Here is a 72,089-nt window from a genome sequence, read left to right on the forward strand (position 1 = left end):
GCAAACCATCTTTCAAATAAACAAACATGAAATGTTTTGTTCCAATTCGGGCGACCCAGTCTATACTTATATGCTGTGTGCATCACATAGTAACCTAGGCTAATAACCGGAATAAGGACATACAAAGTTTTCAAAAATAGATATCATGGTTAGTAGAGGCCGATCTTTGATCGGGCGAGCGGGGGTGCTCACGAAGTGACCTTCCCCAATCGTACCCAAGTTCCCGAGCCGAGGCAACTTTGGTGATGACGGACACGTGGCCTTTGGCACCGAGTCAGGGTTTCCTAAATTTCCCATTAAAAAACATTTAGGTGGCGACTCTGTATCTGGCAAAGCAGTCCATGTTTGGCACTTCTTTCAAAATCTGTTTTCTCAAAACGATTTGCCGGATTTGGACTCTTTGGTTCAGACTTAGAACTGTGACAAATTTTAGAGTCCTGAGCTGTAGTGACCCCAAAATGAACGGAACAGGAGCTCGTTCTTCCCGGGGCGTTCGGGGACGTCTACAGTTTCTGGCAACTCTGCTGGGGATTTAGAGAACTTGACTCGAACTCTTGATATCTGTTTTTTACTACACTTGTGTGTTTCTTTGCATTGCATTTGCATTGGTGCGCCTAGGATACCATGTTTGCCATCTGCTATTCCTGAACGGTTTGCCGGAGGCTTGTCTTGTCAAGGCATGACCATAAGGCTGACCGGTTGTGGGCTCTGCCAGTATGGGAACACAAACCCCAGTTTTACTGGGGCACCCTTTTTGACCATTCGACCTAGTGCATATTCGGATCCATGGTGACCATTCCAAACTAAGACAGGTTGCTTACCCGTTTATAGGTTTTTTGAAACCTCTGTGTGCGTAGTGAAATCCTAGCTCCTGACAAAATAGGACAGGGAAACCCTACCCCAATATAGGGGTGTTTTTGGCTCACACTTATCTGTTATGTGCTTTAGAGTGCGTCTCTACAGGAATGCATGTATCAGTGTATGAGTTTGGGCATCAGGCCTGCGGGCATTACTATCAGTATTTGGGAGTCAGCTTTACCTGTGGGTATCAGACTCAGATTTTGGGGCAGAATTCAGTAGAGAGCACACTCATTCAACTATGCTCATATCTGTTCAGGTGAAATCAGGCTGAGCTGCTGTCTGTTTTCTCTTTTGCTAGGTAGTCTGGGAACCATAGCTTCAGAAGGCTCCGATATCCCCCGAGGTTCATCGAACTTGTGCTGATAGACTTTGTCAGGTCAGAGATTCAGTTCAAGGGTAATCAGTGTTCCTCCGCCAGAGGCAGGGTAAAAGGGGCCAGTTAGGCATAGATCACCGGTTCAGCAGTTACCCGATCAGTGGCCCTTGTCCACCCCACCAGTGAACAGTCAGGCTGAGGTCTTAGTTTCTACTGCAGGAATAGATACCAGTCAGTCAGATGGATCAGCAGAACACGTCAGGGATGAAGGCAATGATGCGCCAGATGCAAGAAAGAATGAAACTCATGCAGCAGGATGCTGCCCGTCAGGAGGAATTTTCCAAACAGTAGGCTGCGATCATGGCTCAGTAGGCCAAGCTCATCATCAAGCTGCAACAGCAAAGCGGCGCGTCCGCTTCACAACAAGTTCCTCCCCCAATAGGAGCTCCAGCACCTGGGGAGACGCCAAATGTCCAGGAAGGTACGGACATTCCGGTAGGGCCGGATCCACCCCAAATTTTACCCCAACTATCCAAAACACCTATCAATCTACCGGACTCTCCCTTCGAGTTCGAGGTCGACCCCACAGCGTTGAAGTTGAGCAAGCTTGAAAAGTTGTTCAAAAAATCCCAGGGGGTAAAGTCCATCCCGGACATCGAGGACGGGTACACCAACGCAGTTGTAACTCTGCCGGACAGGTTCAAGATGCCTCACATCGACCATTTTGATGGGTCAGGAGATCCCATGGTCCACCTGAGTCTGTTTTCAGATGTTTTGCACCCGATGGGCTTGACAAGATTACAGAAGCTCTCCCCTTTTGGCAGGACCCTGTCAGGTATTGCGGTCACCTGGTATGCCAAATTGGAGGATTCAGTAAAACGAAGCTGGGAGGAGATGGCCGAGGCCTTCGTCGCGCAATATTCATACAATACCCAAATTGACATTACGACCCGTGATCTTGAGACGACGAGACAGGAGCCTAAAGAGAACTTCTCAGAATTCGTGGCCCGCTGGAGAGCCAAAGCCTCAATGATGACCATTAGGCCAACGGATAAGGATCAAATACGGATGGTTGTGCGCAACCTCCAGCCCAAACTAATGCAGAAAATGATCGTGCTCCCCTTTCCTACCTTTTCAGATTTGCATGAGATGGGAGTACAGATCGAGGATGCTATGAAGCAGGGCCTTTTTGACCAGGAGAAGGAGCAGCCCAGGAGGGCGTTTTCCCGCAGTTCGAATGCGACCACCAGTGGTGATGCAGCTGCAAGATCTTCTGAAGTGGGCATGGTTACTACCACCGTATCAAAAATAGGTACCCCATTCACCGGTGCATCCGGAAGTAGCCCACAAGGAACCAAGTACCCACCTCGAGTCAAGAGGGTTTTCACTCCACTTCATATGCCTTTGTCAAAGGCCCTAGAGGTCTTAATCTGGAAAAGACATCTGAAACCATTGGAACAACGGCCCTTACCCGATCCTATCCCTGCAAAGCATGATCATACCAAATACTGCGCCTACCATCAACAAACCGGTCATGCCACCGACAGTTGCTTTCGTCTGCGCCATGATGTACAAGATCTATTTGACAACGGGGTCATTGTCGCACCAGGTCCTACAAAGTCTATCAGCACTTGATCAGTTGAACTTGTGGGGGATAATGTGATTATGTGATCAAGGGATGAACCACCTGCGGGCGGCGCTCAGTCTACTCCTGATGTGGCGTATGGCACGCACTGTTTCGAGCATTTGTGAATGTTAGTTTTGTACTTTCTGACTTGGGTATTGGGTCAGTCTGTTGTTTTGTATATAGTCAGTCTTTTGTACTAAGTCAGTTAGGTCTGTCTTGTTGTATCGAGTCAGTCCTGTTAGAGTCGGGTGATTTCGGGGGTGTTACCTCGGGCATCACTTGCTTGTTTTCTATTTGTCTTTTTGTTTTCTTTTGAGTCTGTTTCTGCCAAGCAGCCAGTAACACCAAAAGATTTGAATGAAACAGCAGTAATTTTTTTTGCACTTCTGTGTTCGCTTCTGCCGTGTTCTAGTTGTGACGGAATCTGAATGAAATGGCAGTGCATTCCACCTGCTCTCTTGTGCTCCAGAATCATTGCATCGACCTAAGTTTTCCAAAACTTTTTGAACACTGCAGTGAAAACGAAGAGGAAGGAATTCCTCGGGATTTGCAAAACTTTGATCATTTGACAGAAAGAGAGGCGTGCTAAGCCCTTAATGAATGAAATCATGCTTCTTAGCGTGAGTACTGAGAAGGACCCTGGCTTGATCCAGACTGGTTTCACACTATCTTCAGCACGAGCAATTTGTCGCTTTCTTAAAAACTTTCAAAAACAAAATGTTTTTCGCGGTCCTGCGAAGACCTGTGTGGAATCGCTCCTGAGATTGTGCAGCCTAGGATCACTCTCAGCCTCGAGACTCAACCTCTTCGCTTCCAAACCTTGAACTTGAATTCAGAAGGTTCAACGGTCAACTACGATGTGAGGCCTGTGTGGCTGGATTTGAAGCAGCCCTCGAACAAGAGGCCAGGAAAGTCAGGTCAAGAAGATCAGATCTCATCAGAAGAAGCTTACAAAGCAAAACAGCAGCCATTCTCCTGGATTCAGATGACTTCAGGATCTCAAAACCATTTGACATGGACAAAGCTACACTTTTACCCTTGAGAGGCTCGCTGGGCCGAAAACCCGGAAGGGCGACCCAGGTAAAAGTTAGAGCAAGAGAAAAATACAAAAAAAGAGAAGCAAAAAAATGCAAAGAAAAGAACAAAAAAAAAATCAAAAAAGAAAAGAAATGAAAAGAATTGAAAAGAAAAGAAAAACAAAGCTCGCAAGGTCGAAAACCCGCAACAGGCGCCTTGGCAAAAGTTAGAGCATAAAAAGGAGAGGTTAATACCCGAGTGTACCTTAACCCCGAACTACGTAAGGCTTGATTCCCATGTTTGGGATACGTAGGCAACTTCATTCTGAAGTCCAGCCATAAACACTTCCAATTCGATTGTGTCCATGCGATGGTTCTAGTCATCTTTGTCTTCTCTGTATTTGAGGATTTGGTTGTGTTCGTCGCTCTGAGGACTGCCTACAATGCGCTACGGTGCCATCCAAACAAGGGGCAACTTTCCGTTGCCATTTAATGCGCCGTGGCGCCGTTCAAACAAGGGGCAACTTTCCGTTGCCATTCAATGCGCCGCGGTGCCGTTCAAACAAGGGGCAACTTTCCGTTGCCATGCAGTTCCCCTCAAGCAAGGGGCAATTTTCCTTCGAATCCGAGGTTGTGCATCTCGAGAGTAGGTTCCGTGCTCGTTAAGCAGTGGTCGTTTACAAAAATATTTTTTGAGAATTTTTACTGAGGTTGACTAACCTTTTCGAAAAGTATTCAATTTTCAAAACTGGACCATTTCTTGGACCCAAAAGAGGAAAATTTCCAGTGCTCATAGCCTAACTTGCATGGTTTTAAATCAGAAAATTGAACAAGCATGTTAATCTAACTCTCATGTTGGTCAAAACTATTTTAGTAGAAAGCAAAAACAAAAAAATGGTCAAAATGATGAACTAGGGGCACAGTTGAATCAGGTGTTCTGTCTTTTCCCCTTTGTCAAAATACTTGCCAAAAAGGGCACTCTATTTGTCGGAAAGGACACCGTATTCGCCAGAAAAGGGCACAACAAAGGGCAGAAATCTCTCACATCCTCCAAGCAACGAGGTATCAAGCAAAGTGCGAAGCATGAACTAGAATGGGGCAAGATATTCCACTCCATCATCTGGACAGATCTTATCACGTCCAAACTCCCCAGCAAAGCATCATCAACTGATGTTAGCTGCAGACTTGCTACACACCCAGTTGTAGCACAACCTTTCCGTGGGAGGAATTCACTAGCTGTGAGTGGAAGAAAGAGAATCTAGCAGAATGCTAGGGGCACGAGCCCACAATTTTCTGTTTATCCATCAACCACCCAGGGGAGGGATGAAAAATGAGAGATTGAAGAATAGAGAGACGTGCGATGAGAGGAAAAGTGAGAAGAGGGCTTTTTCAGAAAAACAGAGCTTGAGGGCCAAGTGATGTGAGAACCACAAATGAGAAAGGGTGGGAAACACTACCCGGTGAAACAGGCTCCCTGTGCACGTCTGAGTGTCGTGTCTTTTGTTTTGTTTTATCTCGATTCTTGTTTCAAGTCGTTTCGAGTGTTACTCGATGTGTCTAGGTTGTGTGCCTTTTATTTCCTTGTTGAGTCGTTTTGTTGTGTTCAGTCGTAGGCTCAATACTTGGTCGAAAACTCATCTCCCAATTTCAAAAATAAAATCATTTTGCGCTCCGAGTGCCGTGTCGTTCTCCACATCTGTGCAAAACAAGATTCGTTCTTTCATAAAACCGCAGGGTTCAACTCAGGTCATGTCAGAACATCAAAACTAGGACCTATTTGAAACTATATGGGTTCCAGACTACAAAGCAAAATAAAAGAGGAAATGTCGGGTATCTGAGTTTGTTCCAACTTCAGTAAGTTCCGAGACTACATTCCGTGTGTACCTCTTCAAGTCTTGCCAAAGCTCCGAAGTATGAGTGCGCCTCTACCTCAAGCTCAAGATCAAGGCTGCTTCAAGCCAAAATGGCAATCAAAAGTGCTCTCCCTGAGTACCATTCCCCGCCAGAGGCATCTTGGCTGTGTTCGCAATGAGTTCCTAGGAGACCAACTGCGACGGTGGAAACTAGAGTTCGAATGGCTGATGCCTAGAACGTAAAGGTTTGGGATTTCCGGGACTAAAGTCTGGTTTAAATACCCAGAGGCGCGTCCTCAGCTTGAAATCTCTATGGAAGCCCCATAGGTTGAGATAGCGTGTATGCACCTCAATTCTGGATACTAAACCAACCTAGTCTGTCACCCCGTTGGAGAATAGGGAAAGTTGTGAATATGATCAGGAAGAAAGGCAACATCCAAAGTGTTCTACGTGAAGAATCCTTGTCAATATTTCAGAGCCTTTATACTGTAAGATTGAAGGTAAGTGTTCGAAGAGCACAAGGGGAGATCCCCATCAGAGAAGAGCGGTTCACCGCCACTCACCTCATGAGGTGCTTTCTAAAGCGCCGCTACGCTTGTTTATTGCGTTCATTAAACATCATGCATTGTATTGCATTGTACCTATCAAGTTTCTTTCTCATTCATGCACGATATTGTATGTACGGTTCGTTCAAAGAAGTTTGGTTTAAGATCATTTCTTTAGTGTATCTATCACACTTTTCTTCATTCACTTTTGTGTATCTATCACATACATTCTCATTTTGTGTATCAATCACACTTCTTTCATTTTGTGTATCCATCACATACATTCGCATTTAGTATATCAATCATACTCTGTTCACACTGTGCATCTATCACACTTTGTGTTCATTTTCAATATATCAATCATACTCTGCCCACATTGTGCATCTATCACACTTTGTGTTCAATTTTAGTATATCAGTCATACTCTGTTCACACTGTGCATCTATCACACTTTGTGTTCATTTTCAGTATATCAATCATACTCTGTTCACACTGTGCATCTATCACACTTTGTGTTCATTTTCAGTATATCAATCATACTCTGTTCACACTGTGCATCTATCATACTTTGTGTTCATTTTCAGTATATCAATCATACTCTGTTCACACTGTGCATCTATCATACTTTGTGTTCATTTTCAGAGTATCAATCATACTCTGCTCACATTGTGCATCTATCACACTTTGTGTTCATTTTTAGTATATCAATCATACTCTGTTCACACTGTGCATCTATCACACTTTGTGTTCATTTTTCGTATATCAATCATACTCTGTTCACACTGTGCATCTATCACACTTTGTGTTCATTTTCAGTATATCAATCATACTCTGTTCACACTATGCATCTATCATACTTTGTGTTCATTTTCAGTATATCAATCATACTCTGCTCACATTGTGCATCTATCACACTTTGTGTTCATTTTTAGTATATCAATCATACTCTGTTCACACTGTGCATCTATCACACTTTGTGTTCATTTTTAGTATATCAATCATACTCTGTTCACACTGTGCATCTATCACACTTTGTGTTCATTTTCAGTATATCAATCATACTCTGTTCACACTGTGCATCTATCACACTTTGTGTTCATTTTCAGTATATCAATCATACTCTGTTCATACTGTGCATCTATCACATTTTGTGTTCACCTTTAGTGTATCCAACACACTCGTTCGCATAGTGCATCTATCACACTTTGTGTTCCCCTTTAGTGTATCCAACACACTCGTTCGCATAGTGCATCTATCACACTTTGTGTTCTCTTTTAGTGTATCAATCACACTCTGTTCACATAGTGCATCTATCACACTTTGTGTTCGCTTTTAGTATATCCATCATACTTGTTCATTAAGTGCATCTATCACACTTTATGTTCACTTTTTAGTGTATCAACCACACTCTACTCATATTGTGCATTTATTACATTCTGTGTTCACCTTCAGTGTATCAATCACACCCTCTTCACTTTGTGTACCTATCACACTCTGCTTCATTTAGTGTATCAATCACACTTTATTCATATAGTGTGTTCAGCACACTCTCTTCACTTTTGTGTATCTATCACACATGCTCGCTAAGATTGCACCATAACTGCATGAAATGTAGTTTAATTTGCATTTTTTGCTTAAAACTGTTGCATCTATTTACGAATACTTGCTTCATTACAGCTTGCTACATTTGCATGATCATAAGTTATGTTCGGCTTCTTGCATTATCATTTGCATTTTGCCCCTGCCTGCGGGCATGCCTGCGGGTACATCTCTGTTTATCCTGTACGTTTGTCTAAGTCTTCGGCCTTGTCAAAAATGGGTCGTCTCTGGACTTTGACATTCACTCCCGTCACTTGTGACTTCCGAGTTCTGTCAAAGAGGGGCAACTGTAGACACCCCATTTTTGACCGACCTTAAGACTCAGACGTCACCGATTGAGCGCTTGGTGATGTTGCATATTGTGCTCGTTTAGCAGTCTCAGAGTCGCGGCCGTGAGCCCTGCCTCCGGATTTCCGAACCCTCTTCTTTGCCTTGCCTCGGTTTGCGAACCAAACTCAGTTTTCTCTGTTTCTTTTCCTGAGGGGAGGGAGAGGTCCCGTAGACCATCTCTCAGTGGCCGTGGGCTACATTTTGTGACTGTAAGCCATTTTTCCCATTTCGGAGCCCGGTTCCCGATTTTCCGAACCGTCAGGCCGTGTGCCTCGGTTCGGGACCGCTTAACCATCTCCATTTGCTCTGATTTTTGGCATACTTCTTATTTACTCCCTTTCAAGGGAAACTGAGGTCTGAGAAACCCATTTTGTAGCCGAACGCCACTTTCGGTGCTTAGCAGCCCATTTTCGGGACCCTGAACTGCGTGTTTTGGCCTCCGAGCATTCGTTTTGCATCGGTTTTCGTTCATTTTTGGCAGGTACCTCTGTTTTACCACCAGGAAGGTCACTGGAGGGTGGGAGGCCAGCAATTATCTTGGCAACCAGTTATATTCCGTTTTCGCCCTCCGGCACCCGTTTTTCTCACTTCCGAGCCAATGTTGAACACCTTGGGGCCACTTTCTTCAACCCCAAACCACATATTTGTGTTGTACACACATGGGAGGATCCTAATATCATATGGCCGGCCAGAAATTCCATTTGACCCTTTTGAACCCCTCTTAAAAATGGCTTGTTCTCTCTCCTGTTTCAGAGTTGCCAATTTTGAACCACATGGTTGTGATGAGGAGACATGGGAGGACATCTTTATGTGGTGGCCGGCCACTAACTCAACTTGACCTTTTTGACCCCTAGCCGGCCGGCTAGGGGAGGTGGCCGGCCGGCCACCTGCAAGTCCAAAAACCAGCCGGCCATGATCCTCACAATAGGCACTTTACAGCTGTATAGCTGTATTCCCCAGAAAATATCTCAATCCGGGGGATATTTTTTTGGGGGAAAACTTACCTCCTTTTCCCCCACCTTTACGCCTTTTTTTTTTGGTCCTTATAACCAGCTGCAAGCATTGGTATTAGGGGTTAGAAAAATTGGTCTTCAAGCCTTGATACACAAATCTCCTTCCATCTCTCTTATTTCCTTGAAAAACCTCTAAGTCCTACACCACCATTTCTTCTACACCACCAACCCCCACCCTTCCATCCTGCATTCCAGAAGTTTGAAGGTGTTCTCCAAGGCCTGAGGAGCCACAAACTCAAGCCAAGAGGCAACCAAAGTCAAGCCTTCGAGGGTAAGTAGTATTTTTCCTTTTTTGAGCTTATTTTGGTATCTTTTCTTAGCCATAAGTGCTTACTGATTTGAGCTCCGACCAAAACTGAAAAGGTCATTTTTTTGAGCTCATTTTCTTGTTTCATTAAGGGCTCAACCCTGTTTGAGCCCCCCATCTTGCACTTGCTTCAATATCTTCCTTGAATGTTATTTTCATGCATGCTTTGGCAGCCCATTATGCTTCCGTTTTTGGGCGTTTTACAGAACTAAAAATAGTCTCATTTTGAGCCCCTCTTCAACATTGAAGAAGGGCTCATCAGTGTTTGGGACCTCCATGTGCCACTTCATGTTATATCCCCTCTTTGGTCCCCATTTTTGCATGCTTGGGCAGCCCATTATGCTTCCATTTTCGGTCATTTTACAGAACTTAAAATAGTCTTATTTTGGCTCATTCTTCATGTTTAATTAAGAGCCTTTGGCTGTTTGATGGATATTTAGTATACTTTGTGCTTTGGCCATCTTTTGGCCCATTTCTTGCATAAGAGCTTAGCCATATCTATATTTATTTTTGGGGTTTTTACAGTTCTGTAAATATGCATATTTTTGGTCCCTCTTAAATGTTGTAGAAGGGCATTTTTCAGTTTGGGCTTTGCATATGCCACTTGCCTCTTTGGCCACCTTTTGACCCATTTTCTTGCATAAGAGCTTAGCCATATCTATGTTTGTTTTTGAGGTTTTTGTAGTTCTTTAAAGTGGCTTATTTTGGCCCCTCTTCAATGTTGTTGAAGGGCCCTAACCTATTTGGGGTCAGCAGCTGTGAGTTGCTTCATAACCTCATATTTACGGCCATTTTTGCATACTAGTTTTTCCCTATTTATGTTTGCTGTTTGGCCATGCTTTGAACGGGAAAAATGCTTATTTTGGGGCTGCCTTGTTTCTGTCTTTTCATCCCATGTACCAATTATGCTTGCTTTGTATAGCTGTAGTTCATTCTATGTGCCTAATTTTGCATTTCGGGAGAGGTTCCATGCATCGGGTGTACTTTCGCCTCATTTCGGGGTAGTTTTCCCCCACATTTCAGTGCTGAAATTCCATTAGCATGTTTGCATATCATTTTCCATGCTATTGCATTGTGTATGCCACTGCTTCGGTTTGCGTGCCCGTGTGCACGCATTTCGAGGCACTTCATTTTCATCCATCGGCCTCTTATGTGAGTGTAGCTGAGGCTCTCTCATGTTATTGTAAGTCCATGTTGCATTCTATATGCCATTTTAGCCATATTGCATTGTGTATGCCATTGCCTCGGTTTGCGTGCCCGTGTGCACGCATTTTGAGGCACTTCATTTTCATCCATCGGCCTCTTATGTGAGTATGGCTGAGGCTCTCTCCTGTTAGTGTAAGCCCATATCATATTTCTATGCCATTGCATTGCATATGTCATTGCCTCGGTTTGCGTGCCCGTGTGCACGCATTTCGAGGCACTTCATTTTCATCCATCGGCCTCTTATGTGAGTGTGGCTGAGGCTCTCTCATGTTAGTGTAAGCCTATATCATATTTCTCTGTCATTTGCATTGCATATGTCATTTTCTTAGTTTGCGTGCCCGTGTGCGCGCATTTCGAGGCATCTCATTTTTTTATAGCATTGTGCATGCTAGGTTGTATCTTAGTCGCATTCATGCATATCATGCATATTGCATCGTGTTTGGGATAGGAGTTAGCCTGGGCACGGGAAACGAGGTACGTTTCGTACTCCGAGTGACGGAACGTGTCTTAATTCTCAATCACCGACACTCCGGATCATCCATGATGGAGTTAGGTTCTTGTTGTGTTTACACGTGCATTTATTCTATATTGAGTTACATATTTCGACCCCTCTGCCATCATGCATCGATATGCGTGATTGGTGGCATGAGGATCGAGGCATGCATATATTTGTGAAATACATTGCAATGCCCCTTTCCTGCTCTCTGTTGCAGCAAAATGAAGAATCAGCAACTTTTTGGAGTTTGGCGCGCATTTCAAGAAAAGGTGTAAATAGAGGCTAATTGGGGCATACCAGTGGATTTCCGTGCAAGGCAGCCCAAACATACACCATTCATCAGAAGCAAGGCAGTCCCTGGCTTGCACGCCAGTTTTACAGCTTTCTTAGTTAATTTGATTAATTAATTAGGAATTTGTACATTATTTGGACTGTATTATTTGGACTGTACTATTCTTTTATTCGGGACTGTATATTTATTCGGACCCCCTGCGCGAGGGCATAACTGTAATAAGTGTGCGTGTGTGTGATGCATGTCTTCCAACCCCACGTCTTTCTCCCTTTTATTTAACCGCTTATGATGGTTAGATTAGGGCATATCTCAATTGGCATACAGTATGACATCATGTTTGCATCATTCATTTATTTTGCATGCACCGGGCTCGGCGCATCATACTAACTGCATTTGTATTTCAATTACAAGTTGAATACATGTTAGCTGTAGCATTCCATATGCCATGTTTAGAATAGCCGAGCCTGCTATAGTTGCATTTTTGCATGTGTTGCATTAGGAATTTCTGTATACTTAGGATTCATGCATGATTTCTAATGAGTTTTTGTTTTGGCTTGGAGTACCCGGTAAGCTTTATGCTTTAGCATCCTTGCATACGTGTGAGTGAATGCCATGATAGCATGCTTACCATGAGGCAATATGCTTATGTGATATAACTGCCTGAATGCCTGTGGGTGAAGGTTGGGTTATTTGAATTGGAATAATTCATCAAATGTTTGTTTTAAGCCCACTAGATAGTGGCAAAACCATCTTTTCTTAGCCCACCTGCGGGTGGCAAAATCTGCATTTTAAGCCTACTTGTGAGTAGCAAACCATCTTTCAAATAAACAAACGTGAAATGTTTTGTTCCAATTCAGGCGACCCAGTCTATACTTATATGCTGTGTGCATCACATAGTAACCTAGGCTAATAACCGGAATAAGGACATACAAAGTTTTCAAAAATAGATATCATGGTTAGTAGAGGCCGATCTTTGATCGGGCGAGCGGGGGTGCTCACGAAGTGACCTTCCCCAATCGTACCCAAGTTCCCGAGCCGAGGCAACTTTGGTGATGACGGACACGTGGCCTTTGGCACCGAGTCAGGGTTTCCTAAATTTCCCATTAAAAAACATTTAGGTGGCGACTCTGTATCTGGCAAAGCAGTCCATGTTTGGCACTTCTTTCAAAATCTGTTTTCTCAAAACGATTTGCCGGATTTGGACTATTTGGTTCAGACTTAGAACCGTGACAAATTTTAGAGTCCTAAGCTGTAGTGACCCCAAAATGAACGGAACGGGAGCTCGTTCTTCCCGGGGCGTTCGGGGACGTCTACACCCCTTACCACGGATCGACGATTTGTTTGACTAGCTACAAGGGGCACAAGTCTTCTCAAAAATCGACTTGCGGTCTGGATACCACCAACTGAAAGTTAAAGCTGGTGATGTTGAGAAAATAGCTTTTCGAACTCGCTACGGCCATTATGAATTTCTGGTTATGCCTTTTGGCGTCACTAATGCACCCGCAGCATTTATGGATCTCATGAAGCGAGTCTTTAAGCCTTATTTGGATGAGTTCGTGGTGGTTTTTATTGATGATATTCTTATTTACTCGAAGAGTGCAGAAGCTCACAAGAACCATCTTCGTTTAATTCTTCAAACCCTCCGAGAAAAGAAATTGTATGCAAAATTAAAGAAATGTGAATTCTGGCTACATGAGGTAGCATTTCTGGGGCACATAATAACAAAGGATGGAGTCTCTGTGGACCCACACAAAATTGAGGCGATCGTGAATTGGCCAACTCCTACCAATGTAACTGAGGTACATAGTTTTATGGGGTTAGCCGGTTATTACAGGCGGTTTGTTCAAGATTTCTCTAAAATTGCTATGCTGCTTACACAACTAACTCGGAAGGGAGTCGTATTTGAATGGTCAGAAGAGCGGGAATCTGCTTTCTAGGAATTGAAAACAAAGTTGACTACAGCTCCAGTTTTGGCCTTACCGTCTGGTACCGGAGGATTTGTAATCTATAATGATGCGTCTCATAAAGGATTAGGGTGTGTACTTATGCAAGGTGGAAGAGTTATCGCTTATGCATCTCGATAGTTAAAACCCCATGAAAAGAATTATCCCACTCATGATCTTGAGCTAGCAACAGTAGTCTTTGCCTTGAAGATATGGCGGCATTATCTGTATGGCATTACTTGCAAAATATATACCGATCACAAAAGTCTCAAGTACCTTTTTACTCAGAAAGAGTTGAATATGAGGCAACGACAGTGGTTAGAGTTGATTAAAGACTATGATTTGCAGATCCATTACCATCGTGGTAAAGCCAACACAGTTGCAGATGTGCTTAGTTGCAAGAATGTGGGAAACTTGACAAACCTGTTTACGGAACAAAAGGAGTTGAGGAGTGAATTGGCTAAAATGGAGATAGATCTTATGGTGCATGAACAGGAAGTCGTAGTGGCAGCGGTGATGGCCCAACCAACCTTACTTGAAGAGATCAAGCTATATCAATTAGAAGATGAAACTCTACGAAAAGTATGTGATGAGCTGGAGACAAAACCAAGACCGGGGTTCAGTTTAGTAGATTCGGTGCTCAAGTTTCAAAACAGAATATGTGTCCCTCACGTATTGGAACTTAAACGGAAACTAATGGAAGAAGCACACGCCTCAAGGTTTTCGATGCATCCGGGAAGCACCAAAATGTACGGGGATTTGAAACAAAATTTTTGGTGGCCAGGGATGAAAAAGGAGATCGCAGAGTTCATTTCTAAATGTCTACAGTGTCAGCAAGTAAAGGCAGAACATCAAAGGCCAACAGGACTGTTGCAACCCTACTAATTTCGGAATGGAAGTGGGAACATTTGACCATGGATTTTTTCGTGGGGTTACCACGAACTCCTCGGGGTATGAATTCTATATGGGTAATTGTGGACCGATTAACTAAATCTACTCACTTCCTACCAGTGAAGACTCAATACAATGCAGATAAACTCGCAGTACTTTATGTGAATGAAATTGTCAGGCTTCATGGTGTTCCGGTCTTAATTATGTCCGATAGGGATCCAAAGTTTGTTTTAAGATTCTGGCAAAGTCTGCAAGAAGCTATGGGTACAGAACTCAAGTTTAGCACAGTTTTCCACCCGTAGGCCGACGGTCAATCTGAGAGAACGATACAAACTCCAGAAGATATGCTCTGAATGTGTGTGTTGGATTTTCAAGAAAGTTGGGAAACCCATCTACCATTGGTGGAATTCGCATACAACAATAGTTACCATTCGAGTATTAAGATGGCACCTTATGAAGCTCTATATGGAAGGCCGTGTCGTTCCCCCGTGTGTTAGGCCGAAGTTGGGGATAAATCATTGCTAGGGCCTGAAATTGTGCAGTTGTCAACTGAAAAGATTCGAATTATTCGGGAAAGGCTCAAAACTGCTCAAAGTAGGCAGAAAAGTTATGTGGATGGAATTCGAAATAGATAGTCATGTGTTTGTGAAGGTCACCCCGATAAAAGGGCATCCAAGGTTCGGAAAAAGGGGCAAGTTAACACCCCGGTATGTTAGACCCTTCTAGATTTTGGAACGAGTGGGGCCGGTAGCTTACCGAGTTGCCCTTCCTCTAAATATGAGTCAAGTCCATAACGCGTTCCATGTTTCTATGCTTCGAGGATACCTACCGGACTCGTCACATGTGATAGACTATCACCAAATTGTACTAGATGACAAGTTAACTTATGAAGAAAAACCAGTTCGAATTCTGGATTGACAAGTGAAGCAATTACGAAATCGAAAGATTCCAATGGTAAAAATCGAATGACAAGAGCATTACGGAACCGAAGCAACGTGGGAAAAAGAGGAGGATATGAAACACCAGTATCCGCATCTGTTTTCGTCCTAAGCTAAAACAAGTTTCAGGGACCAAACTTATTTAAGGGAGGGAGAGTGTAATAACCCGACCCTCGCATGTGTTCCTAACATGTTTACGTTCCTTATTTTGTGCATTGAAATGCTTAATGAGAAGTTTCATGATTTTATCTGTTGGATAAGAATGGCCTCTATTACAATGAAAATGGTTAGAATAGAAATTGAGAGCCTTAGAGGCTTACTAATCCGAAATTGATTTGAAATCTGAAATCAGTATAATTTTTAGGTAATATTAAGCAGTTCGGTGAAATTTCAATTTGGGATGATTAAATGATTGATATTTGTCTTTATTCACTTATATATATATATATATGTCTATTGTTCCGTTGATTCTTGACTTTAAAACAAAATATAACTCTAAACCAAAAACATCCCAAGAGAGAGAAGCAAGAGGAGGGTTCTTTAAGGAAAGAATTGGGAGAATTAAGAAGTTGTAGGAACTTGAATCAAGGTATGTGTAATCACTTCTACTTAACTCCTTTCTTTGAATGCCAGATAAGTAATTGAGTTGAGTAATTGTGTTGTATGTCTTGTTGTGAAAAGAGATTAAGAATTGTGTTGGGGCATCTCATAATCTTATTTTCCTTCCTTGCTACCAAACTTGAAGCCATCTCCATGGTTACATGAGTGTAGGTGTGTGAGTGTGTGTGTGGTCATGTAAAGGAATGCTTTGCACTTTGTTGGATATGTGTTGTGACCTCTTTGGTCATGAGTTGTGTTTTTGTAATCTAGTTTCTAATTAGATCAACATATGTCCCACCCCCTAAATTACATGATATTTGAACCATGTTTTAGGAATCTAAAGATCTATTTGAGACCTTGTTGATGCCACCAAAAAGTTGGATTTTGAATGAATTTCGGACAGGTTTTGAGTAGAATCGCCACACGTGCGAGAATCACTGCCGCACGTGCGGCAATTGGGGCAAATTCTGGGCTTGAACACTGTCTAAACCGCACGTGCGAGGCATCACTGCCGCACGTGCGGGAGCATTTGCCGCACGTGTGGGGCTCACAGCCACACGTGCGGCCCAGGGTGAAAAACATGGAATGCTCCATTTGACCTGTTTGACCCTCTGGGATGGTTGAAATTAATATTTGAATCGTGTAAAGTGCTTCTTAATGTACTGGAAGTTAACAATTGGAATGTGAATTTAAGAAGAGTTTGAACTAAATTGTGAGTTCTATGTGTGTAGGGCACACTCCGGGAGGAAGTCGCGTCCCGCCACAACACTGTGAGTAATAGTGCAATGGTTACACTTTCATTTACCGATTAATGCTTATCGCTATTACCGTTTTTCTTTCCGCGAATCACTACATTCCGTGCATGTTGATTACAAAGTAATGTGAATGTAAATGAAAAGGAAGTTTGTGTACATTTCTGTTATTTCTGGGCCAATGGCCGTTCTGCTATTTCTGGGCCAATGGTCGTTTTGTTATTTCTGGGCCAATGGTCGTTCTGTTATTTCTAGGTCAATGGTCGTTCTGCTATTTCTGGGCCAATGGCCGTTCTGTTATGTCTGGGCCTAGGGCCGTTCTGAAGGTGACACAACTTTGGTTTAACCGTGTGAACTCGAAAGTACATATTATGTAGCTTACTTTGTGTATACTATTATTCACTGAGCGTAACTCATTCTGTAATTTGTCTGTTTCTGTAGGTGCTCAACCGGGAGGTCAGTCCTAACCCCGATACCCGTCTCCCTTTTGTTAACCTAAACATAATCAGGCACTTGGAGACGCCTGTGCATCTAATGATGTTTTGTTGGGCTTTTGGGTTCGTATTTTCGTTGTTGATTTTTGTTGGACTGTAAATAATATTTTTGTCATACGCCCAACCCTAGGGCTAGATCTGTATATGTATATATGTATGTAACCGATGCTCGGATGCATGTTTTGGTATAGTAGTTATCTGTGATGATGTCTGTGATCTTGGCATGATAGTCATGGCTCAATGGAGTTTGTTTTTGTTATGTAGTTTTGTTATGCATCCATTTAGGCCTTCTAAATTGTGTATATTAGGTTTAATGCCCATGTCTGCATAGGTCATGCCCGAACTTTTAGGGGCGAGTTCGGGGTGTGACATACATTTTCTTATCGAGTTGTATTTCACATTGTTTAAGTCTTTGCTTTGCTTATCGAGTTGTATTTATACTTGGTTAGCTTATGTAGTTCTTTGTTATGATTATCGAGTTGTTTTTGTCGTTAGTCGGTTCACTACCTGATTATTACGATGCAAATGCTTAATTTTCAAACAAAAGTTCAATCTCATTTACATTATTATGTAATGCGATGTGATGCATAGAATGTACAAATGCAACACTTTTTGGACAAAATAGTTGTTTCATTTCTATCACGTCTTTTGCAAAAAGTACATAATTTTGAGGGAAGTAAAACTTGCCTAAGGCAATACAATGTGCTCAAACTACCAATAAAAAGAAAAGTAAAACAAAAAAGAGGAGAAAAATAACAAAATGACTGAACAGAGCAAAGAAAAGAAAAAGCAGCAGAATGTCCATCAATATCGATGGCCTCAAGTGCGGGAGTCGGTCCTGGTCCTCTTCCTAGACGAGGGTCTAGGGTCATCACCGCCATCTCCATGGTCAGAATCTGAGCTGTCTCCGGCCTCGCCTTGGGATGACGCCGCCTCCTCGTAGAATCATCGGGGGAGGGCTCTCGTGAACTGCTCTCAGCATGAGCGTGCCTATGTCTGCCCCGGCTATGGAATGTCATCCCTCGCCTGGCTCCCCCTCTCCCTCGAGCAGGAACAGATGGCCCAGCTGGAGCACCTCCCGCGGTCGAAATCTGGAATGGGGCCTGAAAAGGAAAAATGGCAAATGCATCAGTTATGCTACGCAAAGCAGAGTATGAATACCAAATACAGTGTATGAGTACAGTGTTTGCATGCTATGAGTAATGTATCAGTACAGAATGCAGTGTATGAGTACAGTGTGTAAATGTCGTGAGCAACGCTGTGAGCAGTATGTGGGGCACAGTGTATCAGTGTCGTGAGTGCTATGTATCAAGTGCCGTGTTGATAGTGTAATGTATCAGATTATGTATGAAACAGATTATGCAGAGTTTGAGACTGCAGTTGAAAGAACTTACCGGGATGCCATAGATGGTCAATAGATCGATGCTCCACTGCAGCATCCCCATCACAGAGGCAGTCAGCTCCAGAGACTGGCGAGTGTACTCAACGGAAGCCTGCAAAAGCGTTAAAAACATTAGTATTTTGCAGAATATCAAGAGAAACGAAATGAAATGGCTTTACAGAATGCAAAGTGTGGTAGCACATACCGGGGTCGAGCCATAGACTCCGACAAGCTCATGACTAGTCAGAGGAGGAGCGATGGGTATCGGGTAAGTCTCCCCACCCTGTCCTCAGCATGTCATCATCGTAGGCAGCTCTGGTCATCCAGCTCCCTGCCCTCTCCAAGACCCACTCTTGCCTCGGGCCTCGGTGCCCCTGCTCCTACTGCTGGCGCCGTTGGCCTCTCTCTCTCGACTCGGCAAGCACCGGTCAAAGGCCGCATGAGATAAGCCTAGATGTACTCGGTGTAATTGCCCTCGTCTCTAAAGCGCTCAGAGCTCCAGCCAATCTTGTAGTCTCTCATCTCCTCTAAGGTGTACCTCTCAATGTGCCTCGTATGGGTAGAAGGAGGTGCTGGAACTGTCTGCTCTGGCGCGCCCAAGGTCTGCCGCAGGAAGCGCTCCCCAAAGTACCAAGCGCGGCAGACCAGTCCATCTAATAAGACCCTGAACCGGGCAATCTCTCGAGCACTGGCATACCGCTCCCGAACTGCTTCAGACAACGAGGCCCAAGACTGCCAGGTGATCTGCAAATAGTACACAGTTTGTTATCTACTATTATTGAGAGTACAATATAAAGCAAAGCTTAAATAAACTATAATGTTTGACATACCTCGGCTGCGGTGATGGTGTCAAAGTATCGGCGGAAGAACATGAAGGACTCCCGTGGCCTCCGCTCGCATCTCACATCGAAGCGGTGGGAAAACGGAACCATGGGGGGCATCTCTTTATCCGGCACTGGGGTGAACCTAGGAAAGTAGGCATACACCCATAACTACAGAATGTAACAGAGCAGATATGAGTATGCTTGTCAGATAAAGCAGTGTATAGATAAAGCAGAGTGCAGTATGTGCAGTGTATTGTGCAGTGTACAACCAGTGTAAAGCAGATTGTGTGCGCGCAGTGTGTGTGATATACAGGTAATGAAAAACATAATTAAAAAGATAGAAAAGGGAACATGTACCTCCCAGGCTCGCCAGTAGCCTTCAAGCAGCTGCCCACTATGGCGGGAGGATGAGCTCATATATCCATAAAGGGTAGCCAAGCCCGCGCCACCCCAGTCGTAGCCGCGGATCCACATCACGTCCACAAGTGCGCTCAGTAGGTAAAGGGCGACAGTGTTCGCCCGGTCGGCGAAAAGCGTGGTCCCCAGTAGGAACATGATGAAGCCACGAGCATACTGTTCCTCCTCCTCCCGAGTAGTAGGCGCCTGGATCAGGAAGTGATCCTCGAACCATGAGTACTTCACAAACCCTGACCGGGCAAGAGGTGGCTGAGTGCCAAGCAAGTATAGCAGAGAAGCGTACCACTCGTCCATATCTGTATCAAACGGGATCGGATCACCCCCTACACCGATGCCTGTGAGCATGGAGAAGTCAAAAGGAGTCATCGTCATCTCCCCGGTGGTAGAAAGGTAGAAGGATTCGGTGGTGTCCCACCACCACTCCACCAAAGCAGCAAGAAGGGGCCTGCTCACAGTGAGGCGCGAGAGTCCCATGCAGAAGGTCCCAAAGCTGGCCTGGTCGACAATATGGCGAACCATATTGGGTAGCTCCATATACCATCCTCGAGCGACGATATTCCCATACCCACGGAAGGCATGGGAATCTCCCTGTGTTCAAAGACAAATAGATGCAAAGCAGTGTCAGATGTACAGTGTTTGAATGCCTTCAGAATTGGGGAAAATGTAGTGTGGGTGCATATGTTCGAGTTTACACAAATATTGGGTGGGCTAAGCATACGATGTAACAGTTTGTTTGGGCTATTTTGTTGAAAATGCAGTGTGTGTGCATGTGTTTGGGTGCGCTCAGAATTGATGAAAATGTAGCATGTGTGCATGTGTTCAGATTTAAACAGATATCGGGTGTGGGTGTGCTCACAGTGAACTACAGCATGAGATGTATCAGTGTGTCTGAGTTAAGCAGTTAAAGAACAGAATTGACTATCGCAGCTATATGTTCTACATTGCAGAAAATGAAACAGAGGAAGAGTGTACCTCAGAAGCGCCGTAGGACAGATGCGACTCTGGCTCACATAGCAAAAGCTCCAGTGGCGCATCCCGCGCATAGCTCCTGAAGTGGCGGATGCCGTCGGGAGGCAACACGTGTACCGTCGACCTGTAAGTCGCCGGATCGAACGGCCGGACGCGAAGAGGTAAGAGCTCGACCTCGGGGTTCACGTCCATCTCCAAGGGAGTCTCACCATGTGGAATGTCGTCTTCCATCTCAAAAGGAGCGTGAAAATGGCCGAGACTGTGAAAAACGGGAAGAATGCGAAAGGTCAACCCAAAAGTCAACCCCGAGAGAATGAAAAATGGGAGAAAAGGTCAGAGTGTGGAAAAGGCACAAAAACCAAATAAACTTGTGGGGAAACAAACCCCAAGTAGTGGAAACCAAGAAAGAAACACCAAAAATTGAGTTTTGTTCGGTTTAAAGTGTGTGAAACGGGAAGGGTTTCGCGAATCGAACAACGAAAAAGGCTCAAAAACAAGAGAAAAACGAAGATCGAAGGCGGGAAAATCACCTAGAGAGAAAGAGGAAGGATTTTCGATCTTGGAGAAGTGAAAATATGGGGTTTGGAACCCCATATTTATAGACCCGTGGCCAAAAGACAAAACTGCCCCGAAACTGCCATTTTTGGCCGATCGGCCAAAATTGTTAGCCGATCAGCTAAATATTTGGCCGATGAGATCATTTTATGGCCGATGGAGGGCCGATGGCCTCCCCTTGTGGTTGATGAACCTCCCACACCCTTCATTGGGTCAATTATATGGTTTGGCACCTTCATCTCTCAAGATCGTGCAAGAAAGTACACTTTTGAAGCTTAACCGGTCTTCGTGTTGACCTCGAACCGTGTCTTCCGTGTACGGCATTCGATGCACGCGGGGTGTATCCTTTTCGTATCCTTTTGTATATTGCAAAATTCAAGAATTGCTTTTGAGCATGTTCTATTACAATGTTTTGTCTTATTTATGATGATCGTGCATCACTTGCATTGTTATGCACTGTTCATATGCGTTGTCACACACAACATTCTTGCATTGTTATGCACTGATCACTTGCATTGTTATGCACTATTCATATGTGTTGTCACGCACACCATTCTTGCATTGTTATGCACTGATCACTTGCATTGTTATGCACTGTTCATATGCGTTGTAGCGCACACCATCACTTGCATTGTTATGCACTGTTCATATGCGTTGTAGCACACACCATCACTTGCGTTGTTATGCACTTTTCACTTACATCATTATGAACTTTTCACCCGTGTTGCTACGCATCTTTCAACTTGCATTTCTATATGCATTGGAATTGTATCTTGACATGACGTTGGATACGTGTTGTTACTATATTGTACTTGTCAAGTTTCTTTCTTATGCAGGGCACGATATTGTATGTACGGTTCATTTGAGGCTGATGCAACCAGACGGCACTGTATGTGCAGTTTATTCAGAGGAATTCCAGGTAAAACCCTTCCTGTCCTTTGAGTTCGTTTTGTTTTAGTTAGAAACATTCCGGCACGCTCGATGTGATTTGTTGAGTGTTGTGCCTCCCTTGTCTTGCGTGTGATACGCTGAGAATTGCCTTCCTTCTCTTGCATATGATACGCTGTGAATTGCCTCCCTTCTCTTGCGTGTGACACACTGAGAATTGCTTTCCTTCTCTTGCGTGTGATACGCTGAGAATTGTCTTCCTTCTCTTGAGTGCGATACACTGAGAATTGCCTCCCTTCTCTTACGTGTGATAGGCTGAGAATTGCCTCGTTCTCTTGCGTGTGATACGCTGAGAATGGCCTCCCTTCTCTTGCATGTGATACGTTGAGAATTGTCTCCCTTCTCTTGCGTGTGACACGCTGAGAATTGTTTTCCTTCTCTTGCGTGTGATACGCTGAGAATTGCCTCCGTTCTCTTGCGTGTGATACGCTGAGAATTGCCTTCCTTCTCTTGCGTGTGATATGCTGAGGATGGCCTTCCTTCTCTTGCGTGTGACACGCTGAGAATTGCCTTCCTTCTCTTGCGTATGATACGCTGAGAATTGCCTGCCTTCTCTTGCGTGTGATACGTTGAGAATTGCCTCCCTTCTCTTGCGTGTGATACGCTGAGAATTGCCTTCCTTCTCTTACGTATGATACGCTGAGAATTGCCTTCATTCTCTTGCGTTTGATATGCTGAGAATCACCTTCCTTCTCTTGCATGTGATACGCTGAGAATTGCCTCCCTTCTCTTGCGTGTGATACGCTGAGAATTGCCTTCCTTCTCTTGCGTGTGATATGCTGAGAATTGCCTTCCTTCTCTTGCATATGATACACTAAGAATTGCCTTCCTTCTCTTGCGTGTGATACGCTAAGAATTACATTCCTTCTCTTGCGTGTTATACGCTGAGAATTGCTTCCCTTCTCTTGCGTGTGATACGCTGAGAATTGCTCTTTCCTTCTTGTAGACACCCCATTTTTGACCGTCCTCAAGACTTGGACGTCACCGTTTGAACACTCGGTGATTACCCTTGTTTGTGTTCGTTTGGAGTTCCCGGGGGTCTCGGCTACGCGCCCTGCTTCAGGATCTCCGAACTTGACCATTTTGTGTCTGGTTTTGCACCAAACACTTGTGTTTTGCCTTGGAGGGGCAGGGAATGCCTTGTGAGGCATCCCCACACACCACCGGCAGTGGCTAGAGGTTACCGGCTGGTTTTTGATTCCATCGGCACTGTTTGTTGCCGGTCGGCACTAAATTTTGTCAAAACGACATTTTTGGGCAGCCGACCACTGTTCATCTACTTTATGTAGATATTTTGTGCCAGCTGTGATAGCTGGCACCAACTCTGCTTCCCTCCATACACGTGTATGGAGGGATTTCCCTCTAAGCAAGCTTGTTGTATAAGCTTTGCAAGAGGGAGTTCTATAAGAGGAGGGGTCTTCTCCTTCTTCTAGGTTAGAGACTTTGAAGGCAAAACCAGAGCTTACACATATAGATACACCCTATCTCTATATTTCCCTCTCTCTCTCCTCCCTTGTGTGTGTTTCTTGGCCTAAAAGTGTGATTTTACCTTACTTTTGCACCAATACACACACTATTACACCTTGCTCCGAGATTGAGGACTTTGAGGGTTGATTCTTGAGTTTTTGGGCTATTTTTGATCAAAAAAAGGGGGCTGCCTTGGCTGTTCTTGAAGTGTGCTTCAAGGGTGAGCATTTTACTTTAGTTTCCCCAAACTTGCACTAGCTTTTTACCTATCTTACTTGCTGATTTAGTTTTTTTGCATAACATAAAAAAAGCTTATATTTTCATTCTTAAGAACTTTCATTAAGGGTCTTTTATGGTTTGAGTTCAAACTCACCCTCTTAGGCCTTATTTGGCCCCTTTTGTTGCCTCTTTGGTAAGGCCTTGTTTGCTTAAGTGTTTTGGTCTTCTCACCAATGAAAACCAGTGGATTTTCAGTGGTGAGGAAGGTGGTTTGAAGTCTTGCACAGGGGAGGGACACCCCTCTCCCTTCATTGTCTTGTTTCCTTGCATTTTAGCTTAAAAGGGTAACATGCATGCTTGATCATTTTTGGCCTCATTTCAGAAGTTTTTTGGGTGTTTTGGGTCATATGTGATCTCTGTTTTTGGCCGGATTTATACCCATTGGCATGCTTAATATACTTGCTTCACATTCCTCCATTTGGCTTAGAAATGCATCTTGTGTTTAGGCCATGATTCTTGCATGTGTTGGCTTAGTTCCATGAAGGTGTTGGCATTATTTTATCATGTTTGAGGTCTGTTGGCCATCCATTTCAGTCATGCTTGCCTTGTTTGGTGTCATCTCTTTGTGTTTTGGCTTGTAAGCTTTGAGCATATTGACCCCTAGGACGCATAGTTATGACCATCCTCATTATTTGCCATCATTTAGGGTCACATTTCAGTCCATGAATCATGTTTATATGTGTGCATGTGTGACCTCTTTCATGCCTTGAGGGTGTGCCCTTCTATGCCTACATATGAGCCTTGGTGCATACATCTCTTTGGAGGCACTTTAGCTGCCATATTAATGGGTTTTGGAGTCCATTTTTGCATGTTAAATTTCTGTTTTGGCTTGTCCAAGTCATGCCATGAGTGGTCATGTTGGTGGGAGTGAAGTGCCTCCTTTTTGTGCCTTAACCTTAGGACCATTGGTTTGCTTGTTGGCATGAGTATTGGTCCACCTTTTAGGCACTTTTTGGCCACTGTTTTGGGGTGGATCAAGCCCTGCCCCTTTATGGTATAAGGCTCTCTTGCATGCTTGTCTTATGTCCATTGCATAATTGTCTCATCAAGTGTGGTATTGCGTTGATTCTATTGCTTAAATTGACCATATTTACATTGCATTTGCCTCTTGTATGCCTAACATTGCATGCTTGCCATACTAGTTGCACGACACTTGGTATGCCTTGCATCTTGATATCATGTTGCATTTTGAGCCATGTTTGCATAACATGCATTGCATTGCTTGGTTTGGGGTGTCAAACCTAGTGTGAGGGTTAAGGGGCGTTCATACCATAAGTGATCTAACGTGCCTTAACTCTCGGTCACCAGGGCCTTTGACTTCGACATGATAAGGCCTTGGTCTTCATTTGTGTGTTGTATGCATTTTTTTATCAAATGGCAAGCTCGATCTCTTGGGCTATCATGCACCATTGATGGCTCGAGTATCGAGGGCCATGTTCCCCTGAGTTCAACACATGATGGGAAACATGACCATGCTCACATGTGCCTGAAATCCCATGCCATATACTGTCTGTTCTCTGTTGCTGTCAAAACTGTCTCCTGCAGGAAGTTTTTGCCGACCGGCAGAATTCAGTGCCAACCGGCCATTGGTGAATGGCCGCTAAATCCAGAAGCAGCCGATGGAAATTATGCACTGCCGATGGAAGGTTCCCCCAGCCGGTGGTACTCTGCAGTATGCAATAAACCTGTCCCAGCACTTTGGAATTTTTCAGAGAGATAGGGCAGTGTAAGCAGAGACAGCCTTGGTATGGTGCAGGTTTTCCGGGCAAGGCGGGTTCGAGCATGCATCATTCGCGCATCTCGAGGCAGAGGCTGTGGCCATCTTTCTCCTTCATTTTGCATTCTTTCTATTAATTAAGTAGAAATTCTGTAATAATTAATTTATTTGTTATTCGGACTGTAATATTTATTTGTACCCTCCGAGCGAGGGCAAATCTGTAATAAGTGTGTGTGAGTGGGGTGTATGTCTTCCAATCCCACATATTTCTTCCCTTTTATTTACCTGCTTATGATGGTAGACTAGGGCATGTTTAAATTAGCATACCTTATGCTATGCATGCGTGCATTCATACATCTGTCCTGCATAAACCAGGCTCGGTACATCATGCTAACTGCATTTGTATTTCAAATTCCAAACTGAATACGTGCATCAACTGATTGCATTTCACATGCCATGTTTAGATTAGCCGAGCCTATTCTAGTAACATTTTGTATGCGATGCATTAGGCACTTAACATGGACTTGGATCATACATTGATTGCTAACACGTTCTTGTTTTGGCACGGAGTACAATGTAAGTATTTTATACTTTAGCATACCGCATGCATGTGAATGCCACCATGACAGTATGCTTACCATGTGGCTAGATGCTTACGTGATAAACTGTTCGAATGCCTATGGGTGAAGGTTGGATTGTTTGAGTTGGAAAAACACGTTGAAATCCGTATTTTAGCCTACTTGTGATTAGCAAATTCCAAAACATTTTTCCAAAACAAACGGATATGCAATGCTTATTTCCAAATTAGGCAATCTAGTAGAGGCCGATCTTCGGATCGGGCGAGAGGGGGTGCTCATAGCTGACCTTCCTCAATCGTACCCTAGCTCCCGAGCCGAGGCAACTCTGGTGATGACGGACATGTGGCCTTCGGCACCGAGTCAGGGTTTCCTAAATTCCCCCATTAAAAATATTTAGGTGGCGACTCTGTATCTGGCAAAGCAGTCCATGTTTGGAACTTCTTTCCTAAAATCTATTTTCTCAAAACGATTTGCCAGATTTGGACTCTTTGGTTCAAGATTAAGAACCGTGACACAAATCGAGTCCGAACTGTAGTAGCGGGGTCCCTCTCGGATGTGTATACACTTCTCTTGCGTGAGATATGCTGAGAATTGTTACTCCTTCCCTCTCTTGCGTGTGATACGTTGGGAGGTGTTGTGTTTGAGGCTTCGGGTTTCATCGGTAGTTGCTTATAGACTTCTCTACGTGAGACGCAGCAAGAATTGCATCATTTTCTTATATCCTTTATGCATGTAATGTAGTTAGATTTGTGTTCGCCTGCTTAAAATCGTTGCATGTTTTGCTTCGTTACACCTTTCTTTGCATGATCGTAAGTTATGCTCGGCATCTTGCCCCCGCCTGCGGGCGCATCTCTTTGTTATCCTGTATGCTTGTCTGAGTCTTCGGCCTTGTCAAAAATGGGTCGTCTCTGGGCTTTGACATTCACTCCCGTCATCTTACGACTTTTGAGTTCTGTCAAAGAGGGGCAACTGTAGACACCCCATTTTTTACCGTCCTCAAGACTTGGACATCATCATTTGAACACTCGATGATCATCCATGCTCGTGTTCGTTTTGAGTTCCCGAAGGTCTCGGCTGCGCGTCTTGCCTTAGGATCTTGTCAGTTTTGTGCTTGGTTGTGGACCAAAGACTTGTGGTTTTGCTTATAAGGGAAGAGGGTGTCTTGTTTGCCATCCCCTCTACCCACCGGCCAAGGCTTGAAGCCATCAGCCTTGTTTTCTTGCCATCGGCCAAAAGTGTTGGCCGGTCGGCACTTATTTTGGTCGATCGGCTATATTTTCCAGCCGAGGCCTTGTCTTTGCCTTTTTCAGGCATTGTGCATGCCAGCTGTGCCAGCTGGTGAGCACAGACCCTCCCCTCCATACACGTGTATGGAGAGATTTGAACCAAAGCATAGCTTCTCTAAGAAGCTTTGAATTTGATTTCCTATAAGAGGGGAGCCTCCCCTCCCTTTCCAGAGGTTTAGCAAAATAGATATAGAGTTCATATATCTCTCTCTCTATATATCTCTCTCTATATATTTGTGTGTGTGTTGGTGCCTTAAAAGTGTATTTTGTTCATACTTTTGCACTATAGCACCTAGTAGAAGACCTTCCTTTGGTGGCTGAGGCACTAGGAAGTTGGTTTCAAAGTTCTTGGGCTGGTTTTGATCCAAGGGAGTGGCTGGAATTGTGTTCTTGAAGGTGCTCTTCAAGGGTGAGCAACTAACCTTTTGTTTCCCCATTCTGGCTTAAGCTTTTAGACCTATTTGCATATTGCTTTAAGCTTAACTATAAACTGAAAAAAAAAAAAAAAAAAAAAAAAAAAAAAAAAAATCTATTTTTGTGTGCTTAAGATGATTGTTTAAGGTCACTTTTTGGTTCGGGGTTGTCTACTCCCTCTTAGGCCTTGTTTGGCCTTGTTTTGAGCCACCACTTTTGGCCTTTGTTCTTGTCTTTGCATGACCTTTCTACCATTGAAATCCAGAGGATTTTCAGGGGTGGAAAGGTAGTTTTGAGGTCTTGAATAGGAGAGGGACCCCCCTCTCTCCTTGTGTCTCATTTCCTTGTATATTTGGCTCATAATGGTAGCATGTTTGTTTAGTATGTTTTGGCTTCATTTCAGCAAGTATTTGGTGTTATTTGGCCATGATATACCTCTGTTTTAAGTTGGTTTGATAGCCTCTTGCATGCATCATACACTTGTCTTGCAATCCTCTCATTTGCCTTAACATGCACCATGCATTTGGACCATCATGCTTGCATATTTTGGCTCAACTCAAAGGAACTTTTAGTCATGCTTTACCATGTTTAAGCTCTGTTTGGTGTTGTTTTGATCATATATGCAATGCTTTGTATAGCTACCATACATTCTGGCTTGTTTGCTTTGAGGGTCCAAGTCATTAGCATGCACTACTTGGACCTTTTTCATGATTTAGCATCATCTCATATGTGATTTCAGTCCATGTAGTGCAGCCTTATACTTGCATTTGTCATCCTTTGAAAGCTTTGAAGAGTTGGTGTCTTATGCCTTAAGGTTGGGTCATTGTGCATGCTTCCATGATTAGGTCTTCGGGATGCCATCTAAGTGGGTTTTTGGGCCTATTTTGACATGCCATATCTCTGTTTTTCATTGGTTAAGTCATGCCATGTTTGGTTATAATTTGTGTAGTGTAATCCCCTTTGTTGGCCTTACTTGCATCTTGCCTTCGGCCCTTCATTTTGGCTTGTTTTAGCTTTGGTCCTTGCATGTTTTAGATTCCCTTTAGCATGATCTAGGATTATTTTGGTTGTCCTCGGCTCTTTGGAGCTTGTTTCATGTGGCCTTAGTACAAGCTCCTTGGCTAGCTGTAGACACCCCATTTTTGACCGACCTTAAGACTCAGACGTCACCGATTGAGCGCTTGGTGATGTTGCATAATGTGCTTGTTCAGAAGTTTCAGAGTCGCGGCTGCGAGCCCTGCCTCCGGACTTCCGAACCCTCTTCTGTGCCTTGTCTCGGTTTGCGAACCAGACTCGGTTTTCTCTGTTTCTTTTCCTGAGGGGAGGGAGAGGTCCCGTAGACCATCTCTCAATGTCCGCAGGCTACATTTGGTGGCCGTAGGCCATTTTTCCCATTTCGGAGTCCGGTTCCCGGTTTTCGGAGCCGGCAGGCCGTGTGCCTCGATTCGGGACCGCTTAACCATCTCCTATTGCTCTGATTTTTGGTATACATCTTATTTTCTCCCTTTTGAGGGACACTGGGGGCTGAGAAACCCACTTCGTGGCCGATTGCCATTTTCGGTGCTTAACAGCCCATTTTCGGGACCCCGAACTGCGTGTTTTGGCCCCGGAACGTTCGTTTTGCAACGGTTTTCGCTCATTTTTGGCAGGTACCTCTGTTTTATCACGAGGAAGGTCACTGAAGGGTGGGAGGCCAGCAATTGTTGCAGCAACCAGTTACCTCTCCTCCGGAGCCTCTCGGCGCCCGTTTTTGCAACTTCCGGGCTAATGTTGAATACCTTAGGGGTAGTGTTGCCAACTTTCAACCACATATCTGTGATCTACACATCTGAGAGGCCCCTAAAAGTTGGTGGCCGGCCATTAAGGTCACCTGACCCTTTTGACCCCTTTCTTCCGGGCTAATGTTGAACCCCTTGGACCTTTTTTCTCGAACTTTGAACCACATATCTGTGATGTACACACCTGGGAGGCCCCTAAAAGTTCATGGCCGGCCAGTAATTCAACTTGACCCTTTTGACCCCCTCTTTCCGGGCCAATGTTGAACCCCTTGGGCCCACTTTCTTGGAATTTTAACCACATGGTTGTGTTGTACACACATAGGGGTACCTCCCCAATATCTGGCCGGCCAGAAAATATCATTGACCCTTTTGACCCCTAGCCGGCCGGCTAGGGGGTGTGGCCGGCCGGCCACCTCCAGCCAAAGTGAGAGGCCGGCCGTGTTCTTCTCACTGTACCCTTTCCAGCTGTGGGGCAATATCCCCCAGATATTTTCTGTATCCGGGGGATATTTTGGGAGAGAGTTATGCTCTCCAATTCACCCCCTTTTACACCCTTTTTCTTGACCTTATAACCAGCTGAGGGTCTCATTCTTGAGGGTTAGAAAAATTCCTCTCCAAGCACAAACCCTAAACTCCATTGTCATCCTTCTCAATTCTCCAAAAAACCCTAACTTCTTAACCTTCATTCCTTCTACACCACCAAGCTCTACCACCACCATCTCATTTCCAGCAGCAAGGGAGGATTCTTGAAGGCTAAAGAAGCTACAAATCAACCCAAGAAGCAACAAAAGCTTGGATCTTCAAGGGTAAGTTACACTTTGATCCTTTTGACCCTTTTCCTTTATCTATTTCTAAGCCTCATTTCTTTTTGGTTTCAAGCTTCGGCCCTAACTGAAAAGGGCCATATTTTGAGCTCATCTTCACTTCTCATTAAGGGCTCAACCCTGTTTGAGCCCTCCATAATACACTTGCTTCATTGACCCTCTTGTATGTCATGATTTTGCATGCTATTTTTGGCCCATGAACAATTTATTTTCGAGCATGTTGTAAACTGATATAAGGCTTATTTTGAGCCCGTCTTCAACATTGGAGAAGGGCTCAACCTTGTTTGGTGTCTCTATGTGTCACTTGTAGTTATATCCCTTATTTAGCCCCATTTTTGCATAAATTAGTAGCCCTCTTTGCTTCTGTTTTTGGACCTTGGTCCGAACTGAAAGTGGCCTTGTTTTGGCCTATACTTCATGTTTCATTCACACTTTTTTTCTGTTTGGTGATTATTTTGTATACTTCATGTTTTAGCACCTTTTGAGCCTCATTTTGCATCATATTTTTAGCATGTTTGTATACTGATTTTGAGGCTTCCATATACTGTAAATGTTCATATTTTTCGTCCATCTTCAGTGTTGTAGAAGGAAATTTTTCAGTTTGGGTTTTTCTCATACCACTTGCTTCATTACCCCTCTTTTGGCCCCTATTCTTGCATGCTATTTTTCCCCTACCTATGCTTGCTGTTTGGCCATGTTTATAACTGTAAAAGTGCATCTTTTGGGACTGTCTAGCTTCTTTCTTTGCATTGCATATCCATATTGTGCATGTTTGGCATAGCTATAGGTCATTTCGGGTGCCTAATGTTGCATTTCGGGACATTTCCTTGCATTTCATGTCATTTCGCCTCATTTCGGGACTGTTTTCCCCCATATTTTAGTGCTGAAATTCCATTGGCATGCTTGCATATCATTTTTGCCACATTTCATCACATTTTATCATTGCCTCGGTTTGCGTGCCCGTGTGCACGCATTTCGAGGCACTCCGTTTTTATCCGTCGGCATCTTATGTGAGTGCGGCTGAGGCTCTCTCATGTTAGTATAAGTCCATACTTCATTTTCCATGTCATTTGCATTGCGTATGCATTGCCTCGGTTTGCGTGCCCGTGTGCACGCATTTCGAGGCACTTCATTTTCACCCGTCGGCATCCTATGTGAGTGTGGCTGAGGCTCACTCATGTTGGTATAAGCCCATTTGTCATTTTCATGTCATTTCATCATATTTTACCATTGCCTCGGTTTGCGTGCCCGTGTGCACGCATTTCGAGGCACCTCATTTTCATAGCATTTACCATTGTCTCGGTTTGCGTGCCTGTGTGCACGCATTTCGAGGCACCTCATTTTCATAGCATTTACCATTTGCCTCGGTTTGCGTGCCCGTGTGCACGCACTTCGAGGCATCTCATTTTCATTGCATTTACCATTGCCTCGGTTTGCATGCCTGTGTGCACGCATTTCGAGGCATCTCGTACTTCATAGCACATATCATTGCCTCGATTTGCGTGCCCGCGTGCACGTACTTCGAGACACATATCATTGCCTCGGTTTGCGTGCCCGCATGCACGTACTTCGAGACACATATCATCGCCTCGGTTTGCGTGCCCGTGTGCACGTACTTCGAGGCATCTCATTTTCATTGTATCTGTCATCGCCTCGGTTTGCGTGCCCGTGTGCACGTACTTCGAGGCATCTCATCTTCATTGTATCTATCATCGCCTCGGTTTGCGTGCCCGTGCGTACGTACTTCGAGGCATCTCATTTTCAGCATTCCGTCATTTTCTCGGTTCGCGTGCCCGTGTGCACGCATTTCGAGGCATCTCATTTTCATAGCATTGTGTATGTTAGGATTGTATATTAGTTGCATTTCATGCATATCATGCATATTGCATCGTGTCCGGAATAGGAGTTAGCCCGGGCACGGGAAACGAGGTACATTTCGTACTCCGAGTGACGGAATGTGTCTCAATTCCCCAGTCACCGACACTCCGGATTATCCATGATGGAGTTAGGTTTTAGCTGTAGTCTCATGTGCATTCATCCTATATTGAGTTGTGCATTTCGACTCCTCGGCCATCATGCCTCGGTATGCGTGATTGGTGGCACGAGGATCGAGACATGCATATATTTGTGCAAATACATTGCTATGCCCCTTTCCTGCTCTCTGTCGCAGCAAAATCAGGAATCAGCAATTTTTCAGGATTCGGCACGCATTTCGAGGATAACTGCTAAACAGAGGCTAATTGGGGCATTCCGGTGGATTTCCGCGCAAGACAGTCCGGACATGCATCATCCATCAGAAGCAAGGCAGTCCCTGGCTTGCACGCCAGTTTATTTGCTTTCTAGTTAATTCATTAATTAATTAGAATTCTGTAATATTTTGGACTGTAATATTCTTTTATTTTGGGGACTATAATATTTGGACTGTATTATTTATTCGGACCCTCTGCGCGAGGGCGCAACTGTAATAAGTGTGCGTGAGTGTGTTGTATGTCTTCCAACCCCACGTCTTTCTCCCTTTTATTTATTCGCTTTTGATGGTTAGATTAGGGCATGTTTAAATTAGCATACAGTATGACAGCATGTTTGCATCATTCATCTGTATTGCATGCACCGGGCTCGGCGCATCATACTAACTGCATTGTACCTTCAATTCCAAGTTGAATACATAATAGTTGTAGCATTTCATATACCATCTTAGAATAGCCGAGCCTGCTATAGTTGCATTCTGCATGTGTCACATTAGGCATTTCTGTATATTTAGGATCATGCATGATTTCTAATAAATTCCTATTTTGGCTTGGAGTACTCGGTAAGTTTTATGCTTTAGCATCCTTGCATGTGTGTGAGTGACTGCCATGAATAGCATGCTTACCATGAGGCTATGTGCTTATGTGAAATATCTGCCTGAATGCCTGTGGGTGAAGGTTGGGTTACTTGAATAGGGACAATTCATCAAATGTTTGTTTTAAGCCCACTAGATAGTGGCAAAATCATCTTTTCCAAAAGCCCACCTGAGGGTGGCAAATCCGTGTCTTAGCCTACCTGCGGGTAGCACCATCAAACCATTTTCAAATAAACAAGCATGAAATGTTTTGTTCCAATTCGGACGACCCAGTCTATATTTATATGCTGCGAGCATCACATAGTAACCTAGGCTAATAACTGGAATAAGAACTCACAATGTTTTCAAAAATTGATATCATGGTTAGTAGAGGCCGGTCTATGACCGGGCGAGCGGGGGTGCTCACGAAGTGACCTTCCCCAATCGTACCCAAGTTCCCGAGCTGAGGCAACTTTGGTGATGACGGACACGTGGCCTTTTGGCACCGAGTCAGGGTTTCCTAAATTTCCCAAAATAAAATATTTAGGTGGCGACTCTGTATCTGGCAAAGCAGTCCATGTTTGGCACTTCTTTCAAAAAATCAGTTTTCCTAAAACGATTTGCCGGATTTGGACTCTTTGGTTCAGATTTAGAACCGTGACTACAAAGTCGAGTCCGAGCTGTAAGCGAGGTCCCCCGCGGGCTTGTTACAGTTTCTGGCGACTCTGTTGGGGAGTTAGAGAACTTGACTCGAACTCGTGATATCTGTTTTTGACTACACTTGTGTGTTTCTTTGCATTGCATTTGCATTGGTGCGCCTAGGACACCGTGTTTGCCATCTGCTATTCCTGAACGGTTTGCCGGAGGCTTGTCTTGTCAAGGCATGACCATAAGGCTGACCGGTTGTGGGCTCTGCCAGTATGGGAACACAAACCCCGGTTTTACCGGGGCACCCTCTTTGACCTTTCGACCTAGTGCATATTCGGATCCATAGTGACCATTCCAAATTAGGACAGGTTGCTTACCCGTTTATAGGTTGTTTGAAGCCGCTGTGTGCGTAATGAAACCCTAGCTCCTGACAAAATAGGACAGGGAAACCCTACCCCAACATAGGGGTGTTTTGGCTCTCACTTATCTGTTATGTGCTTTAGAGTGCGTCTCTACAGGAATGCATGTATCAGTATATGAGTTTGGGCATCAGGCCTGCGGGCACCAGTTTGCGAATTTTGGCATCAGGCCTGCGGGCATTACTATCAGTGTTTGGGAGTCAGCTTTACCCATGGGTTTCAGACTCAGATTTTGAGGCCGAATTTTGGGCAGAATTCAGTAGAGGGCACACTCATTCAACTATGCTCGTATCTGTTCAGGTGAAATCAGGCTGAGGTGCTGTCTGTTTTCTCTTTTGCTAGGTAGTCTTGGAACTGTCGCTTCAGAAGGCTCCGATATCCCCCGAAGTTCATCGAACTTGTGCTTATAGACTTTGTCAGGTCAGAGATTCAGTTCAAGGGTAATCAGTGTTCTTTCGCTGAGGCAAGGTAAAGAAAAGCTGGTCAGGGCTCATATGTTCATCTAATCCGTCAGTCGCCAGTCACATCACCTTTGTTCAGACTCAGCAGGCCGTGATGGCACAAGGTTCGGAAGAGTTTGCGGCCGTGACAGCAGCGCTAAGTCAGGGAACTGCCATGCAGGCTGAGACCAGTATTGAAACGCAGCGCCCATCTGGAGCATCTGCCTCACATCTAGCTTTGGGACCCCAGCCGAACTTTGATCCAATTCCGCCAGTTGAAGATTTGCAGTGTCTGAATCCTCAAGAAGGGTTGGCTCAAGCTCAGGTGCTCAGACCCCTGGTGCAGCCTAATGAGAAAACTCAACCCTTTCATGTTGATGAGTTCAATCCGACTGCAGTGAAAATTGCAAACCTTGAGAAGCAATTCAAAAGGGCACATGGCCTTAACTCCATTCCTGGCATTGAGGATGGGCACACCGAGGCTTCCATCCGGCTCCCAGACAGATTCAAAATGCCATATGTCGACCGTTTCGACGGGTCTGGAGATCCAATGGTACATATCCGAGTTTTCTTAGATGTCCTGAAGCCGATGGGTCTGACTAAGCCACAGAAACTCTCTTTGTATGGAAGAACCCTGTCGGGTGTGGCAGCCACTTGGTATACCAAATTGGAGGATACAGTGAAGCAAAACTGGGGAGAACTGGCTGAGGCCTTTGTCGATCAGTATTCCTACAATACCTAAGTTGAAATGACCATCCAAGAGCTTGAAGCAACTCGCCAAAACCCAACAGAGCCTTTTGTGGAATTCATTGCAAGGTGGAGAGCAAAGGCAGCACAAATGACAGATCGTCGCCCTTCTGAGAAGGATCAAGTGCAGATGATGGTTCGAAACCTCGAGCATGATATGTTGCAAAAGTTGATAGTCGCTCCACTATTCACTTTCAAAAGTTTGCATGAACTGGGGGTTCAAGTCGAGAATGCGTTCAACAGCGGGATCATTCCCAGGACAAGGGAACTGACAAGGAAGGTGATTTCAAGGAGTACCAACACTGGTAGTAGCGCTATTCCCAAACCCACCGAAATCAATACGGTCGCCACAGCCGACCCTTTTGCCAAACCGAGCCTACAAACAGCTGGCCCAGCCCGAACTCAGGGTAGAACTTTCACCCCCCTCTATATGAGCCTGACTAGCACACTAAAAGCCTTGATGGAAAAAGGGCATCTCAAACCCCTCGATCCTCAACCTCTTCCCAACCCACTCCCAGCCAGGCATAACCCCGCCAAGTACTGTGTGTACCATCAGCAGCGCGGTCATGGCACCGACCGTTGCTACCGCCTTCGTCATGAGATCCAAAATCTCATCGACGACCGGACGATAGCTCCACCTTCGGACCCCAATGACCAAACATCTCCTGCCTACCTCAATCACATCCATATACTGCCATCCACCTTTGACCCCAGCATATACATCACCCCGGCCCATCTACCCAAGCCTGAGGTGTTTATCCCAGAAAGCATGGACTTATGCATGATGGGTACACCCGAACCTCAACCATTTCAAACCCGTGAACCCACTACTTCTGAGTTGATGGGAATGATTAAAGATCTTCAAAAAACCGTGACGGATCTGGCCTCCGAGACATTGGCTCCATCATCGACCACACCACATACCGGGAACCTCATGTCGAAAGACTCCCCGATGTTGGGACGGGCTGCGTTTGAGGAAAGCCAATCTCTTGACAAAGTGGAAGCGACTAGTAGGAGCAAAGTAGGGGCAGGCATTGGTCCCCATGAACACCTTCGGTGGGATATTGAGGCTTTGAAAGCTGAGGGACTGAACAAAGAGCAAGTCCTCGCAGTTGTTGCAAAAGCTGTGGATGACACTTTCGCTGCTCAAGTTGGGGGCGGTCTGAATCAAAGGGAACATCGGGAGAAGGACTGTCATACTAGAGACGATCCTGCTGTCTCTAATCCTCCACTCGGAAGAGATCGGCAAACCAGGCCAGCATCTGCCAATCCCTTTGCTGGTACGCCCAGCAAAAATCCACAAACCTTGAAATACCAACCCCGAGGTCGGAGGGTCTTCCATGCCCTCTATATGCCTTTGTCCAAAGCTCTCCAAATCCTTGTTGGACAAGGCCATCTCAAACCCCTTGAGCCTCGGCCTCTCCCGAATCCTCTTCCGGCTACACATGATACTACCCAGTACTGCGCGTACCATCAACAAACTGGCCATACTACCAATGCCTGCTTCCGTCTTCGCCATGAAGTACAGGATCTATTTGACAATGGGGTCATCCCCGCACCAGGTCCTACAAAGTCTATCGGCATTTGATCAGTGAATTTGTAGGGGATAATGTGATGTGATTGGAGGGATGAACCACCTGCGGGCAGCGCTCAGTTTACTCCAGATATGGTGGATTGCATGCACTGTTTTGAGCATTAGCGAATGCCGGTTTCCGACTCGGGTATTGGGTCAGTCTTGTTGTTTTGTTTTGAGTCTGTCTTTTTGTTTTGAGTCAGTCTCTTTTTATTTTGGATCTGTCTTGTTGTATCAAGTCAGTCCTGTTGTACAGGAGTCGGGTGATTCCGGGGGGTGTTACCTCGGGCGTCACCATTTTGTTTTGTGTTTGTCTTTTCGTTTTGTTTTGAGTCCGTTTCTGCCAGGGAGCCAATTGTACCAACAGATTTGAATGAAACAGCAGTAATTTTTGCACTTCTATGTTCGCTTCTGCCGTGTGCTAGTTGTGACGGAATCTGAATGAAATGGAAGTACGTTCCACCTGCTCTCTTCTGCACCCCAAAATCATTGCATTTAACCTAAGTTTTTCAAAACTTTTTGAACACTGCGGTGAAAACAAAGAGGAAGTAATTCCTCGGGTTTTGCAAAACTTTGATCATTTGAGAGAAAGAGAGGCATGCTAAGCCCTTAATGAATGAAATCATGCTTGTTAGCGTGAGTACTGAGAAGGACCCTGGCTTGATCCAGATTGGTTCTACACTATCTTCAGCGCGAGCGATTTGTCGCTTTCTTAAAAATTTTCAAAAACAAAATGTTTTGCGCGGTTTTGCGAAGACCTATGTGGAATCGCTCTTGAGATTGTGCAGCCTAGGATCGCTCTCTGCCTCGAGACTCAACCCCTTCGCTTCCAAACCTTGAACTTGAAATCAGAAGGTTCGACGGTCAACTACGATGTGAGGCCTGTGTGGCTAGATTTGAAGCAGCCCTCGAACAAGAGGCACCAAAGTCAGGTCAAGAAGATCAGACCTCATCAGAAGAAGCTTACAAAGCAAAGCAGCAGCCATTCTCCTGGATTCAAATGACTCTAGGATCTCAAAACCATTTGGCATGGACTTGTTATACTTTTACCCTTAAGAGGCTCGCTGGGCCGAAAACCCGGAAGGGCGACCCAGGCAAAAGTTAGAGCAAGAGAAAAATACAAAAAAAGAAGAAGCAAAAAATGCAAAAAGAAAAAAAGAGAACAAAAAAGAAAGATGCAAAGAAAAGAACGAAAAAAATCAAAAAAAAAAAAAAAAAAGAAATGAAAAGAATTGAAAAGAAAAGAAAAACAAAGCTCGCAAGGTCGAAAACCTGCAACAGGCGCCTTGGCAAAAGTTAGAGCCTAAAAAGGAGAGGTTAATACCCGAGTGTACCTTAACCCCGAACTACGTGAGGCTTGATTCCCATCTTTGGGATACGTAGGCAACTTCATTCTGAAGTCCAGCCGTAAAATACTTCAAATTGACTGTGCCCATGTAATGGTTTTGATCATCTTCGATTTCTCTGTATCTGAGAATTTGGTTGTATTCGTCGCTCTAAGGACTGCCTACAATGCGCTGCGGTGCCATCCACACAAGGGGCAACTTTCCGTTGCCATTCAATGCGCTGCGGTGCCATCCAAACAAGGGGCAACTTTCCGTTGCCATTCAATGCACCGCGGTGTCATTCAAACAAGGGGCAACTTTCCGTTGCCATTCAATGCGCTGCGGTGCTATCCAAACAAGGGGCAACTTTCCGTTGCCATTCAGAACGCCGCGGTGCCATTTCAAACAAGGGGCAACATTCCGTTGCCATGCAGTTTCCTTCAGACAAGGGGCAATTTTTCATTGCCATGGATCCGAGGTTGCGCATCTCAAGAGTAGGTCCCATGCTCGTAGAGCAGTGGTCGTTTACGAAAATAGTTTTTGAGAATTTTTACTGAGGTTGACTAATCTTCTCGAAAAGTATTCCATTTTCAAAACTGGACCATTTCTTGGACCCAAAAAAGGAAAACTCTCAGTGCTCACTGCCTAACTTGCATGATTTTAAATCAGAAAATTGAACAAGTATGTTAATCTAACTCTCATTTTGGTCAAATTTTTTTTAGGAGAAAACTAAAACTAAAAAATGGTCAAAATGATGAAATAGGGGCACAGTTGAGTCAGATGTCCTGTCTTCCTCCTGTTGTCAACTTACTTGTCAGAAAGGGAACTCTACTTGCCGAAAGGGCACCATATTCGCCAGAAAAGGGCACCACTGAGGCTGATCACAAAACGGCTGAAGGTTCCCTCATCTTCCAAGCAGTAAGGTATCAAGCCGAGTGCGAAGCACAATTCGGAATGGATCAAGATGCTCCATTCCCTCATCCGGCGCATCGACAGATGTCACCGAAGGAAAAAGCCGCGAGCTGATTATGTTGGGCGTGAGCCCGCAACTTCCTGTTCATCCATCAACCACCTAGGGGAGGGATGAAAAACGAGAGATTGAAGAATAGAGAGATGTACGATGAGAGAAAAAGTGAGAAAGGGGCTTTTCCAGAAAAAAAAAAAAAACAGAGCTTGAGGGCCGAGTGATGTGAGAACCACAAATAAGAAAGGGTGGGAAACACTACCCGGTGAAACAGGCTCCCTGTGCACATTTGAGTGTCGTGTCTTTTTGTTTTATCGCGATTCTTGTTTTGAGTCGTTTCGAGTGTTACCCGATGTGTCTAGGTTATGTGCCTTTTATTTCCGTGTTGAGTTGTCTTGCTGTGTTCAGTCGTAGGCTCGATACCCGGTCAAGAGCTCATTTATCAATTTCAAAATAAAATCGTTTTGCGCTCCGAGTGCCGTGCCGTTCTCCACATCTGTGCAAAACAAGATTCATTCTTTCATAAAACCGCAGGGTTCAGCCCAAGTCATGTCAAAACAGCAAAACAAGGACCTATCCGAAGCTATAGAAGTTCCGGACTGCGAAGCAAAAGAAAATAGGGAAAATTTTGAGCATCTGAGTGTGTTTCACCTTCGGAAAATTCTGAGATTGCATTCCATATGTACCTCTTCAGGCCTTGCCAGTGCCCTGAAGAATGAGCGTGCCTCTACTCCAAGCTTACGCATGCTTCAAGTCAGAATGGCAATTAAAGCAGCGGCAGCAGATGTTACCTCTCGCCAGTATGAACAGGGTGTGCCCCTTTGAGCTAAGTGTGTTGCAAAGTCTTCTAAGAGGTAAATCAGAGGCATCAGAGTACATATTTGATACTCCTCAACTACATAGAATGTGAATTTTCATATACACTATTGTTGCATGCGTGCCACACATCGTTATGATTCATGCATAGAATATGCTTGCTTTCGATTCTGCATAGAATTTGCTTTCAATATTGCATAGAATATGCTCCTGTTTCTTGCATAGAATATGCTCGTATCTTTTGCATAGAAAATGCACTCTTCCATACTTGCATAGAATATGCTCGTATCTTTTGCATAGAAAATGCACTCTTCCATACTTGCATAGAATATGCTCGTATCTTTTGCATAGAAAATGCACCTCATTTGCATAGAACATGCATTCACTCGCACTATCTTGTGCACTTACACTTTGTATCTCACTAGTACTGTCTTGTACATCTTGTGGTTGTATCGCACTGTTAGTGCATTTCAATCGCGCTGTTTAGCGTATCGCACTGTCTAGTGCATTTCAAAATCAATCGCGCTGTTTAGCGTATCGCACTGTTTAGTGCATTTCAAATCAATTGCGCTGTTTAGCGTATCGCACTGTTTAGTGCATTTCAATCGCGCTGTTTAGCGTATCGCACTGTTTAGTGCATTTCAATCGCACTGTCTTGTGCATTTCAAAATCAATCGCGCTGTTTAGCGTATCGCATTGTTTAGTGCATTTCAATCGCGCTGTTTAGCGTATCGCACTGTCTTGTGCATTTCAAAATCAATCGCGCTGTTTAGCGTATCGCACTGTTTAGTGCATTTCAATCGCGCTGTTTAGCGTATCGCACTGTTTAGTGCATTTCAATCGCGCTGTTTAGCGTATCGCACTGTTTAGTGCATTTCAATCGCGCTGTTTAGCGTATCGCACTGTCTTGTGCATTTCAAAATCAATCGCGTTGTTTAGCGTATCGCATTGTTTAGTGCATTTCAAAAATCACTCGCGCCATTTTGGGCATCGCACTATTTTGTGCAGTTTACATTTCGCGCTATTTTACGCACATCACTTGCATTGTTTAGTGCATTTCAATCGCGCTGTTCAGCGTATCGCACTGTCCTGTGCATTTCAAAATCACTCGCGCTTTCTTGCGCATTGCACTGTTTTGTGCACATTACTTGCATTTTGCATGCATTCCATCGCGCTATCTTGCGCATCTCACCTGTACTTGTTAGTGCATTGTATCGCGCTATCTTGCGCACCTTATTTGTATCGCACTGTTTTGTGCATTCACCTTGCTCGTACTGTTTTGTACACCTTTGGCATCGCACTATTTTGTGCATCTGTTTAGCACTGTTTTGTGCATTCACTCTGCATCGCACTGTCTTGTGCGCTCCCCGGTCTAGGAGACCTTAAATCCTCTAAAGGTGTAATTCCTTTGATGTTTGTCGTGCCCGAACGACTTCCGGTGGTCTGGTATAGCCACCTGCCTGTGTTTGCGGTGAGTTCCTAGGAGACCAACTGAGACGGTGGAAACTAGAGTTTGAATGGCTTATGCCTAGAACACAAAGGTTCGGGATTTCCGAGACTAAAGTCTGGTTTAAATACCCAGGGGTATATCCTCGGCTTGAAATCTGTATGGCAGCCCCATAGATTGAGATAGCATCTGTATGCACCTCAATTCTGGATACTGAACCAACCTAGTCTGTCACCCCGTTGGAGAATAGGGAAAGCTGCGACCATGGTCAGGGAGAAAAGTAGTACCTGCAGTTCAGCCAAGAAGAAGCGGAAGATCCCCAGCAGCATGAGGTAAGTCATTGCCAATGCCCCTGTGAGGTACCTTTACCTCTTAGCTATTACATTGCATTTTAGTTATTACATTACAGTGCATTGCATGCATGAATCCTCAATTTTCAAAACCGGCTTCGCGTAGCGTATAAGTCCAACTTTCAAAACCGGCTTCGCGTAGCGTATAAGTCCAATTTTCAAAACCGGCTTCGCGTAGCGTATAAGTCCAACTTTCAAAAATCGGCTTCGCGTAGCGTATAAGTCCAACTTTCAAAAACCGGCTTCGCGTAGCGTATAAGTCCAATCTTCAAAATCTTCTCGCATATCATTTTGCATCTTGCCCCCCCTGCCTGCGGGCATGCCTGCGGGCACATTTCTGTTTATCTTGTATGTTTGTCTAAGTCTTCGGCCTTGTCAAAAATGGGTCGTCTCTGGGCTTTGACATTCACTCCCGTCACTTGTGACTTCCGAGTTCTGTCAAAGAGGGGCAACTGTAGACACCCCATTTTTGACCGACCTTAAGACTCAGACGTCACCGATTGAGCGCTTGGTGATGTTGCATAATGTGCTTGTTCAGAAGTTTCAGAGTCGCGGCTGCGAGCCCTGCCTCCGGACTTCCGAACCCTCTTCTGTGCCTTGTCTCGGTTTGCGAACCAGACTCGGTTTTCTCTGTTTCTTTTCCTGAGGGGAGGGAGAGGTCCCGTAGACCATCTCTCAATGTCCGCAGGCTACATTTGGTGGCCGTAGGCCATTTTTCCCATTTCGGAGTCCGGTTCCCGGTTTTCGGAGCCGGCAGGCCGTGTGCCTCGATTCGGGACCGCTTAACCATCTCCTATTGCTCTGATTTTTGGTATACATCTTATTTTCTCCCTTTTGAGGGACACTGGGGGTTGAGAAACCCACTTCGTGGCCGATTGCCATTTTCGGTGCTTAACAGCCCATTTTCGGGACCCCGAACTGCGTGTTTTGGCCCCGGAACGTTCGTTTTGCAACGGTTTTCGCTCATTTTTGGCAGGTACCTCTGTTTTATCACGAGGAAGGTCACTGAAGGGTGGGAGGCCAGCAATTGTTGCAGCAACCAGTTACCTCTCCTCCGGAGCCTCTCGGCGCCCGTTTTTGCAACTTCCGGGCTAATGTTGAATACCTTAGGGGTAGTGTTGCCAACTTTCAACCACATATCTGTGATCTACACATCTGAGAGGCCCCTAAAAGTTGGTGGCCGGCCATTAAGGTCACCTGACCCTTTTGACCCCTTTCTTCCGGGCTAATGTTGAACCCCTTGGACCTTTTTTCTCGAACTTTGAACCACATATCTGTGATGTACACACCTGGGAGGCCCCTAAAAGTTCATGGCCGGCCAGTAATTCAACTTGACCCTTTTGACCCCCTCTTTCCGGGCCAATGTTGAACCCCTTGGGCCCACTTTCTTGGAATTTTAACCACATGGTTGTGTTGTACACACATAGGGGTACCTCCCCAATATCTGGCCAGCCAGAAAATATCATTGACCCTTTTGACCCCTAGCCGGCCGGCTAGGGGGTGTGGCCGGCCGGCCACCTCCAGCCAAAGTGAGAGGCCGGCCGTGTTCTTCTCACTGTACCCTTTCCAGCTGTGGGGCAATATCCCCCAGATATTTTCTGTATCCGGGGGATATTTTGGGAGAGAGTTATGCTCTCCAATTCACCCCCTTTTACACCCTTTTTCTTGACCTTATAACCAGCTGAGGGTCTCCTTCTTGAGGGTTAGAAAAATTCCTCTCCAAGCACAAACCCTAAACTCCATTGTCATCCTTCTCAATTCTCCAAAAAACCCTAACTTCTTAACCTTCATTCCTTCTACACCACCAAGCTCTACCACCACCATCTCATTTCCAGCAGCAAGGGAGGATTCTTGAAGGCTAAAGAAGCTACAAATCAACCCAAGAAGCAACAAAAGCTTGGATCTTCAAGGGTAAGTTACACTTTGATCCTTTTGACCCTTTTCCTTTATCTATTTCTAAGCCTCATTTCGTTTTGGTTTCAAGCTTCGGCCCTAACTGAAAAGGGCCATATTTTGAGCTCATCTTCACTTCTCATTAAGGGCTCAACCCTGTTTGAGCCCTCCATAATACACTTGCTTCATTGACCCTCTTGTATGTCATGATTTTGCATGCTATTTTTGGCCCATGAACAATTTATTTTCGAGCATGTTGTAAACTTATATAAGGCTTATTTTGAGCCCCTCTTCAACATTGGAGAAGGGCTCAACATTGTTTGGTGTCTCTATGTGTCACTTGTAGTTATATCCCTTATTTGGCCCCATTTTTGCATAAATTAGTAGCCCTCTTTGCTTCTGTTTTTGGACCTTGGTCCGAACTGAAAGTGGCCTTGTTTTGGCCTATACTTCATGTTTCATTCACACTTTTTTTCTGTTTGGTGATTATTTTGTATACTTCATGTTTTAGCACCTTTTGAGCCTCATTTTGCATCATATTTTTAGCATGTTTTTATACTGATTTTGAGGCTTCCATATACTGTAAATGTTCATATTTTTGGTCCATCTTCAGTGTTGTAGAAGGAAATTTTTCAGTTTGGGTTTTTCTCATACCACTTGCTTCATTACCCCTCTTTTGGCCCCTATTCTTGCATGCTATTTTTCCCCTACCTATGCTTGCTGTTTGGCCATGTTTATAACTGTAAAAGTGCATCTTTTGGGACTGTCTAGCTTCTGTCTTTGCATTGCATATCCATATTGTGCATGTTTGGCATAGCTATAGGTCATTTCGGGTGCCTAATGTTGCATTTCGGGACATTTCCTTGCATTTCATGTCATTTCGCCTCATTTCGGGACTGTTTTCCCCCATATTTTAGTGCTGAAATTCCATTGGCATGCTTGCATATCATTTTTGCCACATTTCATCACATTTTATCATTGCCTCGGTTTGCGTGCCCGTGTGCACGCATTTCGAGGCACTCCGTTTTTATCCGTCGGCATCTTATGTGAGTGCGGCTGAGGCTCTCTCATGTTAGTATAAGTCCATACTTCATTTTCCATGTCATTTGCATTGCGTATGCATTGCCTCGGTTTGCGTGCCCGTGTGCACGCATTTCGAGGCACTTCATTTTCACCCGTCGGCATCCTATGTGAGTGTGGCTGAGGCTCACTCATGTTGGTATAAGCCCATTTGTCATTTCCATGTCATTTCATCATATTTTACCATTGCCTCGGTTTGCGTGCCCGTGTGCACGCATTTCGAGGCACCTCATTTTCATAGCATTTACCATTGTCTCGGTTTGCGTGCCTGTGTGCACGCATTTCGAGGCACCTCATTTTCATAGCATTTACCATTTGCCTCGGTTTGCGTGCCCGTGTGCACGCACTTCGAGGCATCTCATTTTCATTGCATTTACCATTGCCTCGGTTTGCATGCTTGTGTGCACGCATTTCGAGGCATCTCGTACTTCATAGCACATATCATTGCATCGATTTGCGTGCCCGCGTGCACGTACTTCGAGACACATATCATTGCCTCGGTTTGCGTGCCCGCATGCACGTACTTCGAGACACATATCATCGCCTCGGTTTGCGTGCCCGTGTGCACGTACTTCGAGGCATCTCATTTTCATTGTATCTGTCATCGCCTCGGTTTGCGTGCCCGTGTGCACGTACTTCGAGGCATCTCATCTTCATTGTATCTATCATCGCCTCGGTTTGCGTGCCCGTGCGTACGTACTTCGAGGCATCTCATTTTCAGCATTCCGTCATTTTCTCGGTTCGCGTGCCCGTGTGCACGCATTTCGAGGCATCTCATTTTCATAGCATTGTGTATGTTAGGATTGTATATTAGTTGCATTTCATGCATATCATGCATATTGCATCGTGTCCGGAATAGGAGTTAGCCCGGGCACGGGAAACGAGGTACATTTCGTACTCCGAGTGACGGAATGTGTCTCAATTCCCCAGTCACCGACACTCTGGATTATCCATGATGGAGTTAGGTTTTAGCTGTAGTCTCATGTGCATTCATCCTATATTGAGTTGTGCATTTCGACTCCTCGGCCATCATGCCTCGGTATGCGTGATTAGTGGCACGAGGATCGAGACATGCATATATTTGTGCAAATACATTGCTATGCCCCTTTCCTGCTCTCTGTCGCAGCAAAATCAGGAATCAGCAATTTTTCGGGATTCGGCACGCATTTCGAGGATAACTGCTAAACAGAGGCTAATTGGGGCATTCCGGTGGATTTCCGCGCAAGACAGTCCGGACATGCATCATCCATCAGAAGCAAGGCAGTCCCTGGCTTGCACGCCAGTTTATTTGCTTTCTAGTTAATTCATTAATTAATTAGAATTCTGTAATATTTTGGACTGTAATATTCTTTTATTTTGGGGACTGTAATATTTGGACTGTATTATTTATTCGGACCCTCTGCGCGAGGGCGCAACTGTAATAAGTGTGCGTGAGTGTGTTGTATGTCTTCCAACCCCACGTCTTTCTCCCTTTTATTTATTCGCTTTTGATGGTTAGATTAGGGCATGTTTAAATTAGCATACAGTATGACAGCATGTTTGCATCATTCATCTGTATTGCATGCACCGGGCTCGGCGCATCATACTAACTGCATTGTACCTTCAATTCCAAGTTGAATACATGATAGTTGTAGCATTTCATATACCATCTTAGAATAGCCGAGCCTGCTATAGCTGCATTCTGCATGTGTCACATTAGGCATTTCTGTATATTTAGGATCATGCATGATTTCTAATAAATTCCTATTTTGGCTTGGAGTACTCGGTAAGTTTTATGCTTTAGCATCCTTGCATGTGTGTGAGTGACTGCCATGAATAGCATGCTTACCATGAGGCTATGTGCTTATGTGAAATATCTGCCTGAATGCCTGTGGGTGAAGGTTGGGTTACTTGAATAGGGACAATTCATCAAATGTTTGTTTTAAGCCCACTAGATAGTGGCAAAACCATCTTTTCCAAAAGCCCACCTGAGGGTGGCAAATCCGTGTCTTAGCCTACCTGCGGGTAGCACCATCAAACCATTTTCAAATAAACAAGCATGAAATGTTTTGTTCCAATTCGGACGACCCAGTCTATATTTATATGCTGCGAGCATCACATAGTAACCTAGGCTAATAACCGGAATAAGAACTCACAATGTTTTCAAAAATTGATATCATGGTTAGTAGAGGCCGGTCTATGACCGGGCGAGCGGGGGTGCTCACGAAGTGACCTTCCCCAATCGTACCCAAGTTCCCGAGCCGAGGCAACTTTGGTGATGACGGACACGTGGCCTTTTGGCACCGAGTCAGGGTTTCCTAAATTTCCCAAAATAAAATATTTAGGTGGCGACTCTGTATCTGGCAAAGCAGTCCATGTTTGGCACTTCTTTCAAAAAATCAGTTTTCCTAAAACGATTTGCCGGATTTGGACTCTTTGGTTCAGATTTAGAACCGTGACTACAAAGTCGAGTCCGAGCTGTAAGCGAGGTCCCCCGCGGGCTTGTTACACTAGCCTTAAGCCTTGAGCTTTCTTGCATGTTATGCTTGACTTGTATGTATGATTTGGCATCATCCTTGACATCATTTCAGAGCATGTAGTGTTGTCACGCTTGCATGCTTTTCACTCTTTGAGTGCTTTCGAGAGTTGTCCTCTTTGTGCCTAAGTGATGGACCACTATGTGTTCATGTTTGTTTTGCATGTTGGTGCATTAGTTTTAGTGTTTTGGCCACTGATTTGGGCATGGCTGAGGTCTGCCCATTTCAGTTTAAGTCCATGTTGCATGTTCCTTGCATATTGTTGCATGCTTGTTCCGTTTCGTCGTTGTTGCATACTTGGTACATTGCATTTTGCATGCTTCGTACATTGCATATTTGCATGTTTAGGTTGCATAGTATTGTTGCATACTTGTTGCATGCCATGTTGTTTACATGTTAGGTTGCGTTGTATTGCCTTTGGCATGCTCATGTTGCATTGCATTGCATTTCCATGTCGCATTGTATTTGGCATACTTGCATTGCATTGTGTTTGGTTTGGGGTGTCGAACCAAACACGAGGACCGAGGGACGTTTCGTACTTGAAGTGACGAAACGTGCACCAATCCTCGGTCGCCGACACTCTTGATCCAACATGATAGAGTTCTAGGCATTCATGTGGTTTTGTGCATTCATTCCATATTGAATCGCACACTTGGCTCCTTTGGCCATCATGCATCGACATGCGTGATTGATGGCCCGAGGGTCAAGCACTACACTCCCTTGAGCTCATGACATGATAGGGAGGGTGTTTATGCACACATTGCCTTGAAAATGCATTGCCATGCTCTGTTTGTCCTCTGCTGCAGCAAAACAGCATTCTGCAAGAAGATATGGCCGGCCGGCCATCTTCAGTGCTGATCGACTAAAAATTGTTGGCCGAGATCCTCACAAATGGTCGATGACCAATTCCACAAGACTGATGTTCCTATATTTTGGCTGGTGACATCTCACAGTGCTCAGGGAGTGGTTCAGAAGCATCCTTAGGACTTGTACAGTTTTCAGAGGTGCAGAACAGTGCAAACAGAGGCAACATGTGGCATGGCAACAGGTTTCCGAGCGAGGCGACTGAGCATGCATTCGTCCCTCTTCCCGAGACTGCTTTCCTATTCTTCATAGTTTAATTAATTTGTTTAATTAGTTAAGAGTTATGTAATAATTAATTAGCTAGGGTAGTTAATTAATTAGTTTATTTGTATTATTTATTCGGACCCTCCGTCGCGAGGGCGAATTTTGTAATAAGTGTGCGTGAGTGTGTGAATGTCTTCCAACCCCACGTCTTTCTCCCTTTTACTTACCTGCTTTCAATGGTTAGTTTTAGGGCATTTTCAATTAGCATATCTTATTCTTTGCATGCGCACATCATTCATCTGTCTTGCATGCACTGGGCTCAGCGCATCATTCTAATTGCATTGTATTTCAATTCCAATTTGAATACATGTATCAAGTGTAGCATTCACATGCCATTTTAGAATAGCCGAGCCTATTTCTAGTTGCATTTTGCATGTGTTGCATTAGCCATCTTAACATAGCGAGGATCATGCATGATTTCTAACTAGCTATTGTTTTGGCTCGGAGTACTAGGTAAAACTTTATGCTTTAGCATCTTGCATGAGTGTGAGTTTTGCCATGATAGCATGCTTGCCATGAGGCTAACTTCTTATGTGTTTAACTGTCTGAATGCCTGTGGGTGAAGGTTGGATTACTTAAATTGGAACAATTCATCAAAATGCGAGTTTGAAGCCCACTCTGTGGGGTGGCAAAAATCATGTTTTCTAAGCCCACCCGAGGGTGGCAAATCCACGTCTTAGCCTACTTGCGAGCAGCACCTTCAAACCATTTTCAAACAAACAAACATGAGATGATTTGTTACAACTTAGGCGATCTAGTCTATACTTGTGTGTTGTGCGCATCACATAGTAATTCTAGGCTAATAACCAGAATAAGAACGCATGTGTTTTCAAAAACGAGATATGATGTTAGTAAAGGCCGATCTTTGATCAAGCGAGCGGGGGTGCTCATTGCATGACCTTCCCCTCTCGTACCCAAGTTCCCAAGCCGAGGCAACTTTGGTGACGACGGACACGTGGCCTTAGGCACGAGTCAGGATTTCCTAAATTCTCCAAAATAAAATATTTAGGTGGCGACTCTGTATCTGGCAAAGCAGTCCATGTTTGGCACTTCTTTACAAAAATCAGTTTTCCAAAACGATTTGCCAGATTTGGACTCTTTGGTGATTTATCAATCTCACATTGCACATTGTAAGATCAGGTTAAGAACCGTGACATTTTGAGTCCGAACTGTAGCACTGCATAAAGCCCCTCGGGGCACGTCTACAGAGATCACGTTTCACGCGTCCCAAGATAAAGTCCGCCCAAGGCCGCATTTCACACATCCTGAGATACTCTAAAAAGGTAATGAGATTACATAATAAACACAATGTAGTGAAAGTCTGCAATAGATGCACGAGGTGAACAGGTGCGATAGATGCACAAAGTGAGCAAGTGCGATAGATGAACGAGGTGAACAAGTGTGATAGATGCACAAAGTGAGCAAGTGCGATAGATGCACAAAATGAACAAGTGCGATAGATTCACAAAGTGAGCAAGTGCGATAGATGCACAAAGTGAACAAGATTACAAATCAATACATTGACAACGCATGTTCCATGCAAGATTGACAACCGACGTATGATGTTAATTGAAAGCATGTTTCATGCAAGAAACAAAAGCATATTCTATGCAAAATTGAAAAGCATGTTCTATGCATGAATCATAAACGATGCAAGGCACGCGTGCATCATAAGTATATGTGATAACGCATATTCTATGCAATAGAAGAGAACAAATATGTACTTTGACATAACAAATAAGAATGATATTCGGCGACAACCTCATATTTTTCCCTCGGAGACTTTGCAACATGCTCAAAAAGGATACTGTAGACCGCCCCGAGAACTCTGCTCTCCGCGCGCGAGGGCACGAATCGCTTATTTCTTAGCTACTGTAGTTCAGACTCGTGTCACGGTTCTGAATCTAATCTCACAAAGTGCAATGTGAGACCGATAAATCACCAAAGAGTCCAAATTTGGCAAATCGTTTTGGAAAACTGATTTTTATAAAGAAGTGCCAAACATGGACTGCTTTGCCAGATACAGAGTCGCCACCTAAATGTTTTATTTTGGGGAAATTTAGGAAACCCTGACTCGTGCCTAAGGCCACGTGTCCGTCATCACCAAAGTTGCCTCGGCTCGGGAACTTGGGTACGAGAGGGGAAGGTCATGCAATGAGCACCCCTGCTCGCCCGTCAAAGATCGGCCTTTACTAACATGATATGTTGTTTTTGAAAACACATGTGTTCTTATTCCGGTTATTAACCTAGAATTACTATGTGATGTGCACAGCATACAAGTATAGACTAGATCGCCTAAGTTGGAACAAAACATTGCATGTTCATTTTTTAAAATGATTTTGAAGTTTGCTACCCGCAAGTAGGCTAAGTCGCGGATTTTGCCACCCTCAAGTGAGCTTAGAAAACATGGTTTTGCCACTCCGCAAAGTGGGCTTAAAACTCGCATTTTGATAAATTGTTCCAATTCAAGAAATCCAACCTTCACCCACAGGCATTCAAACAGTTAATCACTTAAGCAGTTAGCCTCATGGCAAGCATGCTAATATGGCAATATGCACATCTCATGCAGTATGCTAAAGCATAAACACTCATAGTGTACTCCGAGCCAAAATAGAGAACTAGTTAGAAATCATGCATGATCCTAGTTCATGTTAAGATGGCTAATGCAACACATGCAAAAATGCAACACATGCAAAAATGCAGCTATGATAGGCTCGGCTATCTAGAATGGCATATGAAATGCAACTTGATAACATGCTGTTGAACACGTATTCAAGTAAATGTATAGAAATACAATGCAGTTAGTATGATGCGCCGAGCCCGGTGCATGCCAAATAGATGAATGGATGCACGCATGCAAGCATAAGGTATGCTAATCGAAATGTGCCCTAAAACTAACTATCGAAAGCGGTTAAGTAAAAGGGAGAAATAAATGGGGGGCTGGAAGACATGCATCACACACACGCACGCTTAATACAACAGCTGTGTCCTCTCGATGGAGGGTCCGAATAAGAAGCTAACTAGCTAATCTAAGCTAATTAAACTAATTATTACATCACAAAACTTATTAACTAATCCTAGTTAACTAATTAATTACAAAACAAAGCTAATTAACTAACAAGTTAACTAACTAGTTATTACAACACAAATAAGCAACTAAACGCATTAACTACTTAAGTATAGAACCAAAGCATAAACTAGCTAAGGAAAAGAAGTAAAAGGAGGTCCTCGGGAAGAGGAGTGCATGCATGCCCGGTCTCCTCGTTCAGAAATCCAACGCGATGCCCCGATTTGCCTCTATTTGCAACTATTCTCAGGACTTTGCGCAAAGCTCCAGATAGCTTCTAACTCACCTTGGGGACCCTCAGGAGCATGGCCGACCATCTTTTGGGGTTGCCAACCACCTGCCGACCAGTTACCATTGCTGCAGACCAGAAAAAGTGGTCGGCTAGCTAGTTTTACTGGTTTGCCGACCACTTGTTGCTGCACTTCTCCAGTTTGCTGCAACAGAGAGCAAGAAAGGGCATGGCAATGTATTTGCAAGGTATGTGTGCACAACCACCCTCCCTATCATTCCATAAGCTCAAGGGAGTGTAGTTCTCAACCCTCGGGCCACCAATCACGCATTTCAATGCATGATGGCTGAGAAGCCAAATTGCACGAGTCCATATGAAATGCATGCACACATAAACACATAAAGCCTTGACCTCTATCATGTATGATCAAGAGGGTCGGCGACCGAGAATTAAGGCACGTTTCATCACTTCAAGTATGAAACGTCCCTCATTTCTCGTGTTTGGACTAATACCTAATCCAAACACAATGCAAGCAACAACATGCATAACACAATGCAATTAACAACATGGCATACTCAATGCAAAGAATAACATGGCATACACAATGCAAAGAACAACATGGCATACACAATGCATTGTAACATAAGCATGCAAACGATATGGCATACACAATGCTAAGAACAACATGGCATACTCAATGCAATGTGGCATAAGCATGCAAACAACATGGCATACAAATGCTAAATGCTACGAATAACATGGCATACTCAATGCAATGTAACATGAGCATGCAAGCAACATGCAAATAAACATGCTAAATGGACTTAAACCGAATGTGGACAGACCTCAGCCATGCCCAAATCAGTGGCCATAATGATGAAACTAAGGCATGAAGATCAAGACAAACATGCTCAAATGATGGCTCGCAAGCAAGGCATAACACTCAACTCTTAAACACATTTAAAGAGTGATATACATGAGAGTATGACAAGACTATATGCTCTGAAATTACATGTTAAATGATGCCATATCATACAACCATCTCAAATAAGGCATGCTAGAGGGCCTAAAGCATAAGGCTAGTAAAGGGCACTACACAAGAAGCATGCAACACATAGCCTAAACAACCAAACTAGCTCTGAATAGAGCTCAATCATGCCAAAACAAAGGTTAAAACATGCTGAAAAGGGAGCTCAAAAGCTTAGACAAGCATGCATACGTATTTGGCTCATAAACAAGGCATAACACACAACCCTCAAAGCTATGAAGAAATGAAGTATATGAGAGTGTGACTACACTACATGCACTAAAATTACATGCTAAATGGTGCCATACCATACAAACATCACACGCATAACATGTTAAAGGCCTCAAAACTCAAAACTAGTCAAGGTCCTTTACACTACAACCATACAAGGCAGGCCTCAAAGGGCCAAAACCACTCAAAACAGAGTTAGAGCATGGCAAAACATGAGTAAAAACATACTGAGACAGAGCTAAAGCATGCTAGAACAATGGACTAACTCATGAAGCATACTATGCTAACAAGCAAGATTACACTACAAGTGTAAAAAGCATGCAAGAAGTGCCCAAGCCAGCCAAAAACAGAGTTTAAGCATGCTAAAATAAGACCAAAAAAATGCTGAGATCAAGCCAAGAGATGGTAGAAACACATGCTCAACTACTAAGCCATTTATTTAAGCAAACAAGACACAAGGAGAAGGGCTCACCCCCTCCTATTTTGAGCCTCAAAACTAACTTTCTACCACTAAAATTCCTCTGAGTTTCAGTGGTTAGAAGGCCAAACAAAGGCTACTACAAAAGCCTAGAAAGGTGGCTCTAGATGCTTTACAAGCCAAAGAGCAAAAGAGCAAAACCACCTCCTAACCACACAAGGCTCAAACAACCATGTGAAGACCTTAAAAACAGAACTTTTTTGAGACTAAAACCAACTTCAAAGTTGTATAAAAGGATGGAAAAACAATGAACTATAACAAAGGTTAAAAGGGGTAGATTCTCACCCTTGATGACATCAGCAAAACAGCAAGCAAATGATCAAACTTCTAAGCCAAAACCACTCCAAAGAGCTCAAACAAGGCTGCCAAGACCCTCAACACTCAAATGAAGGTGTTTAACTAGGTGTTTTAGTGCAAATATATGAAGAAAACACATTTTTAAGCCCAAAATGTAGAGAGAGGATTCTAGAGAGAGAGGGAAGAAAATATCTTAGCTCAAATGTTGTCACCCCTTGCATGCATATAGATGGCTTGTATATATAGGAGATACAAAGAGTCTTCAAAGCAATCCATCCCTCAACATGCAAGCAGATGGTCCATCTTGCAAACAGCTGGCTCAAAAATATCTACAAAATATCTACTGAACAATTGGTGGCCGGCCGGCCATCAGTGGTGGCCGGCAATGCCTCATTGATGGCCGGCAGGCCTCATGAAATGCCGGCTGGGATAAAATGATGGCTGACAGTGGCATTCCATTGCCGGAAGTGCACCACGAGAATCATGCTAAAAAGACCAACATATGGTCCAAAAATGGAGCAGAAAGGATACAGGGTTTGGGAATCTCAAACCTGTGACGTTCCGCAGCGAAATTCGAGTACTCTACAAGCAATCAAACTTGTCATTGGATGTACCTGCAAGCATATCCAAGTCTTGAGGATGGTAAAAAATGGAGTGTCTACAGATACACCCTGTTCATATTGGCAAGTGGAGAACATTTGTGCACCAGAATACAATGAGTATTGGAAACGACACAATCGGAACACAGTTTCAAGCTCCTCAAAGATCAATCTAAACCCAAAAGAGAACCTTCTATACATTGCTAGGGAAAAGGAGGCACACAATAGAATTGGGCTACAAATGAGGACCGTTGGCCACCTGTCGGCTACAAGTGAAGCCTGTTAGTCACTAATGTGGCTTGCTGGCCACCATTAATGAGATGCTGGCCACTAATGAAAAAACAAGGGCTGATCAGTCTTTTCGGCACAGGTCTTTATATACACACATCCACACTTCATTTCCTCACAACCCCTTGCTCGAAATCATTCCCTCCCTCTCTCTAGGTGCTTACTCTCTCCAGATCCGTGCTTTTATATGCGTTTTCCAATGCCCCACGCAAACTTTATTCAAAAAACACCCTTGATTCTCTACACTTTGAACCGATCAGATTTTGTTTTCGTTGATCTTTTTTCATTTTCACCACTTCGGACTTGTTTCCCTCGAGTTTCTCTCAGGTTTCGCGAAATTTCTCAGATTTTGACTTTTTCTCCTATTTTCTCTCTACTAGGGTTGACTTTTTCCAAGTTTTCCCTATTTTCTCCATTTTTCTTCACTTTTCACCCACTTTCCAGATGGTGGATAATATTCCACATGACGGTGCTCCCCCCAAGGTTCCACTTCGACTATCACTCTATATCGAGGTTGAGGAGCCAGTGGTTGCCAAGATCAGTGAGGTAACGGAGGGCATTGTGGCTGGCCTTGAGGCGAAGTTCACTCCAAAGCTCGAGCATGAGCCACTACCACTGACGGTATGCCCCTTTGATCCCATGACTTATTATCCCCGCACACACATGATGTCGCTTGGAGGCATCAAGCACTTTGATGATTTCATTGGTGGCACGCCAGAGGATCTTCTGTTGAGAGAGCCTCACTCCCACCTTTCCTACGGTGCTTCCGAGGTGCAAACTTTATCTTCACTCTTTCTTGCCTTTCATTTGTATTTCTTACACTGCCTTTCATTTGAATGCTCTTTATTACTGTCTTTCATCTGATTCACTATTTCCTTGCCACAGGAGGACTCCCACTCTTACAGGGGGTACGGAGTTGTGATAGTGAGAGACTGGTATTATGAGCTCCCGCCAGAGGTTTGCGACCCTTTCGATGAGGTTGGCTGTGGTCTATTCTGCACTGGACTCTCACAGTACCTAGCGAGCCAGGCTCTTCTCGATGTGCTGGTGGAGAGGTGGAGGGACACCCCCAACTCTTTCCACCTCTTTTTTGCTAGGGAAATGACAATGACTCTGTACGACTTTGCCATGATCACAAGCTTAGGAGTAGGGGTGATCTGATCCCCTTCGACATGGACATGGGCGAGTATGGATCCACCTACTTGGAGTGCACCCACCTCCATACAGACCGGCGATGGTGAGGTACAGCTGGTTCATAGAGAGCTTTTGCGGGAGCGAGCCTGAGACACTGGAGGAGGTAGAGCAGTATATCAAAGGCTTCTTGATGTTCCTCATCGGTACCACCTTGTTTGCGAACAGGTGGAACACCGTAGGCTTGTACTTGCTGAGCACCCTCGTGACATTGCCTCGAGTTTAGTTTTAGGACTGGGGTAGAGTTGTCCTCGCCACACTCTATGGCAACATAAGCTCTACTTCCCGCATGAGGGGAGAGCGGGATGCTGGCTACTGGAGAGCCTGGGAGGTATGCACCCTACCTTTCTGCTTTTGCACTTTCTGGTCAACATCTATTCACAACTTGTGTTTTCTGCTTTGCACTTTCTATTTTATATTTGTTCATGCATTGTGCTTTCTATTTCATATCTGTTCATGCATTGTTGATAAAATTGCGGCCCTTTTCTGGCAGCTATGGGTTTATGCCTATTTTTTAGCTCTAGCTTTAAAGCCTGTAGATGAGATTCCCCCCGTAGTGTCTTACTCATGGTGATACGACAGCTGGTGCCGGCGTCGGAGCCGTGATGACGTGACCTTTGCCTTTTACCATCGAAACTTCATTACGGTGGTTGCCTACGAGGTAATCTGAAACTCACGATCATTTTCGCTTTACTACTATATACTTCGACAACTGACGACAACTAACAATCTGTACATTCTTTGTTTGCAAATTACATGGCAGCCTTAGGCAATGATGCCGGTTGGTATGAGGGACTAGTACGCTAGGGCTTGGGCCATATCCTGATTCCAGATTTTTCTAGAGGGCCTATTTTGCCGAGCTTGGTTTTTGAGTGAGCGGTTTATTCGCCAGACTCTAGGCTTGCCTGATCCGGTTGGTCCCATGCCACCCCCAGCGTCCATGAAGATAGCAAATAACCTCCCAATTGAGGTGATTATTCAGTTCATGGTGGGACTAGATGCCGACTTCTTCAGAGTGGAGGGCAACTACGTGGCTTTCATCTAGACTTATCTCATACCGTCCCTGACCGAAGTTCGCACGGGCGAGGCAGTAGGTACTCCCTTGGTAGGTGAGGCTGCTCGGGAGCCGAGGCCGGCGTTGAAGAGGCCTCTCTCGTTGTGTAAGCAGCTAGTTGGCCAATGATTCTGACTACGCTTACATGTTGGCGGCCGACCAGGTCAGCCTATCAGATTCTGATAGAGCCACCTGAGACAGGGCATGGGTATGTTAGAGGCCGTGGCACACCTCAGGTATGAACCACACTTTACAGCTGGTAACTGAATTCTCCCTTTCCAGAGATTAATTATTCCAAATACTGATCATTCAGATGCACTTACAGGCATCGACCAAGTACATAGAGGGTCTGCTCCAGCTGGTTGCTTCTCTGATTGGTATGGTACAGAGGAGGGAGACATTGCTTGATCTCCTCGGTATCCAGGTATGTTTTTCCGCTTTCCACATACATTTCACTGCTACCCTGTACTGTTATGCACCATCATATCACATTTCCATTGATACACTGACACGCATACCATAACATTCACACCACTCCACACTGCACTGATTCACTGCACTCATACATTGTACTCATACACTGTACTCATATTGTACCTTTTCAACTCATTCCGCATGTATACACTGTATCTGATATGTCGACGCTTATTTTCCAGATCCCATCTGTACTGAGGACACCAACAGTAGTGGCCCTAGTGGCAGCTCCTCTGGTGACAGGGAGGAAAGGTAGACAGGCCTCAGCATGCGGCCAAGATGAGCGCTGAGGTTGAGGCAGAGGCAGGGGTGCTTAAAGCTAGAGTAGTGAGTCCGAGCCCGTATCAAGCAGGGATGATATTAAGACCAGCGACTTTGAGGATGTAGAGGTAGTGAGTCGACACTCTGAGTCTAAGGGTGGAGGCGATGATGCTGGCTCGGGGTCAGGGAGCGGAGATGACGCTGAGGCTGGCTCTGGCCTAGGGAGCAGAGATGATGAGACTAGCTCTGGCCCAAAGTCTAATTTTGATAGCGGTGCTAATGGAGACAGTACCCCTGAGTCCCCTTTGAGGAAGAGGTCAAAGAGGGCCTCTTGAACTTGAGATGACTGGCACCGATTTTTCTACTTTTTGCTTAGTTTCTTTTATTTTGGTAGTTCAGCACATGTATAGCTTTAGATAGGCTTTTATTTTTGCTTTCGAAAACTTGTACCTTTTTTTCTAAAAACTATGATCGGGGGGAAAACACTGCAGTTTTATGAAAAGAGTTATTGTTTTACATCATGAGCACCACATTTGCTTGAAATGAAAATGGAGTTGAATTTGAAACCAAAATTAAAACTTGTATTGGCATCCTTAATTGGGTAATGAGCCGACCAATGACTAAAAATACAGAATACAACTTGATAAACAAAGAAAAAACAACTCAAACACAGATATACACACTTGCTAAAACCAAAAGACTCAAAATAAGACCTTAAAACACAAAGACCAAGACAAAACTAGATTGCCTAAACTACCAGACCCACAAGTGGACAACATGTTAGAAAAGGGGGGATGTCGGCCACAAAAGGTGGGTTGCCGGCCACTAATGATGATACCACTAGACAATTGACAGCTGGCCTCCACTCACAGCCTTATCTTCTACAAAAGGTCTTTTTTCATGATTTCTTCACCAGAATCTCATTTTTGCTGTTGTTTCTCTCACAAATGGAGATATTCATTACCAAGAAGCTCACGGATTGGATAGCCATTTTAGATGGCACGGAAAAGGTAATTTTCTAAGGTTTTGGCATAAATGCACTTTTGTCGTTAAGCCATACTGCACTTTGCCTTCCGTTCCTCCATGCTGCGGCCCAATGCCGAACCCAATTATGCATGTATTTCACTTCGGAACACAATAAATGTGCCCGACTCTTAAAGAATTTCAGGCATTGATGGAAACCCGTCGCGATGAGGAAATCATACCTCAGCCCCGTTTTGGCCACACGAGGCTTTGGGACGGATGTGTGGGCTCACTTTGCAGGAAGCTTGATCTTTAGCACATAATGGAGAGCTAAAAATACCCAGCTTGATTCATCGATTTTCTGACATCGGTAATAGAGGTGACCTTCTTTGGTAAGGTTTTCGGCAACATGCCCTCTGTTTATGTATGCTTGCGCATTTTCTTCTCAGCCCTAGTTACGGTAGAACTAGAATTTAGTTGATCGAAATGGCCCAATGTCTGAAGGAAGGTAAGAGTTTTATCGGTTTGACGCTGGCCGAGACCCTGATGGGCTTAGATGCTTTTCATTGGCGAGAGACCTCCAGGTTTACGGGGAGTCTACTACTTCTTCACGTATTGTTTCCTACCCTTTCTGATATATACCTCATACATCACTCGAGACTCATGCTTTATTTTCTCTCAAAGCCCTTTCTTTACTTTTCTCTCCACGCACATCTCTTTATTCTTTAATCTCTTTTATTTTTCATCCCTTCCCAGGTATGGCTCATGGATAAGCTAAAGGTGGTGGACTCTTGCCCTGAGTATTCAGCTCGAGTTTATTTCTTCCACCAACGAGTAGTGGATTTTCCCAACGAGGGATGGCGGTGCAACTGGATGTGAAACAGATCTGCAGCTGACATAGCTTGGCGTTGCCCCTGGCTTAATCTGACTGAGATGAGTTACAGCATGGCTCGGTAACCTGGCATACAGTTAATTGGCCTTATGCACTGCATGTTCTACTTTCCTTTCTAGTTTAGACGCCAGTTTGGGCACGATCAGACCTGTCCAGAGGAGGGGGTAGAATACCCAACTTCATTCCCGATTCGTGCTTCACACCGGGCTAGGTATCTTGCTTCCTGGAGGACAAGAGAGCTTCTGGCCCTTGTCCCTAGTTTCAGTTATGATCTTTCTGGCGAGTGCTTGGCTTAGTTCAAGGATGAGGCACAAGTCGGGCCCACTTTGGCTACAGAAGCTTTCGCAAGCACAAGCAGAGGACGCAGGAGCACCCGACTCGTCTATACCCCTAGTTTATTGCTTTGAGCTTTATTTTCAAGTTTTATGATGTAAAAGCAACTTTGATTTGTATCGGAGATTGGGAAAACTTTATGTTGAAATCAGTGGAATTAAAGTTGTGAGCACTAAATTTTTTTCTTTTCGGTCCAAAAATGGTCTAAGTTGTAAAAGGTAAAATTTTGAACAAAATCAACTTTCATTAAAACTTTCCAAAACTGTTTTAATACATGATCATTGCTTGACATGCATAGAATTGATCCTCAAGATATACAACCCCAAATCATACGAACATAATTGCCCCTGCTTGAACACCACTACTGCTCTGCATTGTAACCAGCTCTTCTTCCCAAAATGAAGATCACAACCGAACTACTAGATGATGAACAGAGATGACCTGATCAGAAAAACGGACAAGATAGTTAAGTTAGAGATGGTTACGGCCGAACTTCAGGATGAAGTTTCCTACGTATCCCAAAGATGGGAATCAGGCCTTATATAGTTTGGTTCAGGTTCACTCAAGTATTAACTCTCTCCTTTTGCGCTCTAACTTTTGCTAAAGTCGCCCTTTAGGCTTTTCAACCTTGTGAGCTCCATTTTTCTTTGTTTCTACTTTTTCTTGCTCTAACTTTTGCGCAGGTCACCCTTTCGAATTTTCGGCTTAGCGAGCCTCTCAAGGGTAGTATTTCTTCAACATGTCCATATTGATCGGCTATGAAAATTCCAGGCCATCTAAGTCCATGAGAATAATTGGCCCTCTTGACCAAATAGCTTTGGTGATGTAAGGACCAGTCCAACTGGGTCTAAACTTGCCCCTAGGGTCATGGATGAGAGCTCTGTTGTCTTTCAACACCTTGTCTCCCTTCTTAATGTTCTGGGACTTAACTTTCTTGTTAAAAGCCCTGGCAATACTACGTTGGTAGCCCTGAACATAATACAATGCCCTTAGCCTCCTTTCATCAAACAACACCAACTCCTCAAATCTGCTCTGTTACTAGTCTGCCTCTGCTACCTGACACTCAACCATAACTCGCAGTGACGGGACTTCAATTTCAATTGGCAAAACAGCTTCCATCCTGTAGACGAGAGAATAAGGGGTTACCTCTGTAGACGTCCGGATCGAGGTTCTGTTACCCTAGAGTGCGAATGGCAATTTATCTGGCCAGTCCCTGTAAGTCTCAGCCATCTTCTGTAAGATGTTCTTGATATTCTTATCAGCGGCTTCAACAGCTCCATTGGTTTGTGGCCTATATGTGGATGACTTATAAAAAGCCACATTGTATGATCTCGTTCGAAACTCCGTACCGATAGATGATATTGTTTCTGATAAATTTGGCCACATGTGATGGCTTCAACACTGCATAAGACTGAGCTTCCACCCACTTTGTAAAATAATCAATCGCCACCAAGATATATTCATGCCCATTCGACCCTTTTGGTGAGACATCACCGATAACATCGATTCCCTAGACTAAGAAAGGCGATGCAAAGGCATGTTGTAAAGCTTTGATAGTGGAATATTCATGCGATTGGCATGAATTTGACATCTGTGGCATCACTATACAAAACTAGTACAATCCTTCTCCATGGTGGACTAGTAATAACCCTTCCTGAGAATCTTCTGGGCTAACATCACACCAATCATATGCACCCCGCATTATCCGTCGTGGATAGCCTCCATAAGGTGCTTCGATTCCTCTTCATCCACACACAATTTATGCATTCCTAGATGACCTCTTTTATACAGCTAACCTCTGCAGATGATAAATTAGACGGCCATATGTTGTATTCCCCATTTGTCTTTGGCGTTTGCCCTTGGTGGATATGTTTCTTTTTCCAAAAAGTTCCAAATATCGTAGTACCAGGGGTTTTTGTCTTGCTCTTCATCTATCGCGACAATAGTTTCATAAGCCGGCGTGTATTTTTGTTCGATGATAATCGGACACATCCGGACTCCAAGTGGGATGTCTACCATAGAAGATAGAGTTGCTAAAGCATTAGCGAACCTGTTATTCTCTCTTAATAGATGTGTGAATGTCAACTTTTCAAACCTAGGAATCAGAACATCCAGGGTCTGATTGTAAACCTTCATCTTCTATTCTTTGACTTTCTAGTCTTCGTTTGCTGGAGAAACAACCAAGTTCGAGTCCCCAATGACATCCAACCTTTTTGCCCCTAGTTCTAGGGCGGCTTCTAAACCAGCAATGCACGCTTCATATTCTACTTAATTATTGGACATCTTGAACGGGAGTTTGAAGGCTAAGGGTATATGGGAGTCGTCAGGTGCTATCAGCAACCCATCTATCCCATAACCGTACTGATTGGACACTCTATCAAAGTACATTGTCCAAGTTTCCTCTTCGACTTGCAGAATGTCTTTATCTGGGAACAAGTATTCCAGTGCCTTATCTCCTTCTACCGGGTGGTTTGCCAGGAACTCCGCTATAGCTCTTCCCTTAACCGACTTGCAGGTGTCATATTTGAGATCAAATTTGGAGAGAAGGAGAAACCAACGACCCAGCCTACCTGTAAGCGCCGATTTCTCAAAGAGATATTTGATGGAATCTAATCTCGAAACCAGGATTACAGAGTGAGCTAACAAGTAGTTCATCAACTTCCTGATAGCCTATACCAAGGCTAGGCAAGCTTTCTCCAAAGGAGTGTACGGGTCTCATAATCTAGCATTTTCTTGCTCAAGTAGTAGATGGCTTTCTCCACCCTATCTTCAGATTTCTAAGCAAGCATGCATCCCATGGTCATGTCTGTTACTGACAAGTACAGAATAAAAAGGCTTTCCCGACTCTGGTGGTGATAGTACATGCGGATTCTAGAGGTACTGCTTAACCTGCTCAATGGCAAACTAAATGCGATCATCCTATCAAAATTTCTTTCCTTTCTTCAGGAGACCAAATAATGGTTCACAATTCAAGGTTATTTCGGAAATAAACCATCTTATGAATAGGACTTTACCTAGAAAGCCTTGCATCTCCTTTTCAGTCCTCGGTGGTGGCATGTCTAGGATGGCCTTGATTTTGGAAGGATCTACTTCAATGCCTCTTTGTGTGATTAGAAAGCCCAGCATTTTTTCTGCCGTTACACCGAATGTGCATTTTTGTGGGTTTAACCTTAATCTGTATTCCCTGATCCATTGAAAGAATTTCTTCAACGCGGTGCAGTGGTCCTCTTGTTCTTTGGACTTGACAATCATGGCGTCCACGTACACCTCGACCTCTTTGTGGATCATGTCATGCAGAATGGTCATCGCAGCCCTCTGATAGGCAGCTCCAGTATTTTTCAACCCAAACGGCATAACCTAGTAGCAGTAGGTACCCCACGGCATGGTGAATGTGGTCTTCTCTCTGTCTTCGGGCGCCATCAGAATCTGGTTGTACTTGGAAAATCCATCTATAAATGATAGCAATGCATGGTCCGCAGTGAAGTCCACTAACTCATCAATGTGCAGCAGAGGAAAGTAATTCGTCGGACTGGCTCTATTCAAGTCTCGGAAGTCCACACACACCCGGATTATACCATCCTTTTTCAACACTGGGACGATATTGGCCAACCAAGTCAGGTACTTAGATAGTAACAAGAAACCTGCCTCAATCTACATGGTGACCTCTTTCTTGATTTTTAACACCCAATCCAGACGAATTCTACGCAGCTTCTGCTTGACCGGTCGGGCCTCGGGATCAAGAGGGATCCAGTGTTGTACAATCTCCGAATCGATTCCAGGCATGTCTTCGTAGGACCACACGAAAACATCTTTGAAATCTTTTAACAAAGCGATTAAACGGTTGCGCTCCTCTGAAGACAACGTGGACCCGATCTGGACCAAGCACAGACCCTTCTCAGTACCCACATTAATGGCAATGATTTCATCAGTATAGGGTTTAGCAAATCTCTCCTCTTCTCGATTAATCAAGTTTTTCAAAGCCAGGGGAATTTCTTCCCCTTCGTTTTCATAAAAATGTTGAAAATCTTAGTCAATACAATAAATCAAAGGCACAGAAAAGTACATAGAATTTGTAGAGTTTTTATTCAAATGGTCCAAATCTTCGGTTACAAACTCAAAAGAAAAACTAAATGAAGACCTAGACAAGACTTTGGTATCCTGGTTACCATCTCCCAGAAATACCAAACTCAAACTAATAGGAACTTGAATCTGATCCCGACCCCACGAACTCAGTGGAATCAGATTCTAACTCATCACCCAATTCATAACTGGACAGATAGCCCTCCTCCAGCTACCAAATAAGAGATGGTGCCCCTGATGCATCCAAAATGCCACCGGTTGGGTTCACACCCGGTTCTTCCCCGATCATGGAGACAGTGAGGTTATCCCCCAAGTTCTTTAGGTCAGTCGCAAGATCTGTTAGGAGACTAGCCAGTGCTGCTCCTACTCTAGGTTTGCTACCATCTGAGTCACCTTCCATGCCCTGTTAAGCTTTGATGCTTGGTTCAGCCCTTTTCTTATCATCACTGTCCTGCAACTGTAGATCAAAGAAGATCTTGAACCCAAGAACACGTTGTCTGGAGGAATTCACCCAAGGCTCGGGAAAGAAACAAAAAAAGAAATCTTCTCCCTCCCGAACAATGCGGCCATTCAGATGTCCCTTGGATTGGCCTGTGGATGAGTTTATAATGTTTCCCGGCTTGCTTAGCCTTGGCTCTTCCTCTTATTTATTTTCCCTTCCTTATCCAATCCTCTTTGGTGGGCACATAGCCCAGTCCAAAGGCATGTGGGTTGCGTGGCATATATGTTAGTGCTGCAACACCTTTCTGACCATTCCTTCCGAGTCCTATTCTTGAAAGTGCTGTAGTTTGTTCATGAAATAGATAAACTGGGTGCGGACGTGCATGCCTTCATTTGCGATCAAGATGGTCTGCACTACCCGGGCTTCAACCAGAGTGAATCTCGAGAGGAATACATCCTCCTCGCCATGGTTGATCTCTAGCATTGGTGTAGTTACCTCTGGCGGCAAATGGGTAGATGAATTCCCAAAAATAATCGCCACTCCTCCCCCATGTGGGTACTTCAACATCTAATGGAGAGTGGAGGAGACAGCCTTCACATGATGTAACCAGGGCCTTCCTAATAGTAAATTGAAGGTAGCCGGCACATCCAAGACATAGAACTCAACCTCTTGCTCAGCTGGGCCCACCTAGACTCTGACTTGCACTGTGCCCATGACCTCTCTACTTGTGTTATCATATGCTCGAATTACTTGGGCTATGGGAAGAAAGTCCATTGGTTTGAGGCCAATTGCATAGGCAGTACGGGAAGGACAGACATTAATGGCCGAGCCGGTATTTACCAACACCACCGGCACCGATTTCTCCCTACATTCCACATATATATACAACGGTTTATTGTGAGCCGAGCACTCCGACGACAGCTCTTTGTCAAAGAAGGTAAGAATTGGCCTAGCACCACTTGGAAAGACCAATCCCACAAGCTCTTCGGGCGTGGTGTCAATGGACAATTTAGTCTTGTCCATTGCCAATGACATTGCCTGTCGGTGTACCCGGGAAGCCATGAGAAGTCCCCAGATGGAGATGTCAGCATGGATTTTCTTGAGTTGTTTCAACACTACTTCTTCTTCTGGTTATTTCTCTTTTTGTTTCTCGGCCTCTTTGTCTTTTCCAAATGCCTCTGCTTGATATAGGTGCAGCGGCTTAAAATACCGCCCACTTCTTGTCAGATGGTCTATTTCCTCAGCATATCATGTATTTTCTGGAAGGCATTCATTCCAGTCTTCGTCAGTGTAAGCTACATGGAGATCATTATCGTCCCGTCATTAATGCTTAATAGCCGACAAATAGTTGTCCGGCTCTGTTTGTATCACCTTTACATCATCGGTGTCCCCTACAGGGTGTTGTGAATTCATAGTTTCCCGGCTATCTTCGATTCTCTCTAGTTCAAACTACCACAGTTCAGCTTCCTATTTAGTATCCACAGTATTCACAACGCCCACTTCCTAGGTTAGGTTTTCCACACTAGCGCTCTCTAGCAGCTTTTCTTTCTCATCAGCCTTTCCGGCCACTACAGCTACCTCTACTTCATTTCCTTCTGGTTTCATTCCAGTTTCTTCTTCCTTGTCTGGCTCATCACTCAGCCATCCAGTGTTGTTAGTTGATCCATTTAGGTCAAACCACCCGATTTGCATATCTCTCTGATCCTGCTCATCAAAGAACTGTAGGTTATCTAAATCCTCCTCAAGTTCTGCTAGATCATCCAACCCCTGGCTCAGGCCATCTTCCCTAATCACATTGATGTCTACCAAGGTTGGCAGCACAATTCAGGCTTGATTTGACTAGTTGACACAATGTAGCAACTTGGACCATACACCCTATCGGATAAGTCCTCGGGACACTCCGGCAATAGACTTTTACCTTCCTCCAAGGTCGACTCCCCTTCTACTGTAAGTCTCATCACCACAGGCTTGGGTTGAGGGTTGGACGTGTCCATTATGCATAGATCTACACCTTTCAGAATGAACAACATCGGTTTTGGTAGGTGGAAGGGAGTAATATATATGCTGGGTCATAAGAGGTGGCCAATGTATGGATCATGTTGAGATTTTGATGTGGAGGGACTTGGTTATAGGTTGGGAGTGGATTTGTGGATACGTTCAGCTTCTGAGGTGGAGCGATCACGTTGTTGTCAGTGAGATCCTGAATCTCATGACACAATCGAAAGCACTGGTCAGTGTTATGACCATATTATTGGTGAAACACACAGTATTTTGTGGGGATGTGTTTGGGTGGTAGAGGATCAGGAAGTGGGTGAGGTTTTAAAGGTTTGAGGTGCCCTTTCTTGACTAGCACCTTCATGGCTTAAGAGAGAGTCATGTACAGTTGGTTAAAAGTCCTCTGGGATTGGGTAGGGTTGGACGGTGTTTGTGAGCTTGTGTTGACAAAGGGGTCGGCAGTCTTAGTTGTGGTGACAACACTCACATCTAATGGTCTCACAGTTGTGCTACCACTGGCAACATTGGAACTTCGAACAAACGTCCTTTTTGCCAGCTCCTTCTCATCTATAATAAGCCCCTGTTTCATGGCGTCTTTGATTTGCACGCCCATTTCATGGTGTTCTGTAAATGTAAATGATGGGAGCACAATCATCTACTGCAACAGCTTGCCATGCAAATTCCAGACAACCATCATAATTTGATCCTTCTCGGAAGGCCTCGTGGTCATTATCAAGGCTTTAGCTCTCCACCTTGTCACAAATTCAGAGAAGCCCTCCTTCGGCTCTTGGCATGTTGCCTCGAGATCACGAATTGTGACCTCAATTTGAGTATTGTGCGAATACTACGCAATGAAGGCCTCGGCCATCTCCTCCCAATTCTGTTTGACAGAGTCTTCCAACTTAGCGTACCATAAGGCCGCTATACCTGACATGGTATGACCAAAGAGAGACAGCTTATGTAGTCTAGTTCAGCCCATCGTCTACAAGATGTTCGAAAATAGTCGTAGGTGAACCATCGAATCTCCGAAACTGTCAAAACAGTCAATGTACGGCATTTTAAACTGATTCGGTAATGTCACTGCAGAATCGGTGTACCCGTCCTCTATGTTCAGGATGGAGTTAACCCCTTGTGCTCTCTTGAATAACTTTTCCAGTTCATTGATCTTGAGGGCTGTTGGGTCAACCTCGAACTCGAACAGAGCCTCAGTCAGATAAACAGGGGTTGTGGAGGTTTGTGCTGGGATTGGCTCTATTGGATTACCCTAGTTTTCTTGAACATTGGCAATATGAGTGGTGGCTCCGGGTGCTGGGATAGTCGCAGGAGATACATGGAATGTAGACGTCGCAACCGGCTGTGGTTACTGTTGTTGTAGCCTGGTTATAACCTCAGCCTGACGGACCGCATCCGGTTGTAGGGCCTTAACTGTCAGTTCCATATGGTGTATCAATTTTCCCACACTGGCTAGGGGACACTGTGCCATTGGAATAGGTGTTTGATCACATGCTAGGCTGGAAGTAGATGACCGTTCCCCGACCAGACTGGTGTAAAAACTGAATTGGTGAATTCTACGTGATTCTCCTCCGTCTTGTAACCAGTGGGAGTGAGGTAAACACGGGTTGTCCTTGAACAACATCACCAGCTTTACAAAGTCTTCTTACTCGGGTCTAGAGTACTTAGGGGATATCCGAACTTTCTGAAGCTATGGTTTTAAACTACCTAACAGAAAGAAATAAAGCAAAAGAAAATAGTAATAAAAAATCGGACAGCACCTCAGCTAAGACGTTATCAACGCAGACATGATCAAAGCTATAGGACTGTACTCCCACTGAATTCTGCCTCCAAAACAGATACCAAATTTGCAATTGCTATGCACATTCTTGTACAGTTTCACTGTAAAGCACATACCAGTTAAGAGAGAGCCAAAACACCTCTATGAGGGGGTAGGGTTACCCTGTTCTAGTTTTGTCATGAACTACGTTTGACTATTTCAAGCAAAGCGGTTTCATGCAATCCTGCATTTTGGGTGAGCATCATGTCCTAGTTTGGATCAGTCACTAAGGCTTTTCTATATGCAGCTAGGCCAAATGGTCAAAAGAGTACCTCTGTAAGACTACCTAATATACCTCTCACACCTAACACCGAGAAGTGAAAGGAGGATCAAATGGTACAACAATAGTTCAGATCTAAGGGTTGTGTTCCCATCATGGCAAAGCCCACGACAGGTCAACCTTTTGGCAAGCTTTTGGGCAAGCGTCTGGTAAACCATCCATGAATAGTAGATGGTAAACACAGCGACTTAAGTGCACCAATGCAAATGCAATGCAAAGAACATATAAGTGTAGATAAGATTTCACATCATGAACTTCAAGTCAAATTCTCTAAATCCCCAGTAGAGTCGTCAGAAACTGTAGCTCAACTTTTCATGCTCCTTTCGGATACAACCAGCCCTACAGTTCGGACTCCCGCGGTTCTGAATCTGATCTCACTAGTGCAATATGAAATAGATAAACATCAAAGAGTCCAAATCCGGCAAATCTTTTGGAAAATTGATTTTGAATCAAAATACCAAAAATTGACTACTTTTCCAGATACAGAGTCGCAACCTAAATATTTTCGAGAAATTTAGGAAACCCATGACTTGTGCAAAAGGCGACGTGTCCGTCATCACCAAGATTGTCTCAGCTCAGGGAACTTAGGTACGAGAGGGGAAGGTCATGAATTGAGCACCTTTGCTCGCCCGATCAACGATCGGCCTCTACTAATCATGATGTGAATCTTATTTACACTATACGCTCTGGTTCCGATTATTAGGCTAACATTACTATGTGATGGACACATAAGTATAGACTAATTGCAAAAATTGGAACACTTTGATTCTTGTTTGTTTTGAAAATTGTTTCGAATATATACCACTTAAAAAAGTGATCTCATATATAAGGGTGTTGAGACAATGGAAAAAAAATTTCCAATTCAAGCAATTAGCCGTCATCCACAGGCATTCAAGAGTTATATCAATTAAGCACTTAGCCTCATGGCGAGCATGCTAGACATGGAAACAATCACACGCATACGAGTATGCTAAAGCAATAAATGCACATCTAGTACTCCAAGGCAAGCCAAACAAAGCAAAATAATTAGAAAAAATGTATGTTCCTAACTAGTGCAATATGACTAATGCAACACATGCAAGATGCAATTAATAGGCTCGACTACTAATATACCATGTGAATCAATTTGATAGCATGCGTTTTAACACGTTTTCAACGAAATATGGAAACGACAATGCTTGGTTTGAATGATGAGTCGAGCCTTAATGCATGCAAGATAAGTGAATGCAAACGTGAGTGATGTTCTAAACTAACCATCGTAAGCAAGTAAATAAAAGGGAGAAAGATATGGTGTTGGAAGACATACACATTATTACATGTTTGGCCCTCGCACAAGAGGGTCCGAATAAATAGACTAGCTAAGCTAATTACCTAATTAGCTAACTATTACAAAAACGAATTAATTAACTACACTAGCTAATTAACTAATTATTAAAACAACAAATTAATTAATTATACTAGCTAATTAACTAATTAATACAACAACAAATTAATTAACTATTCTAGCTAATTAAATAATTACAACACAAAACTAAACTAACTAGCTTATTCTAAGCATAACACTAATACTATTATAACATCACTTCACACTTCCCAAGGATCGAGGGAGGGCTCATGCATGGATGCGGATTTCCAACTGATAATGCTCTCCATTTTACTACTGGAATGCCTCTATTGCATAGTCACAGTTGGAAAAATGCCCTATTTTTCACCTCAGCTTTTACTTTGCTCTGATGGAAAAAGGGTACTGCCTGCCTTGAAAAAATGGCCGGCAACCTAGAAGTAGTGGCCGGTAGGGCACTAATAGTGGGTTACTGTCCAGAAAAAGTGGCCTACCGGCCACTAATGCTAGTTCTTTTCTGCAGCAACAGAGGATGAACAGAGCACAAACCAAAGTATTCTCAGGGGATGTATGTCCACCCTGCCTCTCCTTATCAGCAAAAAGGTCAAAGGAGGGGTAGGCTTGGTTCATAAATCATAAATCGGCGCAATTTCATTATGTGATGACTTATTAATCAAGGGACACAATTCAATAAATAATATATAAAAATTATACGAGTGTCGGGATTGTGAAGTCTTCCCCCCTTAAAGAGTTTGGTCCTCCAAACATGAGTTACCTCCATTCAGAAACAATTCCGGATAGCATTGCCTCATTTCATCCTCATTTTCCGATGTCGCTTCTTTTCTATAGTGTTCTTTCCACTCAACCTTCACATACAAATAGACTTGTTTCTCAATTGCTTGACTTGTCTGTCAATAACCTATGTTGTCTTATCTTCATAAATCATGTCAACATCAAGCGCTATTTTGTGGTAATCAATGTCATAGAAGGGATCTCTAAGGTATCCACGGTGCATTGATACATGAAAAACATTATGCATTTGCTCAATTCCTAGTGGCAAAGCAATACGATAAGCAGCAACGACAAGCCTTTTGAAAATCTAGAACGGCCCAATGTAACACAGAGTCAACTTTCTTTTTCCGCCAAAACGCGTTTGCCCTTTCATCGGTGTCACTCGAATGAACACATGATCTCCCACTTCATGTTTCAAATCTCTCATTCTCTGGTTGGCATAACTTTTCTGTTGGCTCTGAGCAATCTTGAGCCTTTGTTAGATTATTTTTATCTTGTCAGTTGTTTCTTGCACAAGCTCTGACCCATACAAAGCCCTATCACTAACCTTGGTCCAACAAACTGGGGGCCTACATTTTCTTCCATATAATGCCTCATAACGCACCATGTCGATGCTTGAATGGAAACTATTGTTATAAGCAAACTTAGCCAATGGTAGGTAAGTTTCCCAACTACCCTGAAATACAAGGATGCATAGACAAAGCATATCTTCTAATGTTTGGATAGTTCTCTCTGTTTGCCCATCGGTTTGTGGATGAAAAGTTGTGTTGAATCTCAATTCTGTGCCCATAGCCTGTTGAAACTTTGCCAAAATCAAGAAACAAATTTAGGATCCCTATCCGACACAATAGCTACTGGAACCCCATGTAATCGAATAATCTCATCAATGTAAATAGTGGCAAGTCTATAGGCGTTAAACGAAGTTTTCACAACAAGAAAATTAACAGATTTCATCAATCTATCAACAGTAACCCAAATAGTATTCGTACCTCGAGGTGTTCGAGGTAGACCGACAGTGAATTCCATTGTTATATGTTCCCACTTCCATTCTGGAATAAGAAGAGACTGAAGCAAACCTACTAGTTTTTGGTGTTCAGCTTTCACTTGTTGGCATTGAAGGCATTTGGAGTTGTAATTAGCAATCTCTTTTTTCATGTTTGGTTACCAGTACATTTGTTTGAAGTCTTGGTATATTTTGGTATTTCCTAGACGCATAGTAAACATTGACTTGTGGGCTTCATCTAGAATTCTTCTTTTCAA

The sequence above is a fragment of the Camellia sinensis genome, chromosome 1, assembly GCF_055761805.1.
Source record: "Camellia sinensis isolate YWXY chromosome 1, ASM5576180v1, whole genome shotgun sequence".
In the NCBI taxonomy this organism is placed as follows: domain Eukaryota; kingdom Viridiplantae; phylum Streptophyta; class Magnoliopsida; order Ericales; family Theaceae; genus Camellia; species Camellia sinensis.